This window comes from Triticum urartu, chromosome 3 (assembly GCF_003073215.2).
Source record: "Triticum urartu cultivar G1812 chromosome 3, Tu2.1, whole genome shotgun sequence".
Taxonomy (NCBI): Eukaryota; Viridiplantae; Streptophyta; class Magnoliopsida; order Poales; family Poaceae; genus Triticum; species Triticum urartu.
In genome coordinates, this window is record NC_053024.1 from 558202478 (window position 1) to 558273051 (window position 70574).

Sequence of the window (70574 nt, forward strand, 5' to 3'; positions counted from 1 at the left end):
TCTCTATTTATTTTGCAACTCCTATTTCAAGTTACTACTCTTAGCAACTGAACCAGTATCAAATACCGAGGGGTTGCTATAAACACTAGTAAAGTGCACATCAATAACATGTATATCAAATATACCTTTGTTCACTTTGCCATCCTTCTTATCCGCCAAGTATCTAGGGCAGTTCCACTTCCAGTGACCATTTCCTTTGTAGTAGAAGCACTCAGTTTTAGGCTTGGGTCTAGCTTTGGGCTTCTTCATCGGAGTGGCAACTTGCATGTCGTTCTTTGATACGTACATTTTGCATCATGCTTTTATATCGATATATATTGCATTATGGGTTGTTAATACACATTATGTCACAATAGTTATGTCTTTTCACAAGGTTTACATGAAGAGGGAGAATGCCGGTAGCTGGAATCCTGGGCTGGAAAAGAAGAAAATGTTATAGACCTATTCTACACAACTCCAAAAGTCCTGAAAATCCACGAAAGTCAGTTTTGGAATATATTAAAAATATTGGCAAATAAAGCACCAGAGGGGGGCCACCCACTATCCACGAGGGTGGAGGGCGCGCCCTACCCCCCTGGGCGCACCCCTGCCTCATGGGCCACCTGGAAGCCCCGCGATGCCCATCTTTTGGTATAAGGTGTCTTTTGCCATGAAAAAAATCATAAGGAAGCTTTCGGGACGAAGCGCCGCCGTCTCGAGGCGGAACCAATCTAGGGCTCCGACGGAGCTGTTCTGCCAGGGAAACATCCCTCCGGGAGGGGGAAATCGTCACCATCGATCCTCTCATAGGGAGGGGGTCAATCTCCATCAACATCTTCACTAGCACCATCTCCTCTCAAACCCTAGTTCATCTCTTGTATCCAATCTTTGTCTCAAAACCTCAGATTGGTACTTGTGGGTTGCTAGTAGTGTTGATTACTCCTTCTAGTTGATGCTAGTTGGTTTATTCGGTGGAAGATTATATGTTCAGATCCTTTATGCACATTAATACCCCTCTGATTATGAACATGAATATGGTTTGTGAGTAGTTACGTCTATTCCTGAGGACATGGGAGAAGTCTTGTTATAAGTAGTCATGTGAATTTGGTATTCGTTCGATATTTTGATGAGATGTATGTTCTGTTTCCTCTAGTGGTGTTATGTGAACATCGACTACATGACACTTCACCATTGTTTGGGCCTAGGGGAAGGCATTGGGAATTAATAAGTAGATGATGGGTTGCTAGAGTGACAGAAGCTTAAACCCTAGTTTATGCGTTGCTTCGTAAGGGGCTGATTTGGATCCATATGTTTCATGCTATGGTTAGGTTTACCTTAATTCTTCTTTCGTAGTTACATATGCTTGCGAGGGGGTTAATCATAAGTGGGATGCTTGTCAAAGGAAGGGCAGTACCCAAGCACCGGTCCACCCACATATCAAATTATCAAAGTAACGAACGCAAATCATATGAGCGTGATGAAAACTAGCTTGATGATAATTCCCATGTGTCCTCGGGAGCGCTTTCCTTTATATAAGAGTTTGTCCAGGCTTGTCCTTTGCTACAAAAAGGATTGGGCCACCTTGCTGCACTTTGTTTACTTTTGTTACTTGTTACCCATTACGAAATACCTTATCACAAAACTATCTGTTACCCATAATTTCAGTGCTTGCAGAGAATGCCTTACTGAAAACTGCTTGTCATTTCCTTCTGCTCCTCATTGGGTTCGACACTCTTACTTATTGAAAGGACTACGATAGATCCACTATACTTGTGGGTCATCATTCTTCTTGAAGTTCCTTTTCTTTTCCTTTGCCCTTTTCTTGAAACTAGTGGTCGTTAACCATCAACACTTGATACTCTTTCTTGATTTCTACCTTCGCTGGTTTCAGCATCGCGAAGAGCTCAGGAATCATTTTTTGTTATCCCTTGCATATTATAGTTCATCACAAAATTCTAGTAACTTGGTGATAGTGACTAGAGAACTCTGTCAATCACTATCTTATCTGGAAGATTAACTCCCACTTGATTCAAGCGATTGTAGTACCCAGACATTCTGAGCACATGCTCACTAGATGAGCTATTCTCCTCCATCTTGTAGGTAAAGTACTTGTCAGAGGTCTCATACCTCTTAACACGGGCATGAGTCTGAAATAAATGTCAACTCTTGGAACATCTCATATGCTCCGTGGCGTTCAAAACATTTTTAAAGTCTCGGTTCTAAGCCGTAAAGCATGGTGCACTAAATTATCAAGTAGTCATCATACCGAGCTGTAACATCCCAAATTTTCAATTTGGAATGTTATACACTAGATCATCATTGCATATCATATTTATTGCATTTTGGTTGATCCTAGAAAATTTTCGCAACTCAAGGACCCTTGGAGAGAGTTAGGGATTTCGTTATTTTCATATTTGAGTTGTCTCAAATTTTGAAAATAGGATCATTTGATTTTATTTATTTTATCTTCAATAATTTCTATTACAAAAATATGAGAGAGGGAATAAAATGACTTTCCCAAAATAAAGAAATATTGAGGATTTAATAAAAAATCAAATAAGATTTTATTTGGTTTTATTTGCTATTTTATTTGAATTTAGAAAAAATGCGTGTTTTTCAAAGTTGCATTTAGGCCCCAAATAAATGTTCATCCTGTGCGGCTTGATTTTAGAAACCGGGGAAAATTTATTTCGGGATTTTTGGAGTCCGTTTAGTATTTCTTTTATTTGTTTTTCTGCACGGAATTAATTTAAAAAAACGAACCGACTCCAGGCCGTACCCGAGCGGGACTCCGCCCGGGGCAGCCTTTAAATAGCGCCGCCCGAGCCCCGCCGCAGCCCACCAGCCCACCCGCGCCCTAACCCTAGCCGCCGCCGCTCGCGCCGCCACCGCCCCACGCCGCTGCCGCCCGCCGCCGCCCCGCGCCGCTGCTGCCGCCCACCGCAGCCCACGCCGCCACCCGCGCCACCGCCGCCCGCCGCCGCCGCCTCGCCGCTCGCCGGACACGCCGCCCGAGGTAGCCGCCGTCGCTTTTTAAAAGCCGTGGTTTACTTTTTTAGATTCATTTTTTTAGAACGGTTTTTTTCGGTTTAGTCTATTTAGTGAACGTTCGCTCGGTTCGTTCATTTTAATGAACGTGTTCGTCGTTTAGATCCAGTTAACGAACATTCATTCGTTAAACTGTTCGTCATTTTTCTTTTTCTCAGATTAAATCCGCGATTTTTCTGATCGCGATTTCTGATCCGATTTCATTTTAGTATAACTTCTCGCTCGTTTATCAGAATCAGGCGATTCAAGCGCCTGGAGTTTCGTCTCGAAACCCTCTTTCCGTTTAACCAACTTAAACAAGTTTTTTTTTCTGTAAAAATTTCCCTAGATCCAGAATAGTAATCGAAGCCTATTTCTTTTGCCGTTTGTCTTTCGTTGCTTCATTCGATTTGATTCTTTTTGCCAACCGGAGTTCTTAAGTTGAACTTTCTGGTTAAGTCACTTATTTGTGTTTTACGTGTGCATTAGTTGAGTACTTATTGTATGCTTGTTTGTTTGTGATAGAGTACCCGGAGTGTGCCGCTTGTTACTTCGAATCACTAGGTTTCTCGGATCATCAGCAAGGCAAGTAACACTTTGATCATACCTTCTACTACCTAGTTTTATTGCATTAGATCAAACCTCAAACATTGCATGATTAGGATCTAATTAAATTGTGGGATGGGAAGTAGTTGAGGTAGTACCTATTACCTGTTTATTATCAAACCTTTGGGAGTTACTTCTACGTTTGCTTACTATTGCTATGCTATGCTAGTAGACGTGGATTGGGTGAGTGATATCCATGACAGATGTGAGATTTCAAAATCAATGGATTATCTATGGTGGCAACTTAAATACACATCTGGGTGGATTGAGGTACCTGGGTATTCCAGGATTGCCTGTTTTCTTTTGGAACGCCACCCAGGCTCAAAGGGATCATGAGATTATTCATGCTAGAAACTTCCGTGTGCAGCCACAAGCTACTATGGGCTCTAGCATAGTTGACTAAGTCGTGCGAACTCTTACAGTGGTAGACTAGCAGATGTAGGGGATGTAGGTGGTACGGTCTACCCATCGTAAGGTGCTAGCGCTTCTGAAAGACTATGTCTCGGTCATCCGTTTCTCAAACACCATGTAGTACGAGAATCCCAACGGAGGAGATCGAGTCTTGTGGGGAAAAGTGCGCAAACCTCTGCAGAGTGTATAAACTAATCATGGTTAGCTGTGTCCCCGGTTGTGGACATCTTGAGTATCTAGTACTTGAATTATCATGTGAATCTCAACATGTTACTATAAAATTAAGTTTGACTGGTTTGTTTAATGATGTTTAATTGGGATTGAGAATGCTGTCAACCATTCTCAATGTTTAACAACCACCATGATAGTTTACTAAATTATTCCTTTGCAGTAGGGAAAAATTGTCTTGATCCAGCAGAGGGTCGAGGGAGAGTTTCGTTAGCACGACGGCGTGGTGACGGTGATGGTGATGTGATCCGCGCAGGGCTTCGCCTAAGCACTACGTGGATATAACCGGGGGAGTAAACCGTGGAGAGAGACGCCGCACACGGCTTGGAACAATTGGTGTGTCTACAAGGTGTGCCATGCCCACGTATATAAAGGAGGGAGATGAGGAGGCCGGCCACCAGGGGGCACGCCAAAAGGGGGGAGTCCTACTAGGACTCCAGTCCTAGTAGGATTCCCCCCTTTTTTTCTTTCTCATGGAGGGGGAAAGAGGGAAGGAGAGGGAGAGGGGGAAAGGAAAGGGAGGCCGCGCCCCCTTCCCCTTGTCCAATTTGGACAGCCCATCGGGGGGGGCGTGCGCCACCCCTTGTGGGCTCCCCTCTCTCTCCCCTATGGCCCATGTTGGCCCATTACTTCCCCGGGGGGTTCCGGTAACCCCTCGTTACTCCGATAAATATCCGAAACGTCCCGAAACCATTCCGGTGTGCAAATACAATCGTCCAATATATAAATCTTTACCTCTCAACCATTTCGAGACTCCTCGTCGTGTCCGTGATCTCATCCGGGACTACGAACAAAATTCGGTCACAAAATCACATAACTCATATAATACAAAATCGTCATCGAACGTTAAGCGTGCGGACCCAACGGGTTCGAGAACTATGTAGACATGACCGAGACACCTCTCCGGTTAATAACCAACAGTGGAACCTGGTTGCTCATATTGGTTCCCACATATTATACGAAGATCTTTATCGGTCGTACCGTAATGACAACATACGTTATTCCCTTTGTCATTGGTATGTTACTGGCCCAAGATTCGATCATCAATATCTTCATACCTAGTTCAATCTCGTTGCCGGCAAGTCTCTTTACTCGTTCCTTAATACCTCATCCCACAACTAACTCATTAGTCACATTGCTTGCAAGGCTTATTATGATGTGCATTACTGAGAGGGCCCAGAGATACCTCTTCGATAGTCGGAGTGACAAATTCTAATCTCGATCTATGCCAACCCAACAAACAACTTCAGAGATACCTGTAGAGCATCTTTATAATCACGCAGTTAAGTTGTGACGTTTGATAGCTAATATGTCTCCAACGTATTAATTTATGAAGTATTCATGCTAATATATTATCATTCTTGGATGTTTTACAATCATTTTATAGCAACTTTATATCATTTTTTGGGACTAAGATATTGACCCAGTGCTAGTTGCTAATTTTTTTGCTTGTTTTTTACATCGCAGAAAATCAATATCAAACGGAGTCCAAACACAACGGAACTTTTTGGAGAATTTTGATGGACCAAAACACCCAGCATGGGACAGAGCAGCACCTGAGGGTGCCCCGAGGCCCAGGTGCGCTCAGGTGGGTTGTGCCCACCTCGGTGGCCTCCTGCACCCCCTCTTTACCCTATAAATTCACAAATATTCCAAAAACCCTTGGGGTTAACCTAGATCAGAAGTTCTGCCGCCGCAAGGCTCTGTAGCCACCGAAAACCAATCTAGACCCCGTTCTGGTACTCTGCCGGAGGGGGAAATCATCACCGGTGGCCATCTTCATCATCCCGGCGGCCACCATGATGAGGAGGGAGTAGTCCACCCTTCTCTCTCTCTCTCTCTCACTCTCTCTCTCTCTCGTGTTCTTGAGATATCACGATCTTGATGTATCGCGGGATTTGTTAATATAGTAGGATCATATGGTGTTTTCCCCTCTCTATCTTGTTGTGATGAATTGAGTTTTTCCCTTTGAGACTTCGTTGTTATCAGATTGAATACTTTTATCGATTTGAGAACACCTGATATGTGTCTTGCAATTGAATACTCGTGATGACAATGGGGTATCGTATTGATTCACTTGATATATGTTTTGGCACTCAACTCACGGATTCCCGAGGTGACATTGGGGTAATCTATGCATAGGGGTTGATGCACATTCTTCTCTTTGTTTCTCCGGTAGAAATCTTGGGGAACTCTTTGAAGTTCTTTGTGTTGGATTGAATATTATGAATCTGAATTTGCTTTGGTATTATTTTAGTACAAACTCTTGGTTAGATCGATCAGAAAGAATAGCTTGGTATTATTTTAGTACGAACTCTAGGATAGATTGATCATAAAGAATAGCTTTGAGGTGGTTTCGTACCCTACAAACAATTCCGTCTTATGTTCTCCGCTAGATAGGAACTGTGGAGTGATTCTTCGTTGCACGTTGAGGGACGGTTATATGATCCAATTATATTAGCACTGTTGAGAGATTGCACTAGTGAAAGTACGGACCCTAGGCCTCATTTTCCTACATTGCAATACCGTATTTTTGCACGTTTACTATTTGCTACCTTACTGTTTTTATTTATTCAGATTATAAAAATATATTTCTACCATCCATATTACACTTTTATCACCATCTCTTCGCCGAACTAGTGCACCTATACAATTTGCCATTGTATTGGGTGTGTTGGGGACACAAGAGATTTCTTGTATTTGGTTGCAGGGTCGTTTGATAGAGAACATATTCATCCTACACCTCTCACGGATTGATAAACCTTGGGTCATCCACTTGAGGGAAAATTGCTACTGTCCTACAAAACTCTACGCTTGGAGGCCCAACACGTGTCTACAAGAATAAAGTTGCGTAGTAGACATCAAGCTCTTTTCTGGCGCCGTTGCCGGGGAGGTGAGTGCTTGAAGGTATATCTTTAGATCTTGCAATCGAATCTTTTAGTTTCTTGTTTTATCACTAGTTTGGTTTATAAAAGAAAATTACAAAAAATGAAATTGAGGTTGCATAATATTATTGATCATCTTTATAATATCTTTCTTGAAAATGATGGTTTAGAAAATTGTGCTCAATTGTTAGAAGAAGAAGTCAATAAAATGTTTGGCACAAAATATTTGAATGATGAGCATGATTGCAATGTTGTTAGTATGAATTCTTTGAATATCCATGATGCTAATGATATGCAAAGCTACAAGCTTGGGGATGCTATGTTTGATGAAGATGATATTTATTGTCCCCCGGGTTTTGATGTGCAAATTTATTATGATGATTATATTGATGATAGTGGATTTGGAGAGGTCACGACTTTATTTAGTGACGAATCCACCATTTTGGATGAGGCTTCAATTGACTATGATAACAAAATTGCTATCTATGATGATTATGGTGATGACATGTATGATATAAAGAATAATCATAACCATGAAACTTGTCATCATGATTTTAATTTTCACTCTCATGAAAGTTATTTTGTTGAGTTTGCTCCCACTACTATTGATGAGAAGAAATTTGCTTATGTGGAGAGTAATAAGTTTTCTATGCTTTTGTGTCATGAAAAGAATGCTTTATGTGATAGTTATTTTGTTGATTTTCTTCAAGATGCTACTGAAAATTATTATGAGGGAGGAACTTATGCTTGTAGGAATTGCAATAATATCAAGTTTCCTCTCTATGTGTTGAAAGTTTTGAAGTTATGCTTGTTTTGCCTTCCTATCCTAGTTGATTCTTGTTCCCATAAATTGTTTGCTCATAAAATCCCTATGCATAGGAAGTGGGTTAGACTTAAATGTGCTAGTCATATGCTTCATGATGCTCTCGTTGTGTTTCAATTCTTATCTTTTATGTGAGCATCATTGAAATCATCATGCCTAGCTGAAAGGCATTAAAGAAAAGCACTTGTTGGGAGACAACCCAACACTTTTACCTACTGTTTTTGTGTGTTCACATGATTAGACTACTGTATTAATCATGTTTTATTGCTTTCGTTTCAATAAAGTGTCAAGTAAGACCTTTGGGATGGCTTACGGTGATTGTTGATTTGATCTTGCTGAAAAACAGAAACTTTTGCGCTCAGGAAAACAATTCTCATTTTTAACATAAGGGTGATAAAATTCCAATTCTTTTTTCAGAAGTTTAATAGACAAATTTCCCAGGTTTTACTATTTTTTAAGGATTTTTGGAGTAGCATAAGTATGGTAGTTATCCAGATCATTACAGACTGTTCTGTTTTTGACAGATTCTGTTTTCAATGCATAGTTTGCTTGTTTTCTAGTTTCTATGGCTTATATTTCTCAATATAAATTGTGGAAATGATATTCTACAGTAGTCATTGTGTGGAAAAAATTATGAATCCTGTATTTTTACAGTACCAAAGTGAGATGGTTTGCTCTTTATCATACTAACTTATCTCACAAAATTCCGTTAAGTTTTGTGTGATTGAAGTTTTCAAGTTTGGGGTGAGATGTTGATATAAGGAGAATAAGGAGTGACAAGACCCTAAGCTTGGGGATTCCCAAGGCACCCCAAGGTAATATTTAAGGAAGATCCAAGCAACTAAGCTTGGAGATACCCCGGAAGGCATCCCCTCTTTCGTCTCCAACATTATCGGTAACCTCACCTGGATCTATGTTTTCATTCGTCACATGATATGAGTTTTACTTGGAGCGTCATTTTATTTTGTTAGGATTTTCTTGCTATTATTTATAATAATGTTTTGAATCTTTTATTTCAATAAAAGTGGCACTGATAGCCTTTACTATGCTTATTTTACAAGTCTACATGTTGTTGTTTGAAAACAGAAAGTTTACCGATGTTGCAAAAATTCCCTAGAAAAGTCAGAATGTGATAAAATGTTGAAACTTTCTGAAAAATAAGATCTGATAAATTTTATACGGTGTGGTAAATTTTCATAATCTTTGGAGTTTAATAAATATTGATACTCTTGCATTCTTTACAGACTGTACTGTTTTGGCAGATTGTTGTTATGTTTGCATTGTTTGCATATGTTTGCTTGTTTAATTATCCTATTTGAGGATAGGAGTATTAAATATGTAGAGGCATTTAGTATGAAATCTTGAATAATAATTTTAGTGATTTTCTATAATAGAGAATGATAAGGTTTTTGCATTGGTTTACACTAACTTATCTCACGAGTTATCGTTGAGTTTTGTGTGGATGAAGCTTTTGAGATTTAGGAAAACCGTGATATGAGAAGAATTAAGGAGACACAAAAGCTCAAGCTTGGGGATGCCCAAGGCACCCCAAGATAATATTTCAATAAGTCTCAAGCATCTAAGCTTGGGGATGCCCCGGTAGGCATCCCACCTTTCTTCTTCAACAATTATCGGTTAATATCGGTTGAGCCTAAGTTTTTGCTTCTTCACATGATGTGTGCTATTATTAGAATGTCATTTTATTTTGTTTTTTCTTTCTGTTTTAATAAATTAATTAGATCTGAAAGTTTTTAAATAAAATAGAGTCCTCAAATAGTTGCCAGGGAGGCTAGCTAAGCGGCATTCACATCCCGTCAACGAAGCTCTTTTCTATGGAATTGCTCTAGTGCTTCACTTATATCTTTTTGAGCACGGTGTGCTTTAGTATTTTTGAAGAAATTCTCTCTTGCTTCACTTAAATTAATTTGATAGAAAGAAATATTATGCTCATGATCTTCATTTATATCATTTTCGAGTAGCTTGTCATTTACTCTTGTGCTTCACTTATATCCTATGAGTAAATTGTTGAATAAGTTGAATATCATGAAGTTGAAATTATATCATGCCTAGTGGTAGCTTCACATTGGGTTTAGAAAGTGAAATCTTTTGAGGCTTGACAATCTCAATATTGGTCATACAAGCAATTCACAAATAATTAGTATAAGGAAGAGAACTTTCACATGCAAATACACTATATTGGAAATCTTTTGTGATTGTGAGCCCCCAACAAAATATTATATGCCAAAATTGTTGACGTTGGACAAGGAAGACAATGTAATGGTTTATGTTTGTTCATATTCACACAGAAGTTATATTGTCATAGATCCTTCAACATGTGGTGCTTGCCCCCCATCTTTGCTAGCCAAAAATTCCGCACCAAGTAGAGATATTACTTGTGCATCCAAAAACCCTTAAACCCAAATATTATTTTCAAGAGTCCACCATACCTACCTAAGGATTGAATAAGATCCTTCAAGTAAGTTGTTATCGGTGCAATAAGGCAATAAAAATTACTTCTAAAAGTGTTAGATCATTTAGTGTAAGAGAAAATTGAGCGTTGTACGAACTTGTGATGGCAAAGAATAAAAGCGACAAACTGCATAATAAAGGTTGCTATCATAAGGGGCAATATAATGTGACGTTCTTTTGCACTAAGGGGTTGAGCATACAAACAAATAAGCGCATGGCAACCTCTGCTTCCCTCTGCGAAGGCCTATCTTTTATTTTTCAGTATTTACTTTTATGCAAAGAGTCAAAGTTTTTCTCTCTATTCCTTTTTATTTTTTCTCTTTTGGCAAGCATCATGTGGTGAGGAAAGATCTAGGCACATATATCCAGTTGGATATGGGTAGCATGAGTTATTATTGTTGACATCACCCTTGAGGTGAATACGTTGGGAGGCAAAACAATAAGCCCCTATCTTTCTATGTGTTCGGTTGAAACGTTTTGCTCATGTGTATGCGGTGAGTGTTAGAAATCATAGAAGACTATAAGATGGTTGAGTATGTGGAGCTCTTACTTAAACTCCGTTGAATAAGTTGAATTGCAATTGCTTGGTGACTAAGAACATAAGTTGTTGAGTTTCAAGAGAGTTCATTGTTTGAACCTTAACATGTGAATTGGTTGCTACTTTAACATGAGAAGTTTTATAAGAAAGAATTGTTGTTATGATGCTAGCAAAAGTGATTGAAATTATCATTGATCAAACTTGTGCACTTTGCTAGCATTCTACTTCATAAATTATTTCTTTTATCATTTACCTACTCGAGGACGAGTAGGAATTAAGCTTGGGAATGCTGATATGTCTCCAACGTATATATAATTTATGAAGTATTCATGCTAATATATTATCATTCTTGGATGTTTTACAATCATTTTATAGCAACTTTATATCATTTTTGGGGACTAACCTATTGACCCAGTCCCAGTGCCATTTGCTATTTTTTTGCTTGTTTTTTACATCGCGGAAAATCAATATCAAACGGAGTCCAAACACCATGAAACATTTTGGAGAATTTTTATGGACCAAAACACCCAGGATGGGCCAGAGCAGCACCTAGGGGGTGCCCTGAGGCCCAGGTGCGCCCACGTGGGTTGTGCCCACCTCGGTGGCCTCCCGCACCCCTCTTTACCCTATAAATTCACAAATATTCCAAAAACCCTCGGGGTTAACCTAGATCAGAAGTTCCGCCGCCGCAAGGCTTTGTAGCCACCAAAAACCAATCTAGACCCCGTTTCAGCACTCTTTCGGAGAGGGAAATCATCACCGGTGGCCATCTTCATCATCCTGGTGGCCACCATGATGAGGAGGGAGTAGTCCACCCTCAGGGTTGAGGGTTTGTACCAGTAGCTATGTGTTCAATCTCTCTCTCTCTCTCTCTCGTGTTCTTGAGATGTCACGATCTTGATGTATCGCGGGCTTTGTTAATATAGTCGGATCAATGGTGTTTCCCCTCTCTATCTTGTTGTGATGAATTGAGTTTTTCCCTTTGAGATTTCGTTGTTATCGGATTGAATACTTTTATGGATTTGAGAACACTTGATATATGTCTTGCAATTGAATACTCGTGGTGACAATGGGGTATCGTATCGATTCACTTGATATATGTTTTGTCACTCAACTCGCGGATTCCTGAGGTGACATTGGGGTAATCTATGCATAGGGGTTGATGCACATTCTTGTATTTGTTTCTCCAGTAGAAATATTGGGGAACTCTTTGAAGTTCTTTGTGTTGGATTGAATATTATGAATATGAATTTGCTTTGGTGTTATTTTAGTACGAACTCTTGGTTACATCGATCGGAAAGAATAGCTTTGTGTTATTTTAGTACTAACTCTAGGATAGATTGATCGGAAAGAATAGCTTTGAGGTGGTTTCATACCCTACAAACAATTCCGTCTTATGTTCTCCGCTAGATAGGAACTTTGGAGTAATTCTTCGTTGCGTGTTGAGGGACGGTTATATGATCCAATTATATTAGCACTGTTGAGAGATTACACTAGTGAAAGTACGGACCCTAGGCCTCATTTTCAAGCATTGCAATACCGTTTTTGTGCCTGTTTACTATTTGCTACCTTTCTGTTTTTATTTATTCAGATTATAAAAATATATTTCTACCATCCATATTACACTTTTATCACCATCTCTTCGCTGAACTAGTGCACCTATACAATTTGCCATTGTATTGGGTGTGTTGGGGACACAAGAGATTTCTTGTATTTGGTTGCAGGGTCGTTTGAGAGAGAACATCTTCATCCTACACCTCTCACGGATTGGTAAACCTTAGGTCATTCACTTGAGGAAAAATTGCTACTGTCCTACAAAACTCAGCGCTTGGAGGCCCAACACGTGTCTACAAGAATAAAGTTGTGTAGTAGACATCAATAGCACACAAGGTATTCCTCCGGTATCCGAGAGATGCATAATCTCATAGTCAAAGGAATATGTATTTGACATGAAGAAAGCAATGGCAATAAAACTGAATGATCAACATGCTAAGCTAACGGATGGATCTTGTCCATCACATCATTCTCCTAATGATGGGATCCTGTTCATCAAATGACAACACATGTCTATGGTTAGGAAACTTAACTATCTTTGGTTAACGAGCTAGTCTAGTAGAGGCTTACTAGGGACACAGTGTTTTGTCTATGTATCCACACATGTATCAAGTTTCTGGTTAATATAATTCTAGCATGAATAATAAACATTTATCATGATATAAGGAAATATAAAATAACAACTTTATTATTGCCTCTAGGGCATATTTCCTTCATGAATAGGTGTTAATAAAAACATTTGGCTCATTTAGAGTAGGTCCAAAAAAGTTGATTACAAATGGGGTTGTTTACCCTAGCTGGGAGCTCATTTGGAGCACATTTCTCAAATTCAAATTTCTTTGACCTCCTCTAAATCACCTCATATTTTGCACACATTATCTCCTACACAAACATAGATAGGTTGCTAAGGTTTTAATTTTTTTGCTTTTTTTGAATTTATACTGTCCTGTCGAATGTCAGTTCAAAATATCGGATAATGTGACATGCCGGTGGGAAAAGGCATGCATTTAATTAATAAACACAAGACAAATAATTAGGATGATACTCCTTTATTACAAAAATCATTAAATCTTCATTCAAATGTTGTTTTTTGCTCTGTTATTGGAATATTTGATAAAATGATGGACTATTTGCTCTTTTTCTTATTCTTTGCAGCATGGTTGGTCAGTGAAGCAACACTGAAATAGCATGCGTGATCATTGCAACACCTAAACTTTGAAAATAAACACTGAAACAAATCATAGCAAACAAATTTAAAAACACACAAATACCCAATATAGATAGCCACATGCATATATAGAACAGATCATAGTACCATACCATCCATAGAACATATCCAGTTCACACACAAAGTTCACCAAACAACCAAAAGTAATTAAAACACATCATCACATCAATTGGGAAGGGGAGCCAGGACTTTCGCGAGGGCAGCATGCTGCCCCCTGATCTTGTAGTCCTCGCTGTGGATGGCTACATCTTCTGCATGAGCTAGAAGGTGAATGAAGCGGCCGGACTTTGTCTTTGGCTTGGTGATGCAGTAGGGGCAGCGCCAAATGTTGGTCTTGCGCTTGTAGTAGTAATCATCTCCCTTGGCCCTGATCTTCTCCTCTTCCTTCGCTTTGAAGGACGCGAAGTTGTCGTCGTCCACATCCACATCTTCTCCAGAGACATACTGCACACATGAATGAATTACATTAATACATTATAGATTCATATACACCATGTCAAAGGAACTAAATGAACAATCTAAATTTCAAGTAGGCTTACCTCATACTCTTCGTCGTCACTATACCCTGGATCATACGGGTCCTTGAACCCAGTAAGGTCCAGCTTCCTCTTTTTTTTCCAACCATCGTCCTCCTGAATATATAGTTACATCCATCACTAGTAAATACAGAAGCCAATTGAAAATTTAGATATGCACACATGACACATTGATCATAGGGCTAATATACTATGATCCTATTTGCATTTTCAATTGTCATGCACACACACATTGAACAACAGAGCTAATATAACTAAATATTGTGGAAAAATTTATATACTAATGAATCAAATAACTTAATCAATGGATTCCATTTGGGCATATGACATTCAAAACCCCAATCTGCGTAGCATTCAAAACAAATCTAATAGGGACCCAATCTAATAAGCATACATGTCTATAGCATTAAAAACCTAATATGTGTAGCATTAAAAACAAATCTGTAAGCATACATTTGTGTAGCATTGAAGCACAGATATCCCTATCTCTCATACAGATCTATCTAGCATTTTTGCAACGAATGTAATCCAAAAAACCCTAGTACAAAAACCCCCATCCCCTCCATACAAAAAACCCCGGCCCATCCATCAAACCAACTACTCTAACCATCTGTACTACCGTATGAATCACAATCTAACTGATGCAACTAACTCTACAAGCTAATATCCTAAATATTGCAACTAACAAGCAAGTGCAAATACCTCCTGCTCCTCGCCAGGCTGCGCATCGGGATGGACTGTGCTGCTCGACGCCATCACCTTCTGCTCCGGCAGCGCTGAGGCAGAGCCTGCCACCTCCTTCTCCACATCTGCAGCGGTTGCGAGTTTCCCCGCATCGCCGTGGACGCCGCCAACGTCCTTCACTTCATCCGCGGTCACCGCGCCCTGCAGCTCCACTACATCTCTGGCTGCTGCGCCGGCGTCGCCACGAGCGTCCGCCATCGGACAGATGGAGGCGTTGAAGGTGAGGAAGAGGATGCGGTGGGGGAGAGCGATACGATGCGGTGAAGGCAGTGGAGGAGAGCGAGACGACGCCGGTGGGGGGAGGAAGACGATGCGGCAGGGAGCGGATTTGGGGAAATGGTAGGGGCGATGCGCCAGGAGGTGGTTCCCCCTCTTTATACGATGGGACATTTCGGGCATGTCCCATGGACACGTGCTACCCCACGACCGCGGTCAGTTGCTTGCGCCCATGTATACGAATACCACTGTACGGTCAGCATACGAAACCACTATACGGGTTTGTCCAGGGTGGCGCGGGAGCGGCTCCACTCGTCAGAGTTAACGGTCAAAGGTGGACTCAGCCCTACGCGGCCCCACTCGTCAGAGTTAACGGTCAAAGGCATTGACCCGACGGCTGAAGGAAATATGCCCTAGAGGCAATAATAAAGTTGTTATTTATATTTACTTATATCATGATAAATGTTTATTATTCATCCTAGAATTGTATTAACCGGAAACTTAGTACATGTGTGAATACATAGACAAACAGAGTGTCACTAGTATGCCTCTACTTGACTAGCTCGTTGAATCAATGATGGTTATGTTTCCTAACCATAGACATGAGTTGTCATTTGATTAACGGGATCACATCATTAGAGAATGATGTGATTGACTTAACACATCCGTTAGCTTAGCACGATGATAGTTTAGTTTGTTGCTATTGCTTTCTCCATAACTTATACATGTTCCTATGACTATGAGATCATGCAACTCCCGAATACCGGAGGAACACTTAGTGTGCTATCAAACGTCACAACATAACTGGGTGACTATAAAGATGCTCTACAGGTGTCTCCGATGGTGTTTGTTGAGTTGGCATAGATCGAGATTAGGATTTGTCACTCCGAGTATCAGAGAGGTATCTCTGGCCCTCTCGGTAATGCACATCACTATAAGCCTTGCAAGCAATGTGACAAATGAGTTAGTTACGGGATGATGCATTATGGAACGAGTAAAGGGACTTACCAGTAACGAGATTGAACTAGGTATTGAGATACCGACGATCGAATCTCGGGCAAGTAACATACCAATGACAAAGGGAACAAACGTATGTTGTTATGCAGTTTGACCGATAAAGATCTTCGTAGAATACATGGGAGCCAATATGAACATCCAGGTTACGCTATTGGTTATTGACCGGAGACGTGTCTCGGTCATGTCTACATAGTTCTTGAACCCGTAGGGTCTGCACGCTTAACGTTCAGTGACAATCGGTATTATGAGTTTATGTGTTTTGATGTACCAACATTAGTTCGGAGTCCCGGATGTGATCACGTACATGACGAGGAGTCTCGAAATGGTCGAGACATAAAGATCGATATATTGGATGACTATGTTTGGACATCGGAAAGGTTTCAGGAGAGTTCGAGCATATACCGGAGTACCAGGGGGTTACCGGAACCCCCCGGGGAGTCAATGGGCCTTAATGGGCCATAGTGGAAAGGAGGAGGAGGAGGCCAAGGTGGGGCCGCCCCCCCCACCCCCCAAGCCCAATCCGAATTGGAGGGGGACGGCCCCCCTTTCCTTCTCTCCTTCTCCCCCTTCCTTCCCTCTCCTACTCCAACTAGGGAAGGGGGAATCCTACTTCCACTGGGAGTAGGACTCCCCCCTTGGGCGGGCCTAGGAGGCCATCCCTCTCCCCCTTCTCCACTCCTTTATATACGGGGGAGGGGGCACCCCATAGAGACACAAGTTGATCATTGATCCCTTAGCCGTGTGTGGTGCCCCCCTCCACCATAATCCACCGCGGTCATATCGTCGTAGATCTTAGGCGAAGCCCTGCGCCGGTAGCTTCATCATCACCGTCATCACGCCGCCGTGCTGACGAAGCTCTCCCTCGACACTCAGCTGGATCGAGAGTTCGTGAGACGTTACCGAGCCGAACATGTGCAGATCGCAGAGGTGTCCTACTTTCGGTACTAAGATCGGTCGGATCGTGAAAAAGTACGACTACATCAACTCTGATGTCATAACGCTTCCGCTTACGGTCTACGAGGGTACGTGGACAACACTCTTTCCCTCTCGTTGCTATGCATCACCATGATAGATCTTGCGTGTGCGTAGGAGTTTTTTTGAAATTACTGCATTCCCAAACAACGGCAACGTCCGTTGTAACCTGTTATGAGGGTTTCGGGTAAGGAAGTGGGAAAAAGTGAGCAAAAGTTAAGAGTGTAGGGATGAATGAGTACAACTAACGAACTAGAGGCACAGGAATAAAAAACCCTAAATTAAAATATAACTCCAAAACATTATAAATAACAGTAAGAAAGCATGATGCAAAATTGACGTACCAATAAGCCTTTCAATTCAAGCTCTAGCAAGGCTCTGTTTCCTCAAAAATTAGTAACTGTGAGGATATAGCCAGGCAAACGTCATCCATGCAAGTCTATCCAAGAGATGCATGACACTGGCACCTTGGGAGAGGAGACAAGTCATCGGTTCGTCCCAAGCCCAAGCGTCTATCTGCACAACATAAACTCTACTCCCTTCGTTCCATATTAAGTGTTGCAATGGGGGGAGTAAAGAAATTTTATACTAAATCAATGACACTTAATTTGAAATAAAGCGAGTAGGGAGGCTTCAACAGGTTAAAGCCTACCCTCCAAAAATTATTATTTTTCTCTACTACTACCCATCTACACATAGACAGCTTCACGTGCAGAAATAGAAAATTTTAATTCTGGGTGCATTCGAAACGGAGATAGCTCGCCTACCTCGCATGTTTGTCATGCACTAGTAAATGTGCACGTGCAACGCACGTTATATCTGAGGATTTTTTTTCATTAGGACGCGCATACTCAATCGAAACAAACTAAATCCCCTCTTAAATCTGACCACAACTCATGTGTTGAATTGCACAAAATTCAGTACTTAATGGGTAATTGAGCGTACACAAAAGTCCAGTCACATATCTCTGGTGATGCTACTCCTTTAATTCTTCTATCGAAAAAACTACCATATGCCCTAGGATAACCACCATGTGCGCATCCATGTGACAATAACTTGTACCTTTCACCTGACATGATTCTTAGTTGGTTGTGCCTCCTCTAATTCTCTGAAAGATACAAAAAAGACAATGTCATGTATAAAGCTACAATAACCAGACAATGAAGTTGCGAACTAAAAGCTATCTAACTTGACTACAACTCAAAACTACTCCCTCCGTTCCTAAATATAAGTCTTTTTAGAAATTTCAATATGGACTATATACGGATGTATATAGACTTATTTTAGAGTGTAGATTCACTCATTTTTCTCCGTACGTAGTCCATATATGAATCTCTAAAAGACTTATATTTAGGAACAGAGGGAGTAAAAATTTGCAGGTTAAGAATGATCGTTATGACATATGATGGCCGCACCTTGAAACTAATTATTTGAATTAGAACATGCATTTGGAAAACAATTAACTACTACACTGGAACATGCATTTGGAAAACAAAGAACTACTACACTGGAACATGCATTTATAAAAATACAATGATGCATCTGAAGAAAGAAATACTACAATACTGGGAATGCACTTGGAAAAATCAGTGCAACTTGCTTATCACAAGATGTGAATTTTAACAAGCAAGATATGAGCAATAGCGTGAGCCTGGTCTCGACAAGTTAGACAAAGCCACAGATGCGCTCTTCTTTCTCGGTGCCTCATTGTCGCCAACCTTTAAATGGTTGCCTTGATACTTTGGCAAAGCCACTGCAATCTATAAAATAAATCCCTTGATGGTGACATTAAAAAGTTTACTCTTTATAAGCATTGCGTTTTCGACAGCCTCAAGAATAGAGAACACTACAAAGAGCTATTTTTTGTCATGGATAATCAATTATATAGGCACTAATGAACTGTTGCATGCACACAATCAGTTTCAGTGATAGTACAAAACAAAAACGAAGGTGAATAAACATGCACGTGGGCGCTTTGAAGGTAAGGGAAGCAATAGCATCACCCAATGCAGACAGTGACTTGTCGATGAAGTTTGCCTCCTTAGACCTCTCTCCTTCTAATTCAGTTTTGGGCAAGCGCTCATTTCCAGCATGTTCAAATAACCATATGTGGGTTCTACTCCATTGCCCAGTAAGCAAATGCCCACTCATGATGGCGACCCTAACGAAGATGCAAGTAAAACAGAAGTTTGGATGTCATTATCACATTGCTATATATCATTATCCCATTGCTAAAATATGCTCATTACTATGTCAAGTACGCTAAACTAAATCAAATTAGTTCAGTAACACTTCTTGATTAAATCAATCAATGTATAGAGCCAACTTTCAGTTTCTACCATACACCTCTTGTACAGCATAAACATTTTGCTCTATGTCCAACCTTATTATAAAGTCAGGACAAATGAGAAGGAGATGTACCTATTTTATGTTTGTTCAGAGTTGTCATCAAGAAGGACCCCATTTTTTTAATACCAGCTTCCAAGATACTCGCACCAAATGTTTTTCTAGAACAGATGAGCTTCTCTTCTCTAACATCATTTACCATTCTTCGAGAGCCCTATAACTAACACAACTATTATCTGGAACAACTTCCATAGTGAAGGTTTTCTCTGTTCCAGTTTGCCCACATTGAAACCATACATCACTGACCTCACGACTGACAGATTCTCAGCAAATACAACATCTGAATAAAAGATATAGAATAGAACCAATTAAATTCAACATAATCCAACAACATTAGCATATTTAAAATATATTGAGAAAAGGAATACATATGCTTATAATCGTGTTGAAAGACTATCCAATTCATGAATTTGATACATCACAACGTTTGGAAGAAAACTTAAATGATTGCCCTATTCATAAATTTTCATGAATACAGGAGCGGTAAAATTCAATTTGCAAGAAGCTTTTCAATGCAGATTTTGATGTTCCACACACCATCTATTGTATTATTTTCTCATCCAAATTTCATACCATGCAATAAATAGGAGATAGAAGAATGTAAGGACCATTCTTAGGCCTGCCTTTGTCATTCCCTCTCTGCCACTTCCCTTCTGTTGTACTCATGCTAGTGTAATGCAACATATAAGAATAATCTGCAGGGTGGAAGAACAGAATTACTGACGGGAAATAAAGTTTGATGCAAATATTTTAAAACTGCAAACATTATACAATGGCCAAGCTCTCTAATATTTTTTAGGGAAGAAATCACTCTTTCGGTTGAGTGATGTGAGAGACGCATCAAACAAGGGTTTTACGTCAAATTTGGACTAAAAACAAGTTTTTAGATATTTATAATATTATACAGGGATCTGTGGGGATGATCCATCGTATTTCCAGCTCTGAAATGTGTCTTCCAAAAAAATCGCGCGCTAAAATGAGGGCCATTGAATCGGCATTCTCTTGTCTCCCATTCTGCCTCCAAGACTTGTGTCTTCTCCAGCAGAACCATATGCTGATATGCATATCTACCACCGCCACATACACATACTGGACATTCAGATTAAGCTCAAGTTCCACTCATCACTCTTTTCGTAAAAGACAAAACGATCTGTTGTTCTAGGCTGCTTGCTATAGACAGAGGGGCAATATAGAACTTTGTTTAGTTTAGGCACTTGCAGATAGCATGTGAATCTAGGAAGTGTCCTTACTTTACACTACACATGTTTTTTTAGAAAAGACGCTACATTTGATTAGCAAGATGTTAAGTAAGATGAAGATCCACGCCATGGACGGGTAGATTGCTGCACTCACGAAATTTATTTTGTTACCCTCTAGCGCTTCAGCCCAAGATCAACTCAAGTTTACTCTTTGGATAGTTCAGACAACTTTCAAGTTGGTTGCTCTACCGGTGCCCGGCCAACAATAAGCCTACACATTCTAAATGTCATCGCAATCATAATGCCAACACATCTGTTTATAAATTTTGCAGTTCTATGTATAATCTGGACATACCATTTGCAGTGGTGCTGAACCTTTCCTGGCAGATTTCATAATTAGCTTCACCAATCAGGTTCTTCATATAACTGAAGAGAAAAAAGGCCAGTCACAATGTTGAATGGATAGATAGTCATCTAGTATCAATATCAACCAATTAACAGGAAAAACACACGAAGATAGTTCCAACATCCGGTATTGAACGCTGCTCCCATGACTGCAGAACGGGTAGGAAAAGACCTTGTCGAGCTTATCCATCTGACCAAGATAAGCTCCTAATGTAACACTTCACCATGATGAACAAGATTAAACAATTTGATGTGCATGTCCTATATTTTGCAGATCAAAACTAAACCCCAACAAAACAAGATTCGGTACAAGGATTCTAGTAACATATGAACTCTCTCGTAGTATAAATCCCCAAAATTGGGTGTGTACTGGTCCTGAAAGTTAGCTAACAAATGATTGCACGTGTAGTGGAATCAGGTGTTCCAAAGAAACAGTAAGCAAACACTACAAAGCGGTCTTGATATATGAATGAAGTTTTGTACACGTTACAGTAAATTACCATATATGAATAAGATTAGTCCCAACTAATTGGACACTGCTATGAGATGCTAATATCAAACAGATTGGAAGAACCAAATCACCTTCATCAGAATGGTACCCAATGGTTGAAACAACATAGCAGTGTACAACTTTTGCCTTTAGAGAAAAATTATCGAACACATACCTAGGGCGGAAGGGTTGGCTGATCCGCTCGTCGTCATCGTTGATCTGGTTGGGAAGGTCCGACGGAGCTTTGCTCCATGGCCATGGTGTCCTGTAGCGCGGAACGGAGGGAGAGATATTAGTGAGGAGATGGAGAGAGAAGGGAGGAGGAGGGCGATGAGCGCAGCTTACCGGCAGAGGAGGTCGGAGGCGGCTTGTAGTAGCGCGGGCAACGACCAGAGGCCGGGTCGACTCGCGGCAATGGGGAAGGAAGCACACGGGAGGAGGGGAAGGAAGGTGTGGTCGTGCAAATTGTTGTGGATCCGTTTTTCTGGCATGATTTCGGGTGGAGTCAATCCGGAAATCTGGGAATTGCCAACGGGGTTGCGGGGATCGGGGACGCGGAGTGCTACGAGGATTGACAGACTATCGCGTTTGTTTGGCAGAACATCTGATCTGAGACGTTGATCTGGGTGACAGACTATTAATACAATATGAATAGTAGGATGTCTTTAAGTTATTTTGATCCAAGGGTTCTGGTAATCCTGTGTACAGTTTACTGTGTGGCTTTAAGGGGATTAATGTTTGCTTTTTTAATAGTAGTATAGAAGTATAGATATAGATGAGAAACTAGCCGTATTTGACCTTCCCTTGCTACTACACCAGTATACAAAAATATCTATTTCAGGCCTAAAAAATAATTCCGATAGAATAAAATGGCTATCTTACAGAATAAAATTTCATTTTATTTAAAAAATCCCAAACAATTTCAATAAACGGCATATATTCACGGTAGTATTTACAAAACTTTGGGCTTATTTAGACAATACGATTAGAAGGAAATGACCATCTTATTGAACAGCTCCAAAGTTTGGTGAAGAATAGAGTCTGGTTTACTAAATCAACTAGTAGAACGCCCGTGCGTTGCAATGGGCTTTGGGTAAATTTTAAGATCTACGCACGGAGGTAAAATAACCAAGAATAATGTCGTCTCAACTAACTCACATCTTTTTCTTGACAATCAGCTAACACACATCAATAATATCGAAGCCTTCCCCACCTTCGGCCCTCAGTTAATTGGACATTCACAAGAGGGCGCACCCCAGACTTGGTCATCTACGGCGTTGCGGCAGCCGAACATCGAGTTGGACGTGGGGGTGTAGGGAGGGAAACAAGCACGCAAGCAACAACGGCATCGTGACGGGCAGTCGTGCCACGGCCTTTACCTTTTCCTGGGCAACGACCAGAGGCCACCGTGCTCCTCTGCTCTCCCTCCTCTCTTCCATGCCTGGCAGCAAGATGGGACGAGATAGACAGGAGGCAACCCCTCGAGATCTAGATCGGGTGGAGTCAGGTTTGGAAAGAAAAAACTAAATCGGGAGGATTGAGGGAAGGAGATTGAAAATGAAATGGAACATAACAAATTAAAAACTGAGAGAGACTAATTAGATGGTTTTATGTTTCATGAATGTGTCATGTCCAACAAACATGTTTATCCCAATTTCCAACCATTTCTTTCTATATGGCCACCAAGATGTTTTTGTTTACCCGAGCCACAGATTCCTTACAACCCCACCCTCGAGCGAAAAATTATCTCCTTTTTCCTCATTTATCTTCTTTTGCCACTTGGTTTTTCATTATTCTCGTCATACAAGAATTGACTTGCTAGATACCCTCGTCAAACTAATATGATACACTTTTACGGATCCACCAATATGAGTTCGTTATTATTTCATTACTAAAGAGGATGGAACTCTAAAATGCTAAACAACATGCTACACCAAATAATGTTAATTGATTGTATAATCAACCAATCTGATTTAGAATTATAAGATCTTAGGAATTTAATTATAGAACCGATAATGTGTTTGTGTTGATTATTATATTTGATCACTTTTGCAACCAAGATCTTCCTGATATAAGCACTCACATTTTAAAGCAGATGCAGAGTAGCAGAAACGACCATTCTCCCTTTTTCCTTCTTCTAGAAATCCAGCAATAGACTTATGATATACTCCCTCAATATAAGTCTTTTTAGAGATTCCCCTACGGACTATATATGGAGCAAATTGAGTGAATCTACATTCTAAAGTATGTCTATATACATTTGTATGTAGTCTATAGTGGAATCTTTAAAAAGACAAATATTTAGGAACGGAGGGAGTAGACTGCCCTGTTTCCTTTAGATGTAGGGTCCTCCTTGATTATAATGTAGGGTCTCGTCCAGCCATCGAAGGCCCTCCGTCGTCACTCCCTCCACATGACTACATCTTCCTCCTTGAGTTACCGCGCCTCCCGCGTCAGCCTAGGCGGCTGGGCGCCTGGCAGTTCCCGAGCGTTACTCGCCCAACCACATGATGCGCGACTCCATCACCAGCATGCCCTTGCACCACCTAATGCATGCCTCCTTCAGCGACCAACAGCGGCCACGGACGATGTCGACACGCGCTCATCCCTCGACCACTGCTGCGTGCGCTGTCGACACGCGCTCAGCCCTCGACCACTGCTGCGTGCGCGGCTCTCCCTGCAACAGTGTATCAAATTTCTAAACGGTGTATCGATTAGCTCGGGTGTTCTACTTATGGCTGAAATAAATTATCTTTTTTTACCCGATTGAAATTAAGTGAGTGCAAGACTACTTCACTACATCGTACTACTAATCTATTCTAATTAGATTCAAAGATAATATAATAGCAAGACCTTAAAGTACCAAATTCTTTGAAAACACACATAAGAGAAACTTAGATAACTGTGAACTTCGAATGCCCGAACAACGAATCAAAATTTTAGAATCTGCACGAGCATGAGCACAATTTTTTTATGGAGCCCAGGAAAGGTTTCATGGAGAACAAATATTCTATTCTACATAATGTATCACACTCCTTGGGATTTATTTATACAGTTTTTCGCTTTGCTCTGACCTAGCATGCTGACCAGCCCTCCATATTTTTCCCCATATTTTTGTTTTAGCTCTTTATCTCTCTGTTTTTATCTGTTCGATCAAAATATCTCGTCCTGCAAGTAATATAACAACCGGTGGGGTGCTACCCCCCAATTATTCTTCAATGAAAATGGCTTTATTAATTTTCTTCCAATTTTTATCGTTGACAACAACAACTAACTATCATGGATACATTTCCACTTCAAACATCAAATGGTGCATATGGTTTCTATTTCAGAAACCATATGAGCTTGTTATTATACTTCTGAAACCATATGAGCTTGTTATTATACTTCTGAAACCATATGTTATGTAGTATTTATACCTTCCAATACTCATTGCCAGTTGGAACGGTCCTTTCTTAGTTCTGTGGATACTGCAATATGCAATGCTATGTCGAACTGGACATATCCATTTAGGATTGCCCTTAGTTTATAGCACACTCCCAACATACTTGCAATAGTTATAAAGTCTCAGCCCAAAGATGGTAATGAAGTGAAAAGGAAAAAAACAGCACACATATAATAACCCAGTTGTAGGGTCCATGCATAAAAAATAAACATGTTCATTGATAATATGAAACATAATGTATATGAAAATTAGTCACCATGTATCAGACCGCAAACACAATAGTAGTACATGGATGGTGTTAATATTACCTTTTATTAAAAGAAAGACGGCAACATGATATATAAAATGACCAAGCAGTAGAACTGATGGCCAAACTTCTCAAAATTCTAGTAAGGAAATTTTGGGCAATCCTAAAAAAATTAAACAAGGCAGCAGCTAGTCATTTGCAATGCTTGATTGTACATGATACCTTGCCCTTTTACAATGTTATTCTTATCTGAATCCACGAAGACGCTATCCGATCCTCTGTAGTGGTAAACCATGTCTTCTTCTCATCATGTGCTGTCAATCCTGCAAAAGATACATATAAATATCTCTCTCTCTCTCTTTTACAGTGTGTGTGTGGTGTGTGGACCTGATATTTAAAGGTAACAAATTAGCCTTGTTCAAAAGACTATTGTTCTCTTGTTAAGTTCCTTTGCATGTACCTACTATAGATAAGTTCATGCCATCAGACATGAAAAGGTTAAAGAATCCGCAATAGTACTAACGCATAAACCTTCCATATGAGAGCACAAAAATAGATGCAGATTAAGAAAATTTACATTTGCAGCAAAAGCTATGAGAGCACAAAGAACATCATTCCGTCAGTACTTCTATAGTCTATTTTGCTTAAGTATTCCTTGGGTACAAAAGATATTATCAATCAGACCATCATCAGTACTTCTATAGTCTATTTTGCTTAAGCATTCCTTCCGTACAGAAATTTTTAGCAATCAGACCACATGAAAAACTTAATGATGACAAAGTAGCACACCTTGGCGGACCAAATACAACAGAGCAACTCTATGTATCTCCTCCTACAAACCAAACTAAACACCACGATGCAAGCACATGAGAAATACTTAATATAGGGAGGAATCTGTAGAGGAACCTAAATAACATCCTTAATTGCCTTAAACCCTGAACTACTGCAAAAAAAACATTTATGTAACACGTCAGGTGAGAATAGTGGGAGCACCATGATTTGGTCATGATTCGGAAACTGATAGAGATGTTGTAGTCAAGTTCAATGAATGTCTGACCTGGCCGAGAGGTCCTATATATGCTCCGAGAACAAAACCTGTGTGCCAAAAATAAATACAGTAAAGATGAACACCAGTTTTTTCTGATCAAACCAGGCATAAACCTCTTGTAAAACAACCTTCTCGTTGTTTGATGTCCGCAGGAACTCGGTGACAGTGCAAGACACGCTCATAGCTATGCCATATATACCAAGCAAGCAACATGTATGGAGGAGGAGGGGGCCCGCACCAGTATCGCATAATCTTGCACGCGGCGCACTTCTTGCTGCTGGTGCTGGGGATGCCGCAGGCGTAGCACGAAATTGATCGTGTTCTTCGGCTCCAGCCTAGTGAAGTCGACCGCAACTTCGGCCGCTGACTGCTAGCTCGCCTACCAGCCATGACCTGAACGCCATCTGACTCTGCTAGAGTGTTAGAGGAGGCGCCCGACCATGTCCCCAACGCACCAGCAGCCTCCCCAGCTCTTGGTCATCACTCACGACCCTCCACCACCACGGCGCTCCTCTTCGTTCTCCAACCATGCCGCCAGCCCGTCACACACATCAAATGCCCCACCAACATCGCCCCTGGTCAGCCGCTCTAAATCTCGATTTTGATCTAGAAAAAGAAGGGTGAGTGAGAAACAAGAAGTGATGGCGTGGGAATCTCTGATGTCGAGGACGACACGGAGATTAGATGAGACATTCCCGCGACTTACATCCGGCTACCTACTGCTTGCCGCCGTGGCGAGATCCTTCCTTCGATGGAACGAACGAAACCAAACGAAGGACTTAGAGACGTACCATCACCGCCGCAGACTCCTCATTTAGGAGTAGAGATAAATTACGTGATTGAATCTTTCTTCTTTTTTGTGTGGGGGAATTACGTGATTGAATCATCACTTGCCAAATCAGGAGGTGGGAAAAATGGGTGGGGCGTGCGCTGGGGGAGACCTTCGATTGATGGGGTGGGGCGTACGAAGTGAAGAGAATAATTACCATATTCAAAATTTCCTGAGTTATGGCCTTACCATATCTGGATTAATTTATTACTATAATTATCATATTTGAGATTTCTGAGTTTATAGCTTTACCATACGTGGATTAATTGTGATTGATTACCATAAATACGTTGGGTATTGCCGGCGAGACGAGAAAAGAGGGAAACCGGTGGGAGAGTGGTGGGAGGTTGGACGAAGAAAAACCAGACGAAAAAAAACCAGACGAAAGTGGTGGGACTATTCAACCACTCGTCCATTAGGAATAGAGATTTTAAGCACTCTTTTTTTTGTGGGGAGGGGCTAATAAAATTGGGTTCCTCTGCCTCCCGCCAGCGCCATCATTGATCCGCCTCATTAGTGGGTCCGGCTCTCCTGCAGTGTTCCCAGCAGGAATTATTGTGCAGGTCCAATGAATGGATGCCACGTGTCCTTGTGGGCCCACAGCTTCAATAAATTTAGATTTATTTTGTTTGTTCTTACTCCTTCAGTCCTTTCCTGGTCACGAGAATGGTAGCTACCGTTGATCGGTTCTTTGCTGGTCGGCCGGCGACGCCGCTGGCCCGTGTACCTCCCATACAAGTATATCACGGTTGCCGGCGGCCGTCCGGCCGAGGCTTCCGCGGTGCTGCCACCCGTTGCGACGCCCCCGCCGGTGGGCGAGGCGCCTGCCATGCTGCCCCCCGGGCGAGGCCTCGTCCAGGAGCAAGAAGAGGCACAAGCAGAAGAAGGCGCCCGCCCCCTGGCCGGAGCCGCTCAGCCCGTCCGCACCGTCACGCACGACCCCACGCCCACCATCGTTGACGACGTGTATGGCCCCGCATGGCCAGCAGTACGGCTATACGGACACTGGTTGATCGTCGTACACACCGCCATGGCCGTGCTTCTGCTGTCGCTAGTGTGGTGAAAGTGAAGAGGTCCATCCATTTTTATTCATGTATCGATTCAATCATTATCCTTGTTTGCTATGATAGAGATCCACCATTTGAGTCTCGCTGAAACGAGAGATTAACACGGCGGCGCTCCACGAGAGTAAAAAATGACGGCTTCTAATCTAATTACTTTCGCTCCATTAATTTGATGGGAGTCATTCATTGACCTTACAAATCCGACATGTTATATCAGTGAGGAAATATGTGCGGCTGCATTTTGGCAATGAGTCGGACGGTGGCGGCATGCTCCGACGACGGTGATGCGCGGTGGGAGAAAGGACCGCGGGCCGCGGGCGGCATGCTCCGACGACGGTGATGCGCGGTGGGAGAAAGGACCGCGGGCCGCGGGCGGCACGAAGTGATAACTGATAACAGTGACCACGCACGAGCTAGGAGACGCCGGCGGCGAAGGGCTCTTTTTGTAGTGGCGAGGAAAAGAAAAAACGAGCAGCTGGACGACCTGGCAACATCGCCGGCGGGCGAGCAAAGGCCCGTCCGCTGCCGCGCGCGTAGCCAGCTTGACGAAGGACTGAAGGGGTAAGAAGAAGGGAAAGAAAATAAATTCAAATTGATTGAAGCTGTTGGCCCACAAGGACACGTGGCAGACATTCATTGGACCTGCACAATAATTCCTGCTGGGAACACCGCAGGAGAGCCGGGCCCCTCGTCAGTGGCCTTAGAGCCATGGGGTGCGGTGGATCCCGGCCCTTGGTGAGAGGGCTTCGTTTCTAGATGTGTTTTTGAGTTTTGTAGGATTTTTGTCCTATTCAGGCGTTCTTCCCGCGTAGCCCCCATCCGGTGGTGCATCTAGCATTATCGGCGGGCGTGTGGAGGTGTATCTCCGACGGATCTGTCTTTGATGGATTTGCTCGAATCAGTTCGTCGTTCGCCTCCTTCGTGTGTCTTCATGTTGGATCCTTCCGATCTACACTACTCTTCATCGGCGGCAGTTGCTGTTCTGGTGGTCCTATGAAGCCTTAACACGACGACTTCCCGACTGTCTACTAGAACAAGTTTTGCCCGCTCCGGTGAAGGAGGGGCGATGATGGTGGGGCATCTTCAGTTCGCTTCATTGCTTCTGGTCGTCGCTAGGTGGTTTATGAATTTGGATATAATTTTTATTATTTCTGTTGTTCGTTGTATTACCATGTTTGAAGATAAATAAATTGATTGTTTTTCTGTAAAAACAAATTAATTTTAAGCCAACGCTTTATTTTCTTCTTAGATTCGCCACTGGATGGACCAAGAACGCGATGCACAATCGACTGACAGGTAGGCCCCATGACTTATAGGAAGATTAACAAAAGATAAAAAATGGAACATGCAAGCTGCGAAGTCATACCTCTCCCCTTTGGACCAGGGCCAAGCTTTGAACTGTCCGTGCATGCATGTCGCTCGTCCTATCGCGCATCTGCCTGCAGCGTGCGCCACCTCAGCTACGTACTCCCTCCCTCCCTCCCTCCCGCATGCGCAACGGCCATCTCTTCCTGACAATAAATCCTTGCTCGCTCCCTTCCCTCGGCTTCCGTTTCCTCAAAAGAGTACCCTCCAGATCCACTAGACAGAGACCCTACCCCGGGGTGGCGCCTGGCTCGGTCCGGGAGAAGAAGGCCTAGATCCACTGGCCTAGGTGGAATAATTCTGGGAGAAGAAGATGGTGACCATGAAGCTGGGTTCCAAGCCAGACATCTTCGTCCTCGAAGGCCTCACATGGTTACCCCCCTTCCTCATTTCATATACTCCTATTAGTTGCTTACTCCTCTCCCTCGGTTGATTTTTCTAAGCCGCGCGCTGCACTTGGAGATGCAGGATTACTCTCAATGTTTGATCGAACATGGTTTGGTACATGTGAATCTTTCTCTAGGCACAACTGGTTCCATTTTTTATCGTGGGTTCATATCATCACGCGTATTCAGACGCCAATGAGTCCTGAACGTTCGGAATTTGCCCATGGCAAATCAAACTTCTTTTTTTTTTGCAATTTGCATATGCGAGGGATAACAAATTTAGTTGGTAAGCATGGCGGATATCGATTGTGCAGAAAATGTAATGCCCATTGTAAGGTAAGTTCCATTGGCGAATCAAGTCCAATCTTATGCATGCGCTGAAGAAATTATCGCGCGCCACAAAACACATCACATAGGTTTATCCCATTCAGTATCGTTCACGTCGATCTAAGATCCGATCCACATATACTACTCCCTCCGTAAACTCAGAGGGAGTACTTACTTATCAGTCGCAGTTTCAAGATCACGAGCACGTACACGGATGCAAATTTGATGAGAATTCCAGATGTTTACGTGATCCATCCATCTTGACTTTTGCCCAGGAGATGCATGACCGAGCTCGAGAGCGATGTCGTCGTGGAAGTAGGAGACATGTCCTTTTATCTCCACAAGGTTAGCACGATCGAGTGTGTCGCCGTCACATTTCGCATTCACCAACTGAACTGCACAAACCGATCGATTGCGCGCGTTAATGTGACTAACTAACGGTGCATCGATCGTCATTATGAGCATGCAGTTCCCGCTGTTGAGCCGGAGCGGCGTGCTGCAGCGTCTGATCAGCGAGTACCAGCCGCCGTCGGACGGCGGCGGCATGTGCACGCTGCAGCTGGACGACATCCCGGGCGGCGCCAAGGCGTTCGAGCTGGCGGCGCGCTTCTGCTACGACGTCAAGATCGAGCTCAACGCGCTCAACGTGGTGTGCCTCCGGTGCGCCGCCGAGTACCTGGGCATGACGGACGACTACGCGGAGGGCAACCTGATCGCGCAGGCCGAGTCGTTCCTCGCCGACGTGCTCGCCAACTGGAAGGACTCCGTCAGGGCGCTGGAGACCTGCGAGGGCGTGCTCCCGGCCGCCGAGGACCTCCAAATCGTCCCCCGCTGCATCACCGCGCTCGCCTCCAAGGCCTGCGCCTCCGACGCCGCCGCCTGGTCCACCCACGGCGCCAAGGGCGCCAGCCTCGACAGGGACGCGCTCTGGAACGGCATCGGCTCGGGCGACACGCCGCGCGGCGCGGCGGCAGCGGCCGCGGCCTCGGCCATGGACTGGTGGTACGAGGACGTGTCGCTCCTGAGCCTGCCCATGTTCAAGCGGCTGATCCAGGCCATGGAGGCCAAGAGCATGCGCGCCGAGAGCATCGCCGGCGCCATCATGTTCTACGCGGGGCGGCTCCTCCCGGGCCTGAACCGCAGCGCCAGCTTCAGCAACGCCAGCTTCGGCGGCGACTACGGCGGGATCGCCGGCAGCCGTAGCGCCACCCCGCGCTCCGCCACCGCCAGCCTCTCCGGGACGTCCGACGGCGACCAGAGGTACTTCCTGGAGGAGATCATTGCGCTGCTGCCGACCAAGAAGGGCGTCACCTCCACCAAGTTCCTGCTGGGGCTGCTCCGCACGGCCATGCTCCTCCACGCCAGCCCGCTGTGCCGGGAGAACCTGGAGCGGCGCATCGGCGCGCAGCTGGAGGACGCCAGCCTCGAGGACCTGCTGGTGCCCAACCTCGGCTACACCGTGGACACGCTGTACGACATCGACTGCGTGCAGAGGATACTGGACTACTTCATGTCGTCCATGGACGGGCTGGGGACCGGGTACACGTCGCCGGCGCTGGCAGAGGACGGGAGCCAGCTGGGGCTGCCCCACGCCGCGACGCCGCCCGCCGTGGCTCCGATCGCCATGGTGGCCAAGCTCATGGACGGGTACCTCGCGGAGGTAGCGCCGGACACCAACCTGAAGCTGGCCAAGTTCCAGGCGCTCGCCGCCGTGGTGCCCGACTACGCGCGGACCGTCGACGACGGCATCTACCGCGCCATGGACATATACCTCAAGGTCACAACAACTCACAGGCACATCCCGGTTTGCTCCGTTGGCATTTCATCACTGTCTCTCTCTCTCTTACTTAACATTTGAGGCGCGTGCGTGCAGTCGCACCATTGGCTGTCGGAGTCGGAGCGGGAGCAGCTGTGCCGGCTGATGAACTGCCAGAAGCTGTCGCTGGAGGCGTGCACGCACGCGGCGCAGAACGAGCGGCTGCCGCTGCGGGTGGTGGTGCAGGTGCTCTTCTTCGAGCAGCTCCGCCTCCGCACCTCCATCGCCGGGTGGTTCTTCGTGTCGGACAACGCCGCCACGGCCACCGACGGCGCGCACCTGCACCACCCCGGCAACGCCGGCGCCATCGTCCCCAAGGGCAGTGCCGTCGTGGACAGCGGCGCGGCCGGGCAGGACGAGGAGGTGGTGATGGTGACGCCCGAGGGGAAGGGAAGCGAGACCATGAGCAACGTGAAGGCGCGGGTGTCGGAGCTGGAGAAGGAGTGCGTGAGCATGAAGCAGGAGATCCGGCGGCTCCGGAAGCCCAGGAGGTCGTGGAGCATCCTCACCAGGAAGTGCGGCTTCGGAGCCAAGGTGCAGCAGGCGCAGCCTGCCATGAGCGGCAAGTAGAGAGAGGCGCCCCGAAAAGTAGGGTATGAAATCTCAGCTCACGTCAGAGTTATAGATTCGGCTCCCATTTTCATTTGTTTAAAGGTAGTAATGGCTATATTTAACAGACTAGATATATAGTGTGATGTAATGCAATAACATGCTTCAGCTCTGCATGGGGCGAAATAAACTAGTTTTAGCACTTCACATACATTAACCATAATATAGTGACATTGCAATCAAGCTCGTCAGAATAGTGATGGTGGAAGTTGTATCTCCCAAAAGATTAAGCTACATATAAAGCACATGGATCTGGGGCCTAGAAAAGGAATGAAGCACCCCTATATATTACAAGAATGCAAGAAGATCTATAGCTACAGGTATTCTCTCTCAGCCACCCACAGATATGTATAGGGATGTACAAAGACAAGACGCCATCACCGACTGGCACATCCTATTCTCATCCATTCATCAGCGAGACCGCTCTATCAGAAGGCAGATCTCATAGCACCACGTGCTGCCTCTTGCCTCATCTGAGCAGCCTTTCCACTTCCACGGAAGTACATGTATACTTGCTGCATTCAGAGCGACCAAGTTCAGAATGATAATCTCTCTCGGGGAAGGAAACAGAAGGCACGGCAAAAGGTTATGCATAAACGCACCTGGATGACCACAATGCTGAGCAGTGCTTCAAGGCAGAACAGTCCGAATCCAACAAAGTAAAATATCTGCCAGGAGAAAATGTAGAGACAACGTAAATGACTAGTCATCTACAGGGGAGACTGGCTCAAAAAGAAAAAATCTACAGAGGAGACGCGGGTGTGGAAGATGCTTCATCAAACACCCAGAAAAGCAGTCATGCCAAATTAACTCGAGATAGACAGAAATACTTACCCCCACAATAGCGTTGCTGCCTATGACGTCAATTGCCGGCAAAAACCCACTGTAACACCAGAAACAATACGACAGGCAAAGTTAGATAATGTGAATGAGTTGTAGATAAGAGGAGAGATGATACCCACCTATCTATGATTTGAAAAGAGAGCGGATAGTCTGAAAGCTAAGTATTCTTAACATGAACGGTTTAGAGCAGCAACCGAATTGATCCAGGCAATGCTACCCTAAAAAATAGCAACACCACCTAATCAGTGCTGGAAGTGCTATACGTGACAATGTACTCAGTAGGTGGTGTTGCTATTCTTTCGGGTAGTATTACCTGCATCAATTCGGTCGTGTACCGACTGTCAATCGAAATCTTTGTAGAGACTGATCCCACCCACTAAGTAATTTCTCTCAGTTTAGTAAGTAGTAGGGTGTGTACCCTTAGTCAGCACATCCAGCATATGTAACAAAGGAGCCACAACGGCTTTGGTGGTGGTGCCTTTTATCAGTAAATACTTGTGTATGGTAAAGATACTGAAGAATAACAACACACAAAATTCTTTTACGATGCATTCAGTGTGCCCAAACTTTGCAGCTTAGCCAGAATAAGTGAATAACTACCATATTTACGCATGGCACAAACAGAAGTAATTTCAATTATACATAAGTGATGTAACACTTACGCGATAGATTTTCCTTTGAAAGGAAATGGGGGAGACACAGCTGACCAGATGCAGAATATTATATGGATCTGGAAGGGGCAAAGATAATTAGCAATGAATGGAATATTAACTCGTCGCAAAAAAAAGAATCAAATATCAACAAATGCATCACAGATGTGGAAACCATTTAGTCTAGAAGAGTAATACTAGATGGCAAGGTTGTTACCAAGTACAGCAGAAAAAACCATCCAAACTTCAGAGCGCTTTCAGTCCTGTAACATGAATTCAGTAGCATAAGGTGTAAAGATATACAAAGAAGCGACTTGTAACAATAACAAAAGCATATGCATGTACACAAACCTCATTGCATTATAAAGCGGCCGATACCATAGCACATAGGCCCCAGGGACACCAGAGATGAAGTAGATAATTGCTAGCAACCAGATGACAACACCTATCGAAAGGAACCGCCAGACTTGTTTCAGGTGCCAGGGCAGATAGCAGTTGATCCACAAGATGTAGACAGTAAGGTACTACTAAGCCATACCTGCCCCTTTAATCCATGCTGCGGTAGTTGCAATGATGTTCCAAAAGAGGCATAACGTCAATCCTGCATGGCATCAAAATTTGCAGAAATCAGCAGTCTGTGCCAATGCATGACAATCTTAGACTCGAATCTCCTAATTCTAATATCTGCTGCCCATCTGGGCCCACCATTATTTGATTACTAGCATTTTTTGGACATTTTTTCATGACCATTGGAAGTTTAAGCCCAATCCAAAAGAAGAGAAAGCACCAAATTCTTATGCTTTAGTAATAATATTTAGATTAGAAGAATTATATTTTCGTAATAATTCATAGTTACAAAGTACAGATTGTCAACATAAGGGAAGTTTGTCGAAGTTTTGAAATACTAATCTTGTTTTCTCATGCCACTTCTCAGAAGACAATGGCAGATTCACACCCTAGGAGATGATATGGCAATCACATTGATCCAGGTGAAGTAAGTGCATTAGTTGGACAGTGTGAATGTGAATGTGAGTTCCCCAGTAAAAATAGTGTTTGCAATATTTGAATAGAAGTAAAGATCTACAAAATGATGGTTTAGAAGATATTTTGAGGAGAGGTGAAAGAAGAACTAACACTTACCCAACAATGAACAAAATGCAAGGTACTGCATCCTTTGTAGGTGGATTGGTATCTCATTTGAAATGTCATGATGAATGATGGGCATAAATGGTGGCCAGTTTTTCGTTTCAATGACAATACCAGCTGCAAATGAAAAGGAAGATAGTATGACACTGAGAGGCAGGGTAGTGAAATATGGAACTGTAACAACAAGAACATAATGATAAAATTAGCTGGAATAGCCTTTCACTGAATCATTCAAGGTCTTAACTGAAGTTGACCCGAACAAGTTTCCAGATAAATATCCTCATTAATCAACTTGGGCCAATATCTTATCTACTACCTCTTCCCATCAATATCATGGCTAGAAATATACAAAAGAATAACTGCATCAGCTATAGGAAGAACTATATACCTCTAGCTGCAGCTTCTTCCCTTCTTTTAAGTTCCTGGTTTCAGGAAGATATAAATATCAGATAGTACAGTTAAAGAAAGAATTACAAGTGAATGCTCATGAGCACATCTGGGCTGTTTCAATCGTGTGAAACGTTGTCGAGAAAGGTTTTACTGATTACGTAGAACCACTGCTAACTCTTGATTCAGCATATTGTACATTCATAAGAATTCTATCATCTGATTGTCTGGGTTAATGAAGAGATGATGGCTATATGAAACCTTTTCATACAATAGGCAGTTTCCACAAGCACAACCACCCTTCACCTCATAGGGCTATAAGCGTCGGCATGGAGATCCCATGGTTTTATCTCACAATGGCATGAGGCAAGCACTGTCAATGATCTGATAAATAGTTAGAGCAGTAATGACTATAAGGGAGCCTTAGGTAAATCCATGTCAATCACAGCACACCAGTTTTCATGCTGCATCATGGTTACTACTTCAACAACTCTGGACAAGGCCATATAAACTTTGTTGGCTATATCCGTCTACGTATCTAAGCACAACGATTTGTCAGTATCTGGGAAGCTTCACAAAGTTTCATCCAGGAGAACTTAAGGTTTTACTTTAGCATAGGGGATTTTGATCACTGAATGAATTACAAAAGTACGAAACAACTTCTGAATTCACAAAACAATGGTTTGAAAAAAGCAATACCAATGACATACAGGATAACATGTGATGTGAGTGTGAAGCTGGAATTTCAAGTTTCAAGCAAAAGACACTTACTCTTTCCCGTTTGTTAAGCTCAGCCTCCTTCGACTGCAGTTCTTTCTCCTTTTGCTTTAAGTCCTACATTTGAAAATAATATACACACGGCATAAGCAATCAAGGACACGCTGTGAAAGAATTCCGTAATCAATTTCAAAATAAATAGTAAAGAATTGACAAGCTCAATTGAAGCACAGGCACCTTCGATGAACCAAGAGGTATGTCCACGGTAGCGCGATCATTATAGAATCCAGCAGGTTCGTGAGGAAGGGGTGGCATCCGAGAATTAGAAGCAGGGGGTACACCTCCTCCCTGCAGAACATCATGCATTCGGTAAATCAGCCAAACAATAGTTAAAAGAGAAAAACTACCAGTTTATTAGAAGCTTATGAACAATCAGATATCCTTGTCAGTGAAAGTTGGCACAGCAATCCGAACTGCTGGTATAGATAACGATCCTTGTATTAAATGGAACACATTCAGCGGCAGCAGATCCATAGACACCCGCCAAACTGCGACTAGCACTGGTCACACTGAACGCCAGTACTAAAACAATATTCAGCCAGCAAAATGGTACGAGGTATTTTTCCATTTTGTCGTATGCGGCATATAATTTGGAAGAGCAAATCGCCCAATTCCAAAGCTCTGCACATCTAGTGAACCGCATCGTTGTAATTAGACAAAATTCATCCCAGTTCAAGTACCGATTTCGTGTCTAAGAATCATTTCTACCCTGAAAAACCCCAAAACAAACACGGAAGAAACCGACACCCGCCGCCCCTCCCGCTCGCGATCGGCCAGCACAACAGGACACGCGTATAAACGCATCCATCCATCGAATCCCTCTCTAGCCCTGAAGGCAGTGATTCGACCAGATCCACCGGAGCACCCAGACCGGCGAAACGAGGGGTTATAGGCGAAAACCCGCAACAAGCAACTCCACCGGCGATCCGGACCAAATTCGACACCGACGCGACCCAGGGAGCCGAAGACAAGGCGGACTGCGGCGCGGGGTACCACGGCGAGGCGGCTAGAAAGTAGAAACGGAGTAGGGGACTCACCGCGAAGGGGTTGACGTCATCCTCGTCGAAGGGGTTGCGGTCGTACCTCCCCGCCATGGCCTCCTCCCTCCCTGGTAGTACTACTCCTCCTCCTCCTCCTCCTCCGGAGGCGGTGGTGGCGGTTGCGGCTGTGGTCGCGGCGGTTTCTCCGGCGAGGGAAAAGTCCAACGCGGCGGTGGCGGGCGAGGGAGCGAGCGACCAACTGCTTTGGACTTCGGCTTTTTCGACAGACGGGGGGTTATTTACGTGACGCGGTGGGTTTGGAATGTGGATTTGTTGAGGGGGTTTATTTTATACTCCGGCCCTCCTGCCGCCGTGCAAACCTGACTGCCGATGGGTTAGCGCGTACGGGTTCAGTGGCCGACAGGTGGGGCCCGGTGGGGCAAGCGGGACTGGAAGGAAGTGGAAGACTGATTTGTTCTGACATGGCATTCAGGGACAAAAGGGAGCATTAGATGGGGCCTAGCCTAACCCAACATTGCAATGCAGCCTAACCTGGAAACGCCAAGAAATGTTCAGATTTATGTGATTATTTTTTACACAGCACATTAAATTTCTGTGATTATTTTTTACACAGCACATTAAACTTCTCTGATTATTTTTTACAGAGTTGTTGATATTCAACAACTTATTACACAGAATCCCACTTTCTTAGAGCTGAGTTTTAGGAAGGAGGGGGAAAAAACAGCGGGCAGCTGGTGGTAGACTTCCCAATATTGTTTCCTTAGCAGCCAAGTATGAGTTCACATTTTTAGGACGATATTCAAACGAGCAGTCCTAGGCAACCAGCTGGTGATCTCATGCTAAACAAAGGAACGGTCAAACGGCCGTACCGTACCAACCTCTGGAGGAGAGATGGTTGTCTTCAAAACTCCTACCACACGGCTAATGGTGGAGCGAACCAGCACCACAGAAAGCGAAGACCGGACCGAACACAGGAGTAAACTAACAGGCGTTTTTTCCATCCATTCATTCATCTCCACTCCCTCGGTCGTCCGTCCGGGGCTGTCCATGCAGTAAAATGGGGGCTAATTACAGACTGATGAACAGCCAAGCTCTCTCGCTCACTCGCTCACATGTACAACAGGGAACAACAAACAATTACACCACCACCACAACAGGCTACCCCGCCCCGCCACCATATGGCACTTCCATTTTCTGTAACAAAAAGAATGGTATCTACTCTGACGGTGTGAACTTGAGCTTCCGGCTAGTTTCAGAAGACAACCAGGTCTTGCAAAGACATGTTCAGCTCTTGAGCAAGCTGCGCCGACTGGCCGCTCCGCCTGCGCCAACAAGAACAAGAGAAGAAGCAAAATTGCAGACCGTCAGATACGCTTGTTGCTCATCGTAGCGCAACGTTCGCTGGTTGCAGTGGTACACAAAAGAAGCCGAAGAGCACGCATGAAAACAACTAGTGGTGTCTGGTGAAGGGAGGGAGAGGGATTACATCATCAACGGTTGTAGAGCTTGCACAATCTTTTGCAAATGGTTAAAACACCGGGTGCAACGCTGCAACCTGCACATGGCATCACACAAATTGGTTACTGCCCTGGTTATATATATATCTCTAAAGAATATAAAGGCCCCAGCTAGGGTAATATGCTACTGATGGCTGCAGTTCATTCATTTAGGGCAACAGTTTCGGCAAAGCATATGTTCGGGGCCAACTTGCCACCTCGCACCGAGTTCATTTGTAGGCTTGTAGCAACACAAGTTTTTGCAGCATCCCTCTTACTCTTAGCAACACTCAGCTCCCTTCCCCGAGTGAAGTTGAGCATACCTCTGTTCAGCTTGAAGATCTACTCCAACAGGTGAACTACTTGACAATGTTGAATGAATAACCGGTCCAAAAATCTTTATAAGATCCAATAACATCTCCAAAGCAACAATAGCATGCCTGCAAATTTGAGGCAGACGTAATTAGAAGACACAATAATTACTGCTAAACTAACCATTTCCTACAGTAGGATGCCACGCCAATATAAGCATTCATTCACATATTGCAGGATAATTATATGGGTCTGAAAAATAAAGATGATCTTCTGTTTCAACAGTACAGATTTGCAAGATATAGCATTGGCATCTTCTTGGGCATGCATGGGTACATGTGCATCTGTGTTACTATCAGGTGTGCTACCTTTCAGTTTTGCTGTTCAGTAACCCGGCAAGAACAGGCAGAAGGCTTGAGAAAATATCTAGGTTGAAAAGACCAAGTTTTCCCTTGAGAGTACTAACAACATCAGCTTGAACCTGTTCGAATTCAACAATTAGTAGCTAAAAACAATGTGAAGAGCATCATGTACAACCATCATACATCTGAGGAAAAACTTACAGCAATATCAGGCAACTTTGCGACCGCAGCAATTGCTCCTTTGATGCCATTTAGGTTAAAGACATGCCGCATCATCTGAACACATTAGGGTTAGTACTAGTATTATATTGGCAACACTTTACAAGAACACGCTAGCGTTAATTTTTAGGTGACTAATCAACATCACTTTACAAGAACATGTACTCATTCCATACACAGCCTACAAGACGGGAAGGATAACAACCTACATTTATCACATGTCATTCAATCGTAGGCAGATGTTAATGTTAAGCTTTGTACTGAAGAAACTACAGAAAGTTAAGCCAATTTCCCACATCTCCAAGTACATGGATTTCGCCAGATGGGTGTGAATTCTTTTAGGGTGCATGGCATGTATTTTGATTTCTAGTAACCTGCACTGATATTGTCAACCTATGTTTCAAATTTGTTGCTTCCATATGGGTCATTTCTCAAGCCCCAAGTAAATCAAGCTAAAGTTCATAGAAGAATAACAGAAAACCTGTTGACATCCACAAGCTGCATTAACAAATAAACTTGACAGGGTTTGCAAGATTTCCCATCAACTTGTTGGGCGTAAGTTCCCTGGGCTAGTAAGAAACAGATGTTCGCAAGTAAAGAACAGAAGAATCACCTCTAGCTTTGTCAACCGAGATTTTACAACATTTATAAATTCATCATGGTTCCGCACCAAATCGATTGGAGTCGTCATCTCGTCCACTGTTGGCAAGTCCCTTTCATATGTGCGACTTGCTTCTGCCTGTCAATTACAATCACCGCAAACCAAATAAGTTGAACAGCAAAATGAATCACAAACACTAGAGAACATCAAATGATAAAAATATAACAATAGTATAGCCATATTTGTTTGACTTGTATTCTGTACAAAGTTTCTGAAAATACTATAGCTGCAGCCTTCCAGCCACATACTAGCATATTGTAACTCCAGAACACATTAAGTCAGTGACTGCCCCCATATATCTTATATCTGGTTTCTGAACAAATTTCATCATTACTTGTATCTCCAAATGACTAGTAGGGGTTCTGGATTTTACATTATCATAACATGCACAGACAAAGTATGAATGAGTTACTAATTGAGAACCAAATAAGATTATAGTAGGGATTTGATACAGTAACTATGTAAGGAGTTCTTAAACATTAAGCATTTCTTAATACCATTATACTGATGATTCCTAAACATTAAGCATTTCTTAATATCACTATACTGATGATTCATAAGGATAAAATCATATTGAAAGTTAACTACAGTAAAAACATGAAAGCATACCGAACTGGTGGGAGGGCTATCAGCTTTCATTGTATGATCACCACTAGAGCCAGTTGGCGATGAACAATCAATGCTAGAACTCTCTCTCTTTTCAAATCTCTCAACAAGAGACTTAGTTTTTCCTAACGGCACAGCAACTGCAAAAGGAGTTGACAATATCATTAGAAAATTATATTTACGCCAAGTAACCTCAAGCTTCAGCATGGATACAAGATTGCTCTAGATAACATCAGTTAACACACACACACACACACCTCCTCTAACATATTTGACCCTGGCTGTTCCTGTCGTCGAGCACGGTGATTCATATGCTGCTGTAAAAAGAGCTATAATGTTAAATTCCCAAAATGAACAAAAGCGCAGCGCTTGAATGCTTAAGAACAAAGAAAGAGCAATACCCTTGTCATCATTTGACTGCACCGGATGATCAAATGATACTATTCTGTCCATCTTTTCTGCTATTTGTCTAATTTCTCCTTTATCAGTACTGTCAGATTCTTCTTTCTTGTCATTTGGAGTTAGTCCAAAGGAGAACTTTAACCCAGACAAACCCTCCGAGCAAACATCAGGCTCAGCGAGCATGGATTTTACTGAGCTGACACTATCACTAGTACCGCCACTAGGTAAACGTTTTCTCAAGTGCACTGGACTGTAAAAATCATCTGGGACTGCAGTTCTGCCTCCAATTCCTCTATGAATACTGCCTGCTGATTTGTCCTCCAAAATGTCTCTAGGAACAACAACAGGCACAGAAACAGCCTGTGATGTAGTGTAAATATCTTTTACAGCTACCGACTCTGTAGGCGGAGCTTTTTTAGTGATCGAAGAATTAATAGCCATCCCTGTACGAGATAATAATTGGATGTCCCGCTGTCCGAAACTGCGTTCTGCTGTTTTTAAATTTGTGGAAGGACTATCGACGGGCTTCATACGTCGTACTGGAGTAGATGGTTTGACAGATGAATCAGGTCTTCGAGGAATGCTGCTGCTCCTATCTTTCTTTATTTTGTCTGTACTTCCTGGAGTTAAATGTAAGGCCCGAACTCTGCTTTCAGCTGATATCAATAAGACATATTGTCACTATTCAGTGTGGAATACTTAGATAAAGTTAGTCATTTCAGTGCAAACTTAAAAATATATTGATAATTTAAAGCCATACCAATTCCTGACTCCTGGACTTTGTACATGTTTTTTGGATGTGATGTTGCTACAGCACGAATGGGCTTCGTAGTGCTACCATTCGGTTTCACAGGATTATCATCCACAGAATCCACAAGCTCAGCAAAAAAATTTGCTTTCGGCAAAACACCAAGAGCATAGGGTTCAATGAGCTGGGTCAAAAGATAAAAGTTAGGACATACAAACAAAGGTACATATTACATGCAAAGAATGACACTCACTGATATATCAGCAACCCAAACACCAACACGGCGTTCATGGTACGAGCATCCCAACAGTTTTCCTTCGTAAATACTAAGGTCAGCTAAATTGTTCCATCGCATGTCAACAGCATCATGGCATCTTACTGGTTCCCAAGAGAATACCTGAAGATGTCCATGTAGTCAGCAAATGCCATGCAAGCAATATCAATAGAACACATGAAAATCAGACCTACCTTTAAGCTTTGCTCTAATCCGCAGAAAAGGGTTTTTCCATCTGGGTGAAAGACCATAGAACGTACACCAGTATCCTGGAATAAAAGATGCTTGTGAAGTAAATAAATCTATCATAACAGGAAGGTGAATGTGCGCTCACCATGCACGTTTTAATACAGGAACAAAAACAAATGCAGAAGAGCAGTAAGCAACTTCAGTAAATATATAAAAGCATCACTGTAAATAACTCAAACAATCAATCACAGAGAAATGTGAGAAGGGGCATCATCAACCTTTTCAAGTACTTAAAATGGAATACAATATATTTTCCTCAAACTTGTTTCAAGGAATTCCTATGGTGCCAATTTGAAAAGAAAAAAAGAAATAGATGCAGAAATATCAGCCGCAGTGAGCAACTACTGTATTTGGATACCATGCATATTGCATACAACGTAATTGAGGATTCGTAGCTTATGCCTTTATGGTTTAACAATTGACAATGTTCGACTTGCACAAAAATGAAATGGTATAAGAAAATCACTTGCAAGTACCTCGGGTCCGGCAGAACCTATCAATTCAAAAGTCTCAAGATCCCAAAACTTCACAGTTCGATCAGCTGAGCCTGGAAAATAACAGTAAACAGACTGAGAATATACTTCAGCTTTCTAAAACAGTAAAACTTCAGTAGTTATAGTTAGTCTAACAACACACATTTTTCCAAGCCAAAAAGATGTTTCTAACTATATTACACAATTAAAATGGGATTCCTCGGACAATTAGAACTTGTTCTTAGATCATACTAAACAATAAACAATTCTTGATGATTTATGTTGCATTACAAAAACAAAATATGCTCTCTCAAAAATCTTAACACTTCTAACATTTGGAAGGAAAAGTCAGTACCTGTTGCAAGCAAAAATTCTTGAGGATGAAAATCAATGCATCGGATTTGTCCACTGTGGAACTTGAAATCATGTAAGAGCTTTCCAGCTGTCAGATCCCACACCTTCACAATGTTATCTTCTCCACCGGTGACGATCCATCGCCCATCAGGTGTAAATCGGATTGATTTAATTGCTCCTCTGTGACCCTTGTATGTATGAAGGCATCCTTTTTTCTTTATATCCCAGATCTTGAGATCTGTATCTGAAGAACCAGATGCAAAAAATTCGCCGAATGGATGGAATTCAACAGCAGTGCAACTTGACCTATGCCCAGTGAGAGACCGCACAACTGCATTTCAATTCAAAACAACAACCAGACATCTACTTTCAGCAAAAGCATAGTTTACAGTCTACCAAGACAAGCACTAATGTTATGAAAACACCCTCCCAAAAGACCTTATGCTTTCAGCTGCTATTGAGAACATTAGCTCAGCTGAGAAATTCATAGTGTACTCATGTTTAGTATGATCACCAAAGACATTTGACAAAGATTTCAACGATTCTTGCGTCTATATTACTACATATAAAGTCAAGGCACTCAGCAATTCAAACTCACCCACTCTGAAATATATAAATTTTGTGATGAACACACAAGATACCATATAATGCAATTTCCATGCTCAAAAGCTGGTTACAATGAACAGACAATTTAAAGGAAAAAGAAAGACAGTAGATATAACCCTCTTCTGGGGGCTTTATATAAGCACTAACCACACCTTTAGCTTCTTCCAAGTCCCAGAGCTTGATGGAGCCATTTGATGAGCCAGCAAGCACAAGCACCTCTGCTGTATCAAACTCTACAGCCTCAACCGAGCTTGTGTGGCCCGACAAGCTCTGTGCAAACAACAGACGCCCATTGAAGAACACAACATGAGTCAAATTATCAAATAGCCAAAGAGAACTGTAGTATCATGCTCATAATGTCATAGGGCACAAACCAGGAGAGGAGTCTGCTTGCCAATTGCCCACAGGTTGACGTTGCGGTCACTGCCACCAGTAATGAACACACGGCTCGACTTCTTGCCGATGGCCAAGGACCTCACTTCAGCATCGTGCGCCACAAACTCCTCTAGTTTCAGATTACTGGTTAAGGAGGAGTCAAGTTTGAGAACCACAGATTTTCAAAGCCTTATATTGACTTTCCTGCATATAAAAGTATTAGTTGGCAAGTTGTGCATACTAAATCATCCTTTGACATGACATATAAGTGCCTTATGTTTAGTGAACGTGCAGGTAAGCAGTAAGAACAACCCAATCAACTATACATTACTCATATGTGTTGTTAGGTAAGCTGAAAGGCAAATCACCCCCAACCATTTTTCTAGTTGACATAATTATGCTGTAGTTTGGAAAGTGAGGTGATATGCATGGTAAGGACAAGTGCAGATAAAGCATGTTGCACCGAAAGAAAAAAGACGTTTGTGACTTGATTCCTTACCACAAAATTTCGTCTCAGGAACTATTGAAGTATGGGTTTGAACTGTTCGTTGGTCCTTCAACAATAACTTGGATGTCTTTGATTCCAAGAACTTTAATATGAATTTTGGAGGATTATGCTCCTAAAGAATCTATTCTACAGGGCTTACATAACAACTTTTCCTATGGACCACTATGCAGCCCCAGAGGAAAATTTCCATTGAGCCCAACCACATGGGGAATTTTCCTTTGTGTCTATGACAACTATGAAAAATACACCATCCACATTACTGTTTTTTGACTAAATCATCCTAAGCATGTCAGCATTTGGTCTTTACTCCTATTATTGCTTTTTGTGGGGGAGCATTTGGGATTTCCCATTAGTAATAGCTGCTTGAAAGGCAAAATATAAGGGAGCGTTTGGATCGCTTGCCAGCTTACCTCGCTAGGCAAGGCAATCCTTGCCGACGGAGGCGAGCCGATTTGGCTAGCTCGGTCAACCGAAGAAAAAGCTGGAAACCGCAGGATACGAGGCAGGCTCGCTCGGGAACCAAATCCCTCGCTTCCTTGCTGAGCCAGGCTAAGCCAACGCTTGCCGGATAACCAAACACTCCCTTGATTACCAGGCATTGCCAGCCTAAATTGTGGCAAAAGGGGGGAAGCTACAACGCTCAAGGTTTAGCTTAGTAGTTGCTTCAAGAAATGGGGGTGTTCCTGTAACACCCCTTTCTAATCAACGGATTTGGCAGCTCTCCTGCCAACATTCCAAAGAGAAATGGCAGAGCCTTCGTTAACGTAGCTTGCCAAGAAAGGGGAAACAAAAGGGGGTAAATCTTTTCTCGCGAATCTATCCCCCCCCCCCCCCCCCCCCGGTTGCTTCGACAAACCGCGAACCAGAAGAGAACGCACGAATTCGCGGGGGAGATATCAATCTCCGTCCGCCGGCCCGCAAATGCCCACCCGGATTACTCGAAGAGACAGTTGCCTCTTGCGGCCCCCGTGAGCTAAATCGAACCAAGAACAGGAGTCGTGAACCAAGAGCAGCTCTCGGAGCGTAAGCAGACAAAAAAAAAAGGATACGGAACTTGTAGCCGCGCTTCTCGGGGTCCATCCCCCCTCCGCCTCTCCCCCGCTCCGGGCCGCCGGCCCCCGGGCGCTGGCCCTGGGGTCGCCGTGCAGTGGACGACGACGAGTAGAGGACGAGTGGAGCAGGGGCGGGAGCGGGGTTGAGAATTTCGGATCCGAGTGGTATGTGGAGGGGGCGAGCGAGACGAGAGCCGCTTCGCCTTTCTCTCCCCGCTCTCTCTCTCTCCCTTGCTCGCAGTCGCAGCAGTGAGAAGGATGGGTGTGGAGCGGCGTGGGTGGGTGGGAGAGTGGAGTTTTTGTCGTCCTTTCTCTCTCCTGGGTCCTCCTGCCCCTTCCCCTTGGCTTCGCTTTTGGTCTCGTTTCTTTTCTTTTTTGTACCAAAGCGCAATAAAGGAAAGAGGATCCTCTTCTCGCGTTCGTTGCTGTTGGAAGGGGACGGAAGAGAGACGGCCCAAAAGTTGAAACGAATAAAAACCTCTCTTGCACGGCCTTGCTGTGGAAAGGGATAATCTCCTGACCTTTTATGTTAGCGCATTATTCAATATACTAACTCCGATCCCAAACTAAAACACGACACTTATTTTGAATCACATGGGTAAGAAATACTGACTGGATCGTCTTCAACTCGCGCTTGTTTAGATGAGACCTCTCTGATGTTTTTTCTATTATTCGATGAACTGTTGATCATGTGTGGTATGGTACGTTGCAAAATGCAACATGGAGATCGGTTGACGGTTGCGGCGATAGTATCCTTCGATCGGGTGTTGGCTTCAGTGACATTGGCATGCCAAGATAGTTGCTGCCGATATGTCGTTAAAGAGAGGACCTGAATGGTAGAAGGGTTGCATGGAATGTCATGCCCAAAGAGGATGAAGTTGTGATGGTAAAATAAGATTGGGAGAGAGAGAGGTAGCGAAAAATACGTCTCACTCATATGTACTCATATGCACCTTGCACCATACAAGTCTAACGGGTAACGGGTGCTCTCCGTGACTCCAAGTTAGTAACGCCTCAAGCCGATAGTGTTCGGCATTATCTCTTAGGTATTAACATTCAAACAATTAGATAATGGCCTGGATCGTGGTCAAGTTGAGAAACTGGAGTATATGGGTAGCAAATGTCCATTATCCCGGCAGGTGTTGTCAAAAAAGAAAGAAGCGTCCCCCACATGACAAAGATGTTAAGTGTGTCTCCAACGGGCACCGCTACTTGGCCTGATTGGACAATACGAATAAAACGGGCCTTTACCATGCTCTCCTACTTCGATCCAGTCAGTCTACCCCCCCCTCCCCCTCCCCCTCCCCCAATACGATGTCAAACAAACGGGAGGGGTACGTTTCATCTTGATTATTCGACATGTCGACCTGACAGCCCGACGCTATCCACAAACCTTCTTGTACCCCCTATCTATCTATCTATCTGTTGGGGAACGTAGTAATTTCAAAAAAATTCTTACGCACACGCAAGATCATGGTGATGCATAGCAACGAGAGGGGAGAGTGTGATCTACGTATCCTTGTAGACCGATAGCGGAAGCGTTATGACAACGCGGTTGATGTAGTCGTACGTCTTCACGGCCCGACCGATCAAGCACCGAAACTACGGCACCTCCGAGTTCTAGCACACGTTCAGCTCGATGACGATCCCCGGACTCCGATCCAGCAAAGTGTCGGAAAAGAGTTCCGTCAGCACGACGGCGTGGTGACGATCTTGATATTCTACTGTCGCAGGGCTTCGCCTAAGCACCACTACAATATTATCGAGGACTATGGTGCAAGGGGGCACCGCACACGGCTAAGAGAACGATCTTAGAGATCAACTTGTGTGTCTAGAGGTGCCCCCTGCCCCCGTATATAAAGGAGCAAGGGGGGAGGAGGCCGGCCCTAGGAGGGGCGCGCCAGGGGAGTAGGATTCCTACTCCTAGTTGGAGTAGGTTTCCTCCTTTCCTAGTCCAACTAGGAGAAGGGGGAAAGGGGGAAAGAGAGGAAGAGGGGAAGGAAGGGAGAGAGGGGCCGCGCCCCAAACCCCTTGTCCAATTCGGACTAGGCTTGGGAGGGGCGCGCGCCACCTCCTGGTCCTTCCTACCAAGGCCCATTAAGGCCCATTGCTTCTTCCTCGTATTCCCGTAACTCCCCGGTACCTCCGAAAAATACCTGAATCACTCGGAACCTTTCCGATGTCCGAATATAGTCGTCCAATATTTCGATCTTTACGTCTCGACCATTTCGAGACTCCTCGTCATGTCCCTGATCTCATCCGGGACTCCGAACTCCTTCGGTACATCAAAACTTATAAACTCATAATATAACTATCATCGAAACCTTAAGCGTGCGGACCCTACGGGTTCGAGAACAATGTAGACATGACCGAGACATGTCTCCGGTCAATAACCAAAAGCGGAACCTGGATGCTCATATTGGCTCCCACATATTCTATAAAGATCTTTATCGGTCAGACCGCATAACAACATACGGTGTTCCCTTTGTCATTGGTATGTTATTTGCCCGAGATTCGACCGTCGGTATCTTAATACCTAGTTCAATCTCGTTACCGGCAAGTCTCTTTACTCGTTCCGTAATACATCATCTCACAACTAACTCATTAGTTGCAATGCTTGCAAGGCTTATGTGATGTGCATTACCGAGAGGGCCCAGAGATACCTCTCCGACAATCGAAGTGACAAATCCTAATCTCGAAATATGCCAACCCAACATGTACCTTTGGAGACACCTGTAGAGCTCCTTTATAATCACCCAGTTACGTTGTGACGTTTGGTAGCACACAAAGTGTTCCTCCGGCAAACGGGAGTTGCATAATCTCATAGTCATAGGAACATGTATAAGTCATGAAGAAAGCAATAGCAACATACTAAACGATCAAGTGCTAAGCTAACGGAATGGGTCATGTCAATCACATCATTCTTCTAATGATGTGATCCCGTTAATCAAATAACAACTCTTTTGTTCATGATTAGGAAACATAACCATCTTCGATTAACGAGCTAGTCAAGTAGAGGCATACTAGTGACACTTTGTTTGTCTATGTATTCACACATGTACTATGTTTCCTATTAATACAATTCTAGCATGAATAATAAACATTTATCATGATATAAGGAAATAAATAATAACTTTATTATTGCCTCTAGGGCATATTTCCTTCACTATCTATCTATCCCCCTCTCTCTCCATCCTATTCGACCACCTCCCACCCAAATGCTGTCACCGCAGCCCATTGGAGATGTCACGGGGACAACGATGACGACTCGGATGGGTCCTCCTTTGACGACAACGCCAGCAGCGTCCGCCTAACCTCCTTTGAGTTCCACCTCCCTTTTAGCAGCGCCCTCTAGGGTTTTAGTGTGTTTAAGCTACCTATTATGTTACATATACATAGGATGCATGAAACTCCACCTGGATACTTTTGAATGTCTATGCTTAAATGTTCAAAATTGACAACAAGAAAACCAGTCGTTGCAACCATTTATCTACAAACAAGAAGGGGATGTCATTGGGTAGTACTTTGTCTGCAGACAAGTAGAAATTTTCCCCGCACATGTCTGGACATGTCCACGGACAAGTAGGAGGTGTTTCCATGGACATCGTTAGAGATGACCCAAAATGATGCAATGGAGATCAAGGTTACTTAAGAGGGTGCATGAAGTAGGGGGTGTTTCAATGAACATCGTCAGAGATGACCCATAATGATGCAATGGAGATCAAGGTTACCTAAGAGGGTGGGTGGGGCAGGGGGTTTGCAGCACACAAGGACGGGCACGTAACCCATTATTTCTTTTGGCTTTCAATTTTCAATCTTTCATATACTTGGAACCAAAAGTTTAAATTAAGTTTCATTTGCATATTCACATTTCTTGTAGGGCTATTAGATGAGATCCATTTTGAAAACGTTTCGACGAGGTTTTAAAATTTAGTTTCAACTTCTAAAACTTGATACAATCGAGCGATAGAATCGTAGGTTTTAGAACCTATGACTGACAAAATCATAAGTTTCAAAAACTAAAACTTTAAAATTTGTTGTGTCCTCGTGTGGGATTCAATGACTTTGCGGATCATAAAGCAATCGGATGACCAACACGGCTGGGCAGGTGCATGCCCCTGCAACTTTGTAGGGTGGATGATACAACACAATGCATGGCTCTATTAGAAACGGATACCGAGCAAATTAAACTACAATATGACGATTATCAGTTGTGATTGTAAATTAATTACACATTGTCTAATTATAGCAAGGGGACGGCAATATGAACATGGCCTTTGGTTGGAAGGTCATAAAAGTTTTCTTTTCGAGAAGAAATAAAAGCTCTCTTGAAGAGTAGGCGATCGAGAACCAACCACATTCTTTTGTGGCAAAAAAAAGACAACCAAACACATCCAAGCAAACGACGAGGAGCCGTCAGTTTCAGCAGATACGCGCATCTCCACCCGCCGAATCTCCCGCACAAAATTGCTCTGCTAGAGAGTTGGCGTGAGCTGGCTAAACCGCACGCGCACAACGGTCCACAGCGACGCTTCACAGGCGCTGCCCCAGACATGGACAAAAGCACGGACGTGAAGCTTTCGGCGTGTTTTGTAGGGAGAGGGAGGCCGTCTGGTGAGACGTCGCTCGGGAGCAGGGGCCGGCAGAGGCCACTTCCCCGTGTCCGCGTGTGTTTTCCAGCACCTCCGTCCCGCCTTCCGCCCGCGAACAAACCGGCCGGACGGCGCCGAGCTGCGCTGCGGCGGACGGTGGCTCACGAGGTGGCACGGCCATAGTACTTGTTGGCTTTGCAGAAACATGCGTGAGCTGGGACGTGCGCTGCGGATGACGAGGTGCATGCACATGCAGTGCTGGTTGTCGTGTGCGAGGAAGATGGGCGGCGTGTGCAGATGCCGGGCCCCTTCGGCGGAGGGCTTCCACTACACCATGGCATGTGGCGACACCTATGCTTTGCCGGGCTCCGGCCAATGGGTCGCACGGGATTAGCACAGGTGTCAATGATTGCGCTTAGGCTGGCGGTTATTAACAAAGACGGATTGTCTCTCTAAGAAAGAGCTGAACTGGAATGTGGTTCATGCACGTCTGTTTAGCACGTTTAGCACGTCAATCTGAACATGATGTGTCCACTCGATCTCTTGAAGGTGTTCATGAGAGTAAACTGTGAGTTGATGAATGCATGTGCGTATACATAAACGTTTGTGTCTGTAGCGTGTTAAAAAAATGACAACTAGAATATGGTTCCAGATTGGGCATACTTTGCAGTTTACCACCCGTGCTACCATAGCAATGCTGCTCTCTGATTCAGCTTGTTTCTGAAGGAATTTTCATTTAATAATTAATAGTCTCAGACGTGAAATGGAGGTGACGGTGAGATTTCTTCACTCCTTACCAAACCATGGGTGATGATCTACCCTACGAAACACAACACTCTCTATTTTAACAAAACACGCCACTCGATTTGGAAATACAAGTCAAATATCATCTGCTAATACCAGCACTGTTCCATTATATGCGGAAAAGAAAAAGGAAAAAAATATCGTTCATGGCCTGAACTCGAATGATTGGCCAAGCACCTGAAGAAATTTCAAGATGTTTTTGGTTGTTGAGTCGCGGGCCAGCAGTTCAGGGCCGGACGCTGCATTCAACGTGAACGGGCCGGACAAAATAGAAACCCAAGTAGTAGTATGGTTGGTAGAGAGGCCGTCGGGGTATTAATCGCCGCCCAACTCCTTTTCGGGCCGTACTGGGTTGCATCATGTATCTGTGCGACTGTGTGCGTGCTCTCTCATCACTCTTCACTTGAAGCGAATCCACTGCTAAAAAAAACTTGAAGCAAATCCTTTCCCTCAAAAAAAAAAAAACTTGAAGCGCATCCGTGCAGAAAAATAGCAGATGCACCGCACCGGATCTGCCTCCGGCCTCGTGTAGAAGAACGATCCGGATGGACCGAAGTGTCTGCAGGTGCAGGCCTGTGGTGCCCGTGAAAGCGCACGCGTGCACTGATCCTCCGCCGTAGCGATTCGCTCTGGGGGCAGGTCGGGACGGACTCTGCGGCAGGAAACTTTTGTCGAGAGTACAGGAAACTGAGAATGCATTATCTCGCCGCGGCCTGCAACTCATAGCGCTCCACCGCCCACTGAGGCAACATGCTACAGTTCACAATGAATGGATGACCGAACAGTACCGCAAAGGGTTGTCCAAGCAGAAGCAGATTGATGCAACTGCTAACAGTACACTGCTGAACTGCACGGAAACTCTTCACAAACGTACTGGCACATGGCCGGTGGCCAGAGCGCGAGGATACGCTGCATCATGTCGACGTAAAAGCAGCAGTTACATGAACGCTCCGCTGTGCATGAGGGAGCTCGTATGGGAACTATGGGGCTGTTGTCACACCTAACCTTGACAAGTTTGATCAAGTTAGATAGGTGTTTGGTTCTAGCAACACGTAAGATAAGATTTTTTTTATAAACAGTGAACCCTACATGTTATAGACATAAAAAATATAATAGTCAAAGCCAAAAGTGTGGCTAAATAGCCGACGATGCGTGTCGCAGACGTGGGCTCCGGGGTCCGGGCTTGGATTCTCACTGCACGCCGTAGTAGTAGTAGTATATTGCGTGCCTGCACGAGCACGACACATCTATTAATACTTTAACAGCGTAGGCGCGTGGGCGTATGCGTAGCTGCAGCCCGCACACGGTCTCTCTCTGCGGCAAGGATACTTTAGCGTGTTGCGTCAATCGCACTACCAGCGACTACGACGGGGCAAGGCGACCTGACGCTGCATTTGTTTACGTGAAATTACTATGCATATACGATAGAATCTCATGCGATTTTTGTACGGCATGATACAGTAAATCTCATCCGATTTGTTTGCGCCACACACGCGTGTGAACCCACTGTATAGCATCCTAGGAATGGGGCCACGGTCACGCCCAGTCCTCCTGTGTTTCCCCGTCAACTGCACATACTTCCAGGGTCTTGAGTAGTCAGCGAGAGGCCGGAGACCGGGCAGGGAAGACACTCGGCGTCCACACAATGACACGAAACGCGTCGAGGTGCACCTCGGTGCGAGGTGCAAAAACGTCATATATTTGGGACGGAGATAGTAATAATCATGTTTCAGAGTAATTGAAAGTCAAATTATGCCCAACCAACAATTTAACAATTCAAACATACTCCAGAGTAGTTCATAATCCTGACAAGGGTCCTTGTGGTCTGCCTTGTCTTCATGGTTTTGATGGCACCCGTGATCTTCGGCCGAATTATTTTTGTTGGGGCTGTCTTTGCTATGTAACAGTGCGGAGGTTGATGATCGTTACGTGTTGCGTATAGTTGTTGGGTTAATCATGTATTTATGGGGTTGCATACTTTGGGAATAGTTCACATGTGATTGGATTGTACCGCTTTTTGTTTGATTTTATGTTAATTAACTGATGATTTTCTTATGCTTAATTAATCAATGAGACAATTTTTTTTACCTCTGTTTCAAAAATAATAATCCGGGCAAGGCCAATGAACCATGCCCGTCACCATTTGCAAAGCGTGCATTGATGCCGCAACGCATACGGCAAACCCACGCCACCAACATTGTCATCCAAGTCGTTGGACTTGACCAACATGACCTTGGACATCATGCACATCTCTCAAGTGCAAGCCTCTTCTTCTTAGAGCATCTACAACCGGATCTCTTAAACCCGCTTTATACGTTCGGGCGGACCGCTCGGTCACTGTCCGGTTACGATTGTTTGATTCAGACGGTCCTTCAAAAGGCCCTCAAACGCCTGGGCTAACTGGCACCCCCATATCCAACGCAAATATGAGGCGGATATGGGGCGCCCACCACGTCGGACCCGGACCACGCTGACCCACCCGACCCCACATAAAATTCCCCCATCCGCTCGCCGGACCAAACCCTAGCCACTTCACTCTCCTCCCCTCCATTCGTCGCCGTCACCCAAGCTCGTCTCTGGCTCCTTCCGGTTGTCTCCGGCATGGCGGGCACCGGATCCGGGTCCTTCACCTCCAGATCTGTCGACCCCGAACTCATCCCACGCGGCCCCGAGGACGAGATGGCCGTCCGGCTTGCGCTCCGCCGCACCCGGGAGGAGACCCGTGCACGGTTGTGCTCGAAGTCCATCCGCCGGGAATCCATTGCGTCCGTCCAAATGGCGCATGGACCCGGCGCTACACCGGCCATAGCTACCTCATCGGAGGCCGTGGGTCCATCCGGCGTCCGAACGCATTGGCAGACGCGCAACCCCTCCGATGGCGCGTCGATATTCGAGACGCACTATCGTCCCACGAGGTCATGGCACGGCGTGCCCACTGTGCAAGGCACCGGGCACGGGAGGCGGCGACAGCCCTCGCGGCGGCGGACGTCGGCGAGGCAGAGTCGCATTCTCCGGCGCCTCGTATGGCGCATCCGTTCGGGCGCCGCAACCGCATCATCGTGGACGTCGGTGGCTCATCCCCGGACGGATCCGTCATCGATCTGACGTCCACGGGCACCGTTCGGGTTCCGGGCTCCAACCAGGAAGAGTAGGGCATCGGAGACGACGACGCCTTGAGTCCCGTGGGCCGGCTCGTGTCCCATGCCCTGCCCTACCATACCGGTGACCGGACCAACACTCTGAGGAGCGCAGCCAGCCACCGGACATGGCTAGGGCGGAGCCGAGCAAGCGGGGAGCGAAACCGGACGAGCTCTGCTTAGATTAGGTTTCACGTTGCATGTAATAATATGGATTTGACGTTTCTAATTTGAGGTATCCGGATGTGGAATGCGTTTTTTGAGGGGTGACCGGTCACTATCCGCGGAAGCGCCCAGGCGCGTCCGCTGGCGTTTGAGGGGTCGGATTTGCCAAGTCCGATTGTAGATGCTCTTAGCTTGAACTTCTTTTCCCATGTCTTCATGAATTACTTAAGCCTCTTCTCCTTGGTTTGAAACTTTTTTGCTCACATCTCCATGTTTAAGTTAAACCTTTGAATTCATTAATTTACCTTGTGCACTTTGTTGGATTCATGGGTGATTCTGTTGAAAAAAAGGAGAACAAAAAAATGCTTAAGGAGGTTTCCCGGAGGCTATTTTGGGTAGCAAATGAGGTCCACATAAGAGAGTATATGGATGGAATCCTTCTACTCAAAGACTTTGTTTGGTTCTGCCTGAGTAGTGGTGATCCCTTGTTGCGTCCAGCTTTAGTCATGTTCTTGTTTTGGTTCATGTACAACAACCTGGAATGTTAAGTATGTTTCTCTCCCTGTAATGGGTGGTTAAGCATCCTTCAGATGTGGTTATATGTCTAGTGACGGTGTCCTGGACTAGGGGGTACTAACCTAGTTGGCCCGTGCTCCGCGGATTGGGCTGATGGGCCCTCATTCTTATCAAGATGTACTACAGTGGCTGCACGATGGGGCATGATCAGGACTGCATCTGTTGAAGACTTGTCGTATACTCCAAGACTTCTCTTACCACCTCCACGCCAAGATACCAACCTTTTAACCCTAGATACCCTACCTGGCATGTATATAAGCCAAGGGGTTTAGCCCCCAGAGGGGAGATCAACGCAATATCATTTACCTAGCCCAAGAGTTAGACTACATCTGACGATCTCGAGGTAGATCAACCATGTACCGATACATCCATATATCAATATAAACAAGAGTAGGACATAGAGTTTTACCTGCATCGAGAGAGCCCAAACCTGGGTAAACATCGTCTCCTTGTTCATGTGACCATCTGTCTGAGATGGACAGCTCGGGACCCCCTACAGCGAGGTCTGCAGGTTTTCACATCGACACTGATGCTTTCATTGAGAGTTCCGCTATGAGATCGACAGAAGGACCGATGGCTCACCTGCAGATCAACTGCGGCAACGGCCACGGGAACGTCTACTCCCCTGGCCTACCTTTTGTGTTCAGCGGCATGATGTTCTGCGCCGACTCGACTGGCAATCTGGCCTCAAGGACATCGGATCAGACTCCCTAGCGTCACCCGAGAATCCCGACGTAATGGCTCGGGGCAATCTCCCCGTGACCACCGGTCTGAGCTCGGACTCGACCCCTATCTCGGAAATTACATCAGACTTAGAGCCGACCTCGGGGCAGGATCTAGGACCACCCTCGGATCCTCCCCGTGCTGAAAATGTCTCGAGCTATGCGCCAGACATACTTTAAGTCAGCCCCGCTTATAGCCAGGACATGAATCCCGAAGAATTATCTCACCTAAATGAGATGCTTGATCGTATCCAAAGTATGTCAATCTCGGATGGCAAGACTTTGGTTTACAACAAGATCGGACTTAAAGCCGACGATAGGGAAATTTACATCCCACCCACCGCCCACGTAGTCGCTGATAACCCACAAGTATAAGGGATCGCAACCGTTTTCGAGGGTAGAGCATTCAACCCAAATTTATTGATTCGACACAAGGGGAGCCAAAGAATATTCGTGAGTATTAGCAACTGAGTTGTCAATTCAACCACACCTGAAAGACTTAATATCTGCAGCAAAGTATTTAGTAGTAAAGTAATATGGAAGTAACGGTAATGGTGGCAAAAGTAACAGTAGCAGTTTTGTAGTGATTGTAACAAGAGTAGCAACGAAAGTAACTTGGCAAAGATCAATATGTGAAAAGCTCGTAGGCATTGGATCGGCAATGATAATTGTGTTGGATGATATTCATCATGTAGCAGTCATAACCTAGGGTGACACAGAACTATCTCCAATTCATCAATATAATGTAGGCATGTATTCCGTATATAGTCATACGTGCTTATGGAACAGAACTTGCATGACATCTTTTGTCCTACCCTCCCATGGCAGCGGGGTTCCAATGGGAACTAAGGGATATTAAGGTCTCCTTTTAATAGATATCCGGAACAAAGCATTAGCACTTAGTGAATACATGAACTCCTCAAACTACGGTAATCACTGGATCTCAATTATTGTCACCTTGGGGTATGCGGATCATAATTCATAATAGGTGTCTACAACTTGCAAGATAGGATCAAGAACAAAAATATATTCATGAAAACATAATAGGTTCAGATCTGAAATCATGGCACTCGGGCCCTAGTGACAAGCATTAAGCATAACAAAGTCATAGCAAAATCAATCTCAGAACATAGTGGATACTAGGGATCAAACCCTAAGAAAACTAACTTGATTACATGATAAATCTCATCCAACCCATCACCGTCCAGCAAGCCTACGATGGAATTACTCACGCACGGTGGTGAGTGTCGGTGTCAAAACTGGTGGATCTCGGGTAGGGGGTCCCGAACTGTGCGTGTAAGGCGGATGGTAACAGGAGGCGGGGGACACAATGTTTACCCAGGTTCGGGCCCTCTCGATGGAGGTAATACCCTACTTCCTGCTTGATTGATCTTGATGATGAGTATTACAAGAGTTGATCTACCATGAGATCGTAGAGGCTAAACCCTACAAGCTAGCCTATGATTATGGTTGTTTTTTTGTCCTACGGACCAAACCATCCGGTTTATATAGACACTGGAGGGGGTAGGGTTACACAGAGTCGGTTACAATGGAGGAGATCTACATATCCGAATTGCCAAGCTTGCCTTCCACGCAAAGGAGAGTCCCACCCGGACACAGGACAAAGTCTTCAATCTTGTATCTTCATAGTCCAACAGTCCGGCCAAAGGATATAATCCGGCTGTCCGAGGACCCCCTAATCTAGGACTCCCTCAGTAGCCCCTAAACCAGGCTTCAATGACGATGAGTCCGACGCGCAGATTGTCTTCGACATTGCAAGGCGGGTTCCTTCTCCGAATACTCCATAGAAGATTTTGAACACAAGGATCGTGTTCGGCTCTGCAAAACAAATTCCACATACCACTGTAGAGAGCATATTATTCCACAAATCTAATCTGCTATCAACTTTTTATAACATGATGTCCTGCCGTGGCCCGGTCATTACGAACCGTTTTTCCCTGCCTGCCATTGCATGTGTTGCGAGGCGGTCTTATTGGCACGTCTTGTCGAAGCAGAGATCGTGTTCCCCTTATCACGGGAGTCTCATCAATACGGGTGTGGGTATCCCAATCGTGCTTGTTAATATGACTCCTCAATTTTAGGCAAGTTCCAAACGGCCACGCGGAGGATGCTTGATATTCGCCCTCTTTATAAAGGGGCCAAGGCCTGTCCTTTTCTTCTCGCGCTCGATCCTTCCCTTCCCCCACCTCGAGTTCCAACACCCAAGGCTCAGGCTAATCACTTCGGACCTTCAACCATGTCCGGATCCAACCTTCAAGGTCGGTGGATGGCTTCCTCTATCACAGAGGAGGACATCAAGAAGCTAAGGGAAGCCAGGTATCTGACCACCGAAATCTTGCACAGGCTGCCTCCTAAAGGGCAGGTCATCCCTACTCCCGAACCCAACGAGAGTGTCGTATTTGTTTCCCACCTCCTCCGAGGGCTAGGATTTAGTCTTGATCCCTTTGTTAGAGGGCTTATGTTCTATTACGTGCTTGACTTCCACGATCTAGCTCCAGATTCCATCCTTCACATCTCGTCGTTTATCGTCGTGCGTGAGGCCTTCCTCTGCATCACCCCACACTTCGGATTATGGCTCAAGACCTTCAATGTGAAGTCGAAGATGATTGATGGGTGACACGCAAAATGCGGAGGTGCTATAATAAGCAAAGGCGTCGATGCTCCATGGCCAAAGGGCTCCTTCCTGGAGATGTCCAACCTATGGCAGCGGGAGTGGTTTTACATCACAGCTCCCCGAAGTACTAAGTGGGTAGCCGCCCCCGCCTTCCGTTTGGGCCCCCCGCCACAACTGGCGTCATGGGTCAACAAGGGGCTGGACTGGGGGCCAGTTAATGACATGCCGACATTGCAAAGTCGCATCCGAGATCTCCTCAAGAGAGATGTCAGTCTTGTCAAGGTAATGCAAGTTATGCTAGTTCGTTGGGTCCTGCCATGCCAACGTCGATCTCTCCGTATGTGGGAGTTCAACCCAGAAGGACCGCGAACTATTCAACAATTCTTCGGCGTGACGCTCGAAGAGATGTATGGATTGTTCTTCGGATCATGAATAAAGTGTCCGGACACCACCAAGGATGCGGGTCTAAACTGCAATCGTCCAGATACCCACGTAAGTAATTCTGCGGTCGAACACACCGTCTTTTCATATAACATCATTATGAAAAATTGCTCTTGGCCAGGACTGGATAAGAAAAGCGAAGATGATCAGGTGTTCGGCCCCCCTTCCCGAAGGCTCACCGGATCCTGTACTAGCCCGGATGCTTGAGCACGCACCTTATCAAGTGCCATCAGGGGAAGATAAAGGGAGGAATAAAGAAGCTGAAAGCGGGCCTCATGCATTACTCATCCAAACCAGGGGAATTAGTGTCTCCGCGAAGGAGGATAATCGGGGAGAAGAATCTGAAATTCCCTCTCCCCAAGGAAGGAAAAGGAGCGCCTCTGAAGACTTGGAAACAAGGGTTTCCAAACGAGGGAAGAAACCTTCGCCAGGGGGCCCTGCCCCGGAGGGCATCCTTACCGCACAGTGCCCGCAAGGGGATCAGCCCTCCACCGAGTTGTAAGTGAACAAGAGTACTTTTGGTAAATATATTCTGTTTTATCTCCGAGGACAATAATCGAGACATATGTCTTGTAGTAAGGATCATAGCCCTTCTCGACAGAGTTCATCTTCGGGGGATCTTCTTTCGGAGATGATGGAGAGCGAAACGCCTCCCCTTATCTCCCCGCCTCCTGGGGCAGATGACCCTGAGGTGTCATCACAAAGGATTTCTCCTGATCCGCCAAGGCCAGAAGGTAACCCTTCGGCCACCCACAGTCTGGAGTATTCGGCTCCTAAGGGGAGCAACAAAAAGAGTCTAGGATTGTCCGGTGCACAACCGGACGTACGAATGGGTCTTTTGGAGCAATCGGCTATCTCATAGGAGCACCGTACTTTAATGGGTACGGTGGTTGAGAGGATCTCATCCGCCAAAAGTGGGTTGCATGAAGCTTTTACGAGCCTGCTAAGAGGTTTTGAGGTATGCAAAGTAATATATAATTTTTTTTGACGGTACCGCACACGCTAGGTGTGCTCTATACAGATAGTAGCCACTGAGACTCTGGTTGCTGTCCAGAGGCGGCAAACAGAGGATCGTAGTCCCAGGTAATGAGCGCGCTGCTTTCATGTGCAGGCGGCTAACAGTACGGTGGCTGGCCGGACTGCTGAATTTGCCGGATTGAGCCGGCAACTCGACGCGGCAGATGCCGACATTGCGCTTGTGAACAAGCGGCTTGACGAGGCACATGGTATGTATTTTCGGGCGGTCAACAAATATTAAGAGGAGCATGATGCTAGTATCTATAATATGCTATGACTGTAGATGGAGCTACCACCGTGGAGACCTTTCGGGCAGAACTTGCCCAAGCCAAGGAACAAGCCAGGAGAAGTGATGCGGCCGCCCTAAAGGCGGCCGAAGACTTAAGGGCCGAACAGGCTGCTCATCGCAAGAGCGAAGATAAAATAGTCAAGATGGTTGTTGAGCTAAAAGATGTCGCCGGCCGATATGAGCTTCTTGAAAAGGAAAGCCAAGCGAGAGCGGCTGACCTGAAGAAAGCCGTGGAAGCAGCCAAGGAAACCCATCCTAAAATCAGAGCGGCGAAGGAGGAGCTCCGCCAAGCCAGAGATATCACGGCTGGGAAGCCCTTTTTGTTGCGGACGAAGTTTGGAGATCCTAAGTATGCCCCTCTGGATCAATTATGGAGTGCTGTAGACGCGTATTCGGACTTGGCAATGAGTGCTGCTGATGCGACTGTGTTTTTCAAAGATCAAAAAGATCATGAAGTGGAAAAGTTGTTCTGGTCGCAGTTCGGTGCTCCAACGTGTCCGCTGCTGTTAAATGAGCAAATGGCCGAGTGGGCTGAGCTCCATAGGTTGTCCGGGCTTGCCATGAGGTCTGTCGTGGATCATCTTTGGCCGGAAGGACCAAGGCCGAATAGTTATTTTTGGTTTAGTGCAATGATTCCTTGGTGTTGTCCCGCATATCGACGCTGTAAAGAGGTCGGCGTGCATAGAGGGTGCGCGGATGGCTCTTGCCCGTGTTAAGACATACTGGGCAGAGATGGATGCCACCGCTATTGCAACCCGGGGTCCGGCCATAGGCCAGGTCTCAGCCGAGCACTATTTTGAAGAAGTCCTAGAAGGCGCTCGTTTAATAGAGGCTCAGTGCTCGAAGAGTGTCATGTTCGAGTGACATGTATCCCAATTGTAAAAACAATGCTATTTGGATTATAAAGGCTGTGTTTATACTTTTTCTTGAAAGTATTGTGATGCCTCCTGTGCGGCCGTTTATGTATGTATATAACCTGAAAGTTTGCAGTCATCGGCTTCAGCCCCCACGCATATAATGCGGGGGTGTTCGGAAAAACGCGCATTCACACTTGATCCAACGTCTTGGTCCATTAAGGAGGTGATAGCACGGCGAACAAGGCAATCAGACTATATTGCTTTAACACTTTCACTTAGCCATGGGAGTTTGACAGTGGGGCTACTATATAGCCCCTGGTACTTCCGCGCTTATCCGAATATGGTGCGCGTACGTACATGACCGGGAAACCGGTCCTTCGTTAATGCGGAGGAATCGCGAAGATTCCATTAAGTCATCGAGTGGTTGACCAGTCTCGCGCTTTATCATGACAGTCAGTTTTCGGCTTTCTCTACTGAGGTGCTCGTCCAGATGAATCAGGGCACAATCGCAGTAGTTCTCTCGGTGCCACCTTAGCCGATAGAGCGGAATGTAAGGTAGCAAAACACGGGAGCCGGGCAAACCCAACTATTGACCAAAGACATGATTCGAAGCTGATGCATATAAGGCCAAACTCGCGACACCGAACACTCCCTAAGGTATTCGGACTTTACAACATATACAGGGCTGAGTAATGCCCTCGATAATGAGCCCTGAATTTCCAGGTACTTGCATTAGTCTGACGTGACGAAATGTCAATAACGCCAGCATCCCTTTCGGCTGTGTTGAGTATCCGGAGGGAGTGAAGCAACAAGAGACAGTAAAAAAGGTTTACACATGGTCTTAATCTAAAAAGAAACCTTTGAGCGGGGCCCTGCTGCACGTCTGCGCCTGTGTCTCCGTTGTGTCGTATCCTGGAAGGGTGTAGCATGATGATCATCTGTAAAAGAGAAAAACCTGTGCGAAAAATTGGTTATTCTTAATAAACCATCAAAATTTAATCTAAATAAGGTCCAGCCGAACTGTAGTTCTTTTGACATGCGGGAAGCCCCTAGCACCACCTATGGGGGTATATCGATCGACCCAATATCAGGTTTATCTGAGCTGTTACAGCTAGTGGTTCGCCGGACTCATCTAGCCATGTCCACAGTCTTGATGACCGATCATTTATTCTGGTTGGAGAGGCCATTCAGTGTTCGGCTGCTAAAGCCGCCACACATTCTTCTGCACGTAAGGAACGCTCTATGTTTCCGCTAACTATGATGATGCCGCGTGGACCAGGCATCTTAAGCTTAAGATAAGCGTAATGCGGTATTGCATTAAAATGAGTGAAGGCCGTTCTTCCGAGTAGTGCTTGATAGACGCTTCGGAATGGAGCGATGTCGAAGGTTAACTTTTCACTTCGGAAGTTGTCGGGAGAACCGAATACAAACTCTAGTACTAGAGAGCCCGTGCAGCAGCCTCTGGGCCTGGTATTACTCCTTTAAAGGTAGTATTGCTTTGGCTGATTCTTGTCGGGTCTATCCCCATTTTGTGGACTGTGTCCTGATATATCAGATTAAGACTACTGTCGCCGTCCATAGGGACTCGGGTGAGATGGTATCTGTCTATTATTGGGTCTAGGACCAAGGCAGCCGATCCTTCGTGTCGGATACTAGTCGGGTGATCCCTGCGATCAAAAGTGATCGGGCAGGCCGACCAAGGGTTGAACTTGGGGGTGACGGGCTCCACAGCGTATATGTCTCAGGGTGCATGCTGGCGCCTCCTCTTCGGTATGTGAGTTGCGTGAATCATGTTCACTGTTTTGACCTCTGGTGGGAATTTTTTCTGTTCCCCGGTGTTCGGCTGGCGAGGCTCATCCTCGTCTTCGCTTGGTGTCTCCCTCCCCTTGTGTTCGGCGTTTAGCTTGCCGGCCTGCTTGAAGACCCATCAGTCTCTGTTGGTGTGATTTGTAGGTTTGTCGGAGGTGCCATGGATCTGACATAATCTATCTAGAATCTTGTTTAGGCTGGACGGTCCATCTCTGCTGCCTTTAAATGGCTTTTTCCGTTGATCAGGTCGAGAGCCCCTGAATCCGGAGTTTACCGCCGTGTTGTCTGGGCTGTCTTCATTGTTTCGACGCTTGCTTTTATTGCGTCGTGGTTTTTCATTGCCATCTCTGACTTCGGATGTGCCTGGGTCGCTGGTGCCACTACGGGCCAACCAACTATCTTCGCCCGCGCAAAAGCGGGTCATAAGGCTTGTTAGGGCTGCCATTATTCTCGGTTTTTCTTGGCCGAGGTGTCTGGCGAGCCATTCGTCCCGGACACTGTGTTTGAAAGCCGCTAAGGCTTTGGCGTCCGGGTAGTCGACAATTTGATTCTTCTTAGTGAGGAATCTGTTCCAAAGCTTTCGGACTGACTCTCCGGGCTGTTGAATTATATGACTTAAATCGTCTGCATCCGGAGGTCGGACATAGGTCCCTTGAAAATTAGCCCTAAAAGCATCCTCAAGCTCCTCCCAACTTCCAATTGAGTTTTCAGGGAGGCTCTTCAGCCAGTGCCGACCTGGTCCTTTCAACTTGAGGGGCAAGTATTTGATGGCGTGGAGATCATCTCCGCGAGCCATGTGGATATGAAGGATAAAGTCCTCAATCCAGACCCTAGGGTATGTCGTTCCATCGTATGCCTCTATGTTCACGGGTTTGAATCCCTCGAGAAATTCGTGATCCAGCACCTCATCGGTGAAGCATAGGGGGTGCGTGGCACCCCTGTATTTGGATGTGTCATGGCATTCTGACGGTTGTAGTGTTCAGCTTTGGTTCTGTGCCGGAGCGCGCTTCCTAGATCCGTAGATGGACCTGGTCATTCCGGCTTTTTGGTGCAAGTCCTCGCGTAAATCGTGTGCTGACTTATGTGCAACATCGTTAGCCGCCCTATCGTGGCCACGGGGCGGTCGATCCGGCTGACCGACCATTTTATTTTTCGGCTGTATAGGCTCTAAAGCCTCGTCATCGAATTCAGGCAGCAGCTTGCGCTTTGGATAGCTCTTTGTGTGGCGACTGCCACCGTACTTTTCTTCAGTGTCGAGCACTTTGTTCCATCTACTGTTGAGTGTATTTTGCGCGGCCTTAATCCTTTGCTTCTGCTTCTTTAGACTCCTCACGGTGGCAATAAGCCTTTTATGGAGGTTCTCTTGCTCCGAGTGCCTTTCCAGGATGATGTGTGCATCGTCGTCCGGACTGTTCTCCTCTCCGGAGATGGGTTGATTAGCTTTACCCTCGGCTTTGCCGTGATCGGACAGCGGCTCCGTACTATGTTCGCCGTCCGCTGGTTCATCATGCTTTGTCGCTGCGTCCATGCAGTCATCGTTTCCTTTGGAGTCGACTGTGGTATTATTCTTTCCTGCGCTGTTGTCGCTGTTTTTGCCGAGGCGGGATTTGGAGCGGCACCTACGTCGTCGATTTGGTTGCTTCTCAAGGGGATTATCCTTCGCTGCATCCTTCCGTTCCTCGTCATTATTTTCTTTGGGTGTATCCACCATGTATATATCGTGTGATGAAGTTGCTGTCCAGCGCCCTGTGGGCGGTGGTTCCTGTTCTTCTCCTGCATCGTCGTGCATACCGTCGATGTCTTCGGAGCCGAAATCTAGCATGTCGGTTAAATCGTTGATAGTGGCTATTAAGTGGTGGTGGGTGGGGAACGGATTTCTTCGTCGCCCGCTTCCCACTCAAGCCGGACACAGTTCGTCCAAGGTTCCCCTCACAAGGAGAGAGACCTTAATGAATTTAGCACGTCGCCCAAGGGCGAGTGCTGAAAGATATCCGCGGAGGTAAACTCCATGATCGGTGCCTAATCCAATTCGATAGGCACGGATGCAGGCGGTTCGGAGCCTGTGGACGGGGACGAATCCACGGGTCTGGCAACACAGGTCTCGTAGGAGGTGAAGTCAGTATTCGACTCTATCGCCGCTGAGTGTGCGACCTCCGTGGCGGGTGACACGTCTCCAATGTATCTATAATTTTTGATTGCTCCATGCTATATTATCTACTGTTTTGGATGTTTATGGGCTTTATTATACACTTTTATATCATTTTTTGGGACTAACCTATTAACCCAGAGCCCAATGCCAGTTTCTATTTTTACCTTGTTTTAGAATATCGCAGAAAAGGAAAACCAAACGGAGTCCAGTTGACCTAAAACTTCACGGAACTTATTTTTGGATCAGAAGAAGCCCAGAAGACTTGGAGTGCACGTCAGGGGATCTACGAGGAGGCCACGAGGCAGGGGGCGCGCCCACCCCCCCAGGGCGCGCCCTCCACCCTCATGGGCCCCTCGTGGCCCCCCTGACGTACTTCTTCCGCCTATATATCTCCATATACCCTAAAAACATCGGGGAGCACAAATTGATCGGGAGTTCCACCGCCAAAAGCCTCCGTAGCCACCGAAAGCCAATCTAGACTCGTTCCGGCACCCTGCCGGAGGGGGAATCCCTCTCCGGTGGCCATCTTCATCATCCCGGTGCTCTCCATGATGAGGAGGGAGTAGTTCTCCCTCGGGGCTTAGGGTATGTACCAGTAGCTATGTGTTTGATCTCTCTCTCTCTCTCATGTTCTTGATTTGGCACGATCTTGATGTATCGCGAGCTTTGCTATTATAGTTGGATCTTATGTTTCTTCTCCCCCTCTACTCTCTTGTAATGGATTGAGTTTCCCCTTTGAAGTTATCTTATCAGATTGAGTCTTTAAAGATTTGAGAACACTTGATGTATGTCTTGCCGTGCGTATCTGTGGTGACAATGGGATATCACGTGATTCACTTCATGTATGTTTTGGTGATCAACTTGCAGGTTCCGCCCATGAACCTATGCATAGGGGTTGGCACACGTTTTCGTCGTGATTCTCCGATAGAAACTTTGGGGCACTCTTTGAGGTTCTATGTGTTGGTTGAATAGATGAATCTGATATTGTGTGACGCATATCATATAATCATACCCACAGATACTTGAGGTGACATTGGGGTATCTAGGTGACATTAGGGTTTTGGTTGATTTGTGTCTTAAGGTGTTATTCCAGTACGAACTCTAGGCTCTTTGTGACACTTATAGGAATAGCCCAACGGATTGATTGGAAAGAATAACTTTGAGGTGGTTTCGTACCCTACCATAATCTCTTCGTTCGTTCTCCACTATTAGTGACTTTGGAGTGACTCTTTGTTGCATGTTGAGGGATAGTTATATGATCCAATTATGTTATTATTGTTGAGAGGACTTGCACTAGTGAAAGTATGAACCGTAGGCCTTGTTTCCTATCATTGCAATACCGTTTATGCTCACTTTTATCACTTGCTACCTTGCTGTTTTTATATTTTCAGATTACAAAAACTATTATCTACTATCCATATACCACTTGTATCACCATCTCTTCGCTGAACTAGTGCACCTATACAATTTACCATTGTATTGGGTGTGTTGGGGACACAAGAGACTCTTTGTTATTTGGTTGCAGGGTTGCTTGAGAGAGACCATCTTCATCCTACGCCTGCTACGGATTGATAAACCTTAGGTCATCCACTTGAGGGAAATTTGCTACTGTCCCACAAACCTCTGCACTTGGAGGCCCAACAACGTCTACAAGAAGAAGGTTGTGTAGTAGACATCAAGCTCTTTTCTGGCGCCGTTGCCGGGGAGGTGAGTGCTTGAAGGTATATCTTTAGATCTTGCAATCGAGTCTTTTAGTTTCTTGTTTTATCACTAGTTTAGTCTATAATAGAAAACTATAAAAAAATGGAATTGAGTTTGTCTCATACGCTTCACCTTTTTAATATCTTTCGTGAGTATGATGGAAAGGATAATTGTGCTCAAGTGCAAGAAGAAGAAATCTATAAAATGTTTGGCACTAAATATTTGAATGAGCATGATTGCAATGTTGTTAGTACGAATTCCTTGAATATCCATGATGCTAATGATATGCAAAGCCACAAGCTTGGGGAAGCTATGTTTGATGAAGATGATAATTTTTGTCCCCCAAGTTTTGATGAGCAAATTTATTATGATGAAAGCATGCCTCCTATTTATGATGATTATATTGATGAAAGTGGATTTGGAGAGGTCATGACTTTATTTTGTGATGAATCCACTATTCCGGAAGAGGTTCCAATTGGTTATGAGAACAAAGTTGCTATCTATGATGATTATTGTGATGACTTGTATGCTATAAAGAATAATGATATCCATGAACCTTGTCATCATGATTTTAGTTTTCAATTGGAGTATGCCTCACATGATAATTATTTTGTTGAGTTTGCTCCCACTATTATTCATGAGAAGAATTTTGCTTATGTGGAGAGTAGTAAAATTTCTATGCTTGTAGATCATGAAAAGAATGCTTTAGGTTCTGTTTATATTATTTAATTCATTCATGATGCTACTGAAAATTATTATGAGGGAGGAATATATGCTTGTAAGAATTGCAATAATATCAAGTTTCCTCTCTATGTGCTTAAAGTTTTGAAGTTATGCTTGTTTTACCTTCCTATGCAAGTTGATTCTTGTTCCCACAAGTTGTTTGCTCACAAAATCCCTATGCATAGGAAGTGGGTTAGACTTAAATGTGCTAGTCATATTCTTCATGATGCTCTCTTTATGTTTCAATTCTTATCCTTTATGTGAGCATCATTGAAATCATCATGCCTAGCTAGGGGCGTTAAACGATAGCGCTTGTTGGGAGGCAACCCAATTTTATTTTTGTTCCTTTCTTTTTTTCTCCTGTTTAGTAATAAATAATTCATCTAGCCTCTGTTTATATGTGGTTTTATGCTTTTAATTAGTGTTTGTGCCAAGTAGAACCTTTGGGAAGACTTTGGGAAAGTCTTGTTGATCATGCTGTAAAAAACAGAAACTTTAGCGCTCACGAGAATTGCTGCCATTTTTATTTGGAAAGTTCTATTTAGTTAATTATTTTTGCAGATGATTAATAGATAAATTCCTAAGGTCCAGAAATTTATTTGAGAATTTTACGAGTTCTAGAAGTATACTCTTGATCCAGATTACTACAGACTGTTCTGTTTTTGACAGATTCTGTTTTTCATGTGTTGTGTACTTATTTTGATGAATCTATGGCTAGTTAAAGAGTTTATAAACCATAAAGAAGTTGGAATACAGTAGGTTTAACACCAACATAAATCAAGAATGAGTTCATTATAGTACCTTGAAGTGGTGATTTATTTTCTTATACTAACGGAGCTTACGAGTTTTCTGTTAAGTTTTGTGTTATGAAGTTTTCAAGTTTTGGGTAAGGATTCGATGGACTATGGAATAAGGAGTGGCAAGAGCCTAAGCTTGGGGATGCCCAAGGCACCCCAAGGTAATATTCAAGGATAGCCAAGAGCCTAATCTTGGGGATGCCCCGGAAGGCATCCCCTCTTTCGTCTTCGTTCATCGGTAACTTTACTTGGAGCTATATTTTTATTTACCACATGATATGTGTTTTTCTTGGAGCGTCATTTTATTTTATTTAGTTTTGCTTGTTGTTTGAATAAAATATCAAGATCTGAAACTCTTAAATGTTAGAGAGTCTTCACATAGTTGCATAATTATTCAACTACTCATTGATCTTCACTTATATCTTTCGGAGTAGTTTGTCATTTGCTCTAGTGCATCACTTATATCTTTTAGAGCATGGTGGTAGCTATATTTTGAAGAAATAGATGAACTCTCACGCTTCACTTATATTATTTTGATACTCTTAAATATCATGGTAATTTTCTTAAAATCCTAATATGCTAGGTATTCAAGATTAGTAAAATTTTCTTATGAGTGTTTTGAATACTAAGAGAAGTTTGATGCTTGATGATTGTTTTGAGATATGGAGGTAATAATATCAAAGTCGTGCTAGCTGAGTAGTTGTGAAATTGAGAAATACTTGTGTTGAAGTTTGCAAGTCCCGTAGCATGCACGTATGGTAAACGTTATGTAACAAATTTGAAACATGAGGTGTTATTTTATTGTCCTCCTTATGAGTGGCGGTCGGGGACGAGCGATGGTATTTTCCTACCAATCTATCCCCCTAGGAGCATGCGCGTATTACCGAGGTTTTTGATGACTTGTAGATTTTTGTAATAAGTATGTGAGTTCTTTATGACTAATGTTGAGTCCATGGATTATACGCACTTTTACCCTTCCATCCTTGCTAGCCTCTTTTGTACCGTGCATTGCCCTTTCTCACATTGAGAGTTGGTGCAAACTTCGCCGGTGCATCCAAACCCCATGATATGATACGCTCTATCACACATAAACCTCCTTATATCTTCCTCAAAACAGCCACCATACCTACCTATTATGGCATTTCCATAGCCATTCCGAGATATATTGCCATGCAACTTTCCACCGTTCCGTTTATTATGACACGCATCATCATTGTCATATTGCTTTGCATGATCATGTAGTTGACATCGTATTTGTGGCAAAGCCACCTCTCATAATTCTTTCATACATGTCACTCATGCATCATCGCAATCCCGGTACACCGCCGGAGGCATTCATATAGAGTCATATCTTGTTCTAGTATCGAGTTGTAATCATTGAGTTGTAAATAAATAGAAGTGTGATGATGATCATTTTCTAGAGCATTGTCCCAAGTGAGGAATAAAAAAAATAAAAAAAGAGAAAGGCCATAAAAAAAGAGAAGGCCCCCCCAAAAAAAGAGAAAGGCCATAAAAAAAAGAGAAGGCCCAAAACATGAAAAAATGAAAAAGAGAGAAAAAGAGAGAAGAGACAATGCTACTATCCTTTGCCACACTTGTGCTTCAAAGTAGCACCATGATCTTTATGATAGAGAGTCTCTTGTTCTGTCACTTTCATATACTAGTGGGAATTTTTCATTATAGAAGTTGGCTTGTATATTCCAACAATGGGCCTCCTCAAGTGCCCTAGGTCTTCGTGAGCAAGCAAGTTGGATGCACACCCACTTAGTTTCTTTTGTTGAGCTTTCATG

The 70574-nt window shown here is 44.4% G+C and overlaps 5 protein-coding genes across 8 annotated transcripts; 1 reads left to right on the forward strand and 4 right to left on the reverse strand.

The window, feature by feature from the left end:
* Nucleotides 1–13778: 13778 nt before the first annotated feature.
* LOC125544980 lies at nt 13779–15750 on the reverse strand. Its single transcript, XM_048708797.1, has 3 exons — nt 14987–15750; nt 14288–14380; nt 13779–14192 (listed from the first exon to the last, which is right to left on the reverse strand). The coding sequence occupies exons 1-3, from the start codon at nt 15425–15427 to the stop codon at nt 13914–13916; spliced, it is 813 nt and encodes a 270-aa protein (XP_048564754.1). The 5' UTR covers nt 15428–15750; the 3' UTR covers nt 13779–13913.
* Nucleotides 15751–18084: 2334 nt separating this feature from the next.
* Nucleotides 18085–22253, reverse strand: LOC125544981. Of its 3 annotated transcripts, XR_007299862.1 has the most exons (7): nt 22079–22253; nt 21909–21998; nt 21194–21264; nt 20213–20334; nt 19655–19919; nt 19237–19394; nt 18085–18341 (listed from the first exon to the last, which is right to left on the reverse strand). XR_007299862.1 is itself a non-coding variant. In XM_048708798.1 (5 exons), the coding sequence occupies exons 1-5, from the start codon at nt 22222–22224 to the stop codon at nt 19350–19352; spliced, it is 474 nt and encodes a 157-aa protein (XP_048564755.1). In that variant the 5' UTR covers nt 22225–22253; the 3' UTR covers nt 18085–19349. The 3 variants fall into 3 exon arrangements, 1 of the variants encoding a protein (XP_048564755.1); XR_007299861.1 differs by lacking the exon at nt 19655–19919; XM_048708798.1 differs by lacking the exon at nt 19655–19919 and having other exon boundaries at nt 18085–19394.
* A 7690-nt stretch (nt 22254–29943) lies between these two features.
* On the forward strand, nt 29944–33228 carry LOC125544985 (BTB/POZ domain-containing protein At5g03250-like). The gene is made up of 4 exons (XM_048708803.1): nt 29944–30103; nt 30720–30789; nt 30914–32221; nt 32318–33228. The coding sequence occupies exons 1-4, from the start codon at nt 30045–30047 to the stop codon at nt 32828–32830; spliced, it is 1950 nt and encodes a 649-aa protein (XP_048564760.1). The 5' UTR covers nt 29944–30044; the 3' UTR covers nt 32831–33228.
* LOC125544984 (secretory carrier-associated membrane protein 2) lies at nt 32996–37985 on the reverse strand. Its single transcript, XM_048708802.1, has 12 exons — nt 37710–37985; nt 36850–36960; nt 36667–36729; nt 35897–35930; nt 35503–35625; nt 34901–34963; nt 34714–34807; nt 34580–34625; nt 34375–34442; nt 33704–33752; nt 33472–33537; nt 32996–33384 (listed from the first exon to the last, which is right to left on the reverse strand). Exons 1-12 carry the CDS (start codon nt 37764–37766, stop codon nt 33298–33300), a joined length of 861 nt encoding a protein of 286 aa, XP_048564759.1. The 5' UTR covers nt 37767–37985; the 3' UTR covers nt 32996–33297.
* A 665-nt stretch (nt 37986–38650) lies between these two features.
* Nucleotides 38651–46666, reverse strand: LOC125544983 (katanin p80 WD40 repeat-containing subunit B1 homolog KTN80.1-like). 2 transcript variants are annotated; one of them, XM_048708800.1, is made up of 17 exons: nt 46368–46666; nt 44810–44940; nt 44588–44705; nt 43831–44160; nt 43479–43549; nt 42948–43022; nt 42733–42876; nt 42492–42663; nt 41731–42387; nt 41587–41643; nt 41333–41469; nt 40676–40801; nt 40045–40119; nt 39850–39962; nt 39493–39609; nt 39160–39228; nt 38651–38995 (listed from the first exon to the last, which is right to left on the reverse strand). In XM_048708800.1, the coding sequence occupies exons 1-17, from the start codon at nt 46396–46398 to the stop codon at nt 38926–38928; spliced, it is 2493 nt and encodes an 830-aa protein (XP_048564757.1). In that variant the 5' UTR covers nt 46399–46666; the 3' UTR covers nt 38651–38925. The 2 variants fall into 2 exon arrangements, with proteins under 2 accessions (XP_048564757.1, XP_048564756.1); XM_048708799.1 differs by having other exon boundaries at nt 41587–41646.
* Between the last annotated feature and the right edge of the window lie 23908 nt (nt 46667–70574).

Excerpts from the sequence above, each read along its gene's own strand:
- LOC125544983 (XM_048708799.1), bottom strand. The coding sequence starts at position 46,398 with ATGGACCCCGAGAAGCGCGGCTACAAGTTCC. Across the intron at positions 42,388-42,491 it reads AGTCCAGGAGTCAGGAATTG|CTGAAAGCAGAGTTCGGGCC; the intron begins GTATGGCTTTAA and ends TATTGATATCAG. Across the intron at positions 40,120-40,675 it reads CTCGGTTGACAAAGCTAGAG|ATGATGCGGCATGTCTTTAA; the intron begins GTGATTCTTCTG and ends TAATGTGTTCAG.
- LOC125544981 (XM_048708798.1), bottom strand. The coding sequence starts at position 22,224 with ATGCCAGAAAAACGGATCCACAACAATTTGCACGACCACACCTTCCTT. Across the intron at positions 21,999-22,078 it reads GCCTCCGACCTCCTCTGCCG|GACACCATGGCCATGGAGCA; the intron begins GTAAGCTGCGCT and ends TCCGCGCTACAG. Across the intron at positions 21,265-21,908 it reads AGCCAACCCTTCCGCCCTAG|TTATATGAAGAACCTGATTG; the intron begins GTATGTGTTCGA and ends TTTTCTCTTCAG.
- LOC125544984 (XM_048708802.1), bottom strand. The coding sequence starts at position 37,766 with ATGGCGGGGAGGTACGACCGCAACCCCTTCGACGAGGATGACGTCAAC. Across the intron at positions 34,808-34,900 it reads AGCATGGATTAAAGGGGCAG|GTGTTGTCATCTGGTTGCTA; the intron begins GTATGGCTTAGT and ends TCCTTTCGATAG. Across the intron at positions 33,538-33,703 it reads GCAGCAACGCTATTGTGGGG|ATATTTTACTTTGTTGGATT; the intron begins GTAAGTATTTCT and ends TTCTCCTGGCAG.
- LOC125544980 (XM_048708797.1), bottom strand. The coding sequence starts at position 15,427 with ATGCCCGAAATGTCCCATCGTATAAAGAGGGGGAACCACCTCCTGGCG. Across the intron at positions 14,381-14,986 it reads AGCCTGGCGAGGAGCAGGAG|GAGGACGATGGTTGGAAAAA; the intron begins GTATTTGCACTT and ends CTATATATTCAG. Across the intron at positions 14,193-14,287 it reads GTGACGACGAAGAGTATGAG|TATGTCTCTGGAGAAGATGT; the intron begins GTAAGCCTACTT and ends TCATGTGTGCAG.
- LOC125544985 (XM_048708803.1), top strand. The coding sequence starts at position 30,045 with ATGGTGACCATGAAGCTGGGTTCCAAGCCAGACATCTTCGTCCTCGAA. Across the intron at positions 30,790-30,913 it reads TGTCCTTTTATCTCCACAAG|TTCCCGCTGTTGAGCCGGAG; the intron begins GTTAGCACGATC and ends ATGAGCATGCAG. Across the intron at positions 32,222-32,317 it reads CCATGGACATATACCTCAAG|TCGCACCATTGGCTGTCGGA; the intron begins GTCACAACAACT and ends GCGTGCGTGCAG.